The following is a 56,465-nucleotide window of genomic DNA, read 5'->3' on the forward strand; positions in this document are numbered from 1 at the left end:
GTTTGCTAATCTGAGAAAAGGGGACGGTTGATGCCATGACTGAGTTAGTCTTCTTCTTCTCATATCTTGCTGATATGAATTAAAATTTGTTCCTAAAGCACAAGAATGCCTTCGTGTTCTCTTCTCCGTTTTTACGTATGTGTTCGATCTCTAGCGATACATAAAACGTGATCAAGTGGAACTGTGATGCCCACCTCGGCTACTGTATTCAAGATGGCAGGGCCATGTGACGACTTCCACAAACCAGCTTCCGCTCGTATTTATGTTTAATGGATTAATTCTCAGTTTGTGAGAAAGCATCAATTTGTTGAAAGATGTAATTAAACACTAATCAGTGTATATTTATGAGCACAATATTCAATATAATATTTAAACTTAAATGTCTAAATGTGACCCAAAAACAATGAGTATACTGTTACTTTCATCACACATGTAACAATAACTTATTAAAAAACAGTTAATGAAAACATATGTTCCTAATTTCCAAGAAAACGTCACTAATTTATTTAAGGTGGGAACACTATTGCAATTCAGTTGTTAGCTAAGCTTGAGGAAAAACTATACGGCAGGCAAAGTCCACCACAGTGTACCATGATATTTGCATAAATATGCATGAATACAATTAAGTTTTCATTTTTTGGCACAGTGTCTTGTCAATAATGATCGCTGATGTGTATTTACTCTTACTTGGGCTCACATATTGGACACAAAGGTAAAATTTCAACAGGGTACCATATAGGGTACAATATAGAAGGATGGCTAAAAATACCTTCTGTTCATGGCACAGACAGACAGATATCCACACAGATGCTTTTATCCATCTCTCAAAGATGGAAAAAGACAAACACAAAAATCTACTTATATCTCTCCAGATGTGTATTGATCTTTCCATTCATAGTAGATGGATGGTTAAATAGGAATGGATATCCTTGAGAGAGATAAAAAGATATAAAATCTATATTATAATGTCTGTAATGTAATTGCACAGCAAGGGTTAATCCTGGCAGCGGATTGTGTTTGCGTAGCACGGATATTTATAGTGCTCGGACCAAAAATTATGAATTAAAATGTTTTGATTTATTTAGCATATGCCAAAAATATGTACCATTTCCTGCCCCGATCTTCCTGACCCATTAAGACTTTGAAGGTGGAGCACTTCATGGAAAAAGCTGCAGTGTCTGCAGAAACAGATCATCAAGCAAAGTGTTTAAAAAAAATGCGAAGCCCATTGAGAAAGCGTTCGTTATGTGCGATTCGTTCTTGATTTTGGGCTCCGTGAGGCCGGCGCGCATGGATGTCACCGAGCTGCGAGGATTACTGACAGGTGGTGTCACTCCTACGCGCTGCGAGTTGCTCAAGCAAGCAGTCAGATGGCATGTTGTAAGCTGTGTCTGGCAGGAATGGTTGTTTAGGAGACGCTACACACCTCCAATCAGTTCCTCCTTCACTTAACAAGACTTCACATGCTCTACCTTTAGGAAAAAATGGAAATGATAACGAACTGATATTGTGTTTTTATATTTACTGTCACAAAAAGGAAATGATAAGTTTGTGTAAAGACTAACAAAAACAGAACAGCGAGGCCAGAAATCACTGAGCAAAACACCGTTGACAACATAGCCATGTAATTACTGTGAGCTGAGAAAAAATGTGCACAGTTACAGTATGTACATCAAATCCCCAGAGGGTCGGGATCTGCAGCCACGACTCAGTCCTCAGTACAACATGCAGTCTGAAACAAACAAGGAAGTTATGGATTGTGCTGTATTATGTACGTGTTTCACAAAATCAACAGAAAGCAACGTGACAAAAATAGTGGGACGATGTAAACTGTTCTAATACATTCCTCGATAAAAAAATCACTACAAAAGCCTGGAAACCTTTGTATTAAGGTCACACAATCTCTCCAGTTTTTGTCGGAAATATGGCATTTTGAAAATGTGTAAATGCACACGTTGATAAAATAGTTTGATATTTTGGGAAGTCCTTTTATTTTTGCATTTTCTTTAGAGGATTAGCTTAGCTTAGCGGTAAATTGCTAGCATTGCTTTGAACAAATATGAAAATAATCCATGTACTAGCCTCAAAAGCCCACAGAGTAACACAAAACATCACTCATGACCTAATTTGTTCACACAAAAATGTTAAAATGACAATTTTATTGCAGTGGTTGAAGTGGCATGATGTGTTAGCATCAGAAATACGATTAGGGCTAGTTCTTCCAACCTTTTAAAAATCTTTCATTCATGGCACTAAATGAGAAAATAAAGTTATTTCTAAAATGCAGTACTGGTTCTATTCCTGTTATTTAAAATTGGGTTCTGAAAATTAATCTAAGTTGATTGGATATTGGTATTTATACTCAACTTTCTGAGTCATCATCAATGACATGCGATAATCCTAACTCTACTTTTACAGAAATACTACATGTTGTGTCAGGAAGGTCATTATTGTTCCCGACTGCAAAGACATGGCTCTGTTTTGATATCATAGAGTAACGTGTTATAGTTACTTTCCATCATCAACAAGAACTTACAGGATAGAAATGAGCATAGCATTAAACTATTTGATTAGCAGAAATGCTAACAAAGATTTTGGTCAGTAGGATCAGCAAAAACTTACTGAACTTTTTAAGAAAGTAGTATTTCCATTAAATTTAAATACAATTTGAACTGAAACCAAATGATCTCAAGTCTAGGGAACATTTGAACAACGGCACAGGGACAACAACACACGGTCCAGCTCCTGTAACCTTGGTACAACTTCTAGATTGAGCTTGTTGACCACAGACTCTGTTTCTATCGTCTTGAAGCAACTGGAACTAAACACTTAACGAGCTTTGGCATTTTGGGAGAAACAAAAGTGCACAATTGTAAGGAAAAGGGGTATGCTGGATGTATATAATACGACAAACAGAGGGCATCATGAAAAATAACAAAACTGGATGCAGCCTTAATGTTTTAATGTCATTTTATCTCAACTAGGCTTTTGTAATATCACATTTCCCAAAATATCACAACTATTCCTTTATGGCTGATTTCATACCAAATAATTTCCCGCCTGGGCAAAGTCTGTTTAGTCTGGGTGTATGGGATCTTACAGGTCCACCTTTGTCCATGTGCAGATATAAGGAAGGCTAGCGCTGTCATAATACTACAAACCTTTACGATTAAATTTAATAGTGTGGCCACATGTTATACTGAAATTATAGGGGAAGGTTTCAGCAACTCATCGAAACCAACTTAAATCATCTTTTGGAGATGCAGTGCTGCAAAAGTGTGTTTCAGTTCGTGTGATAGAGTCGCAGGTGATCACAGGGCTGACTTCACATGCAAGTCTTTGTAAGATGCATGTTCTGCAGGTAAATCCTTGTGGCTGTGCATGATTCTTTCTGCACGTATCATGTTAAAAAAGCGTTCAGGACGTTACCGTGTCGGGTCGGCCACACAAGGCTTCTCTCAGTCATAAACCAGAATCACATGGGCTTAAAAAAAACACAGTGCATTAATGAACATAATAAAGCCAGTAGATGAGGTTGAAGAGGGAGAAGGCAGAGGGGAATATAATCCGTGACCATCTGTCGATGGCATTCACATCAGTGAGGTCTGGGATTTTGATTTTGAGCTGCGAGGACCGTCTTCGTAGACGGGTTTTCTTAAGATGTGCGTTCCTGTCCAGGCTGTGGCGGCCCAACTCGCGTGACCCGCTTGGCTTTCTGTACTGGATAGCTGAGTTGTCGAAGACCATGGAGGACGAGTTGTGGGTCTCGCTCAGACTGGTTGTTATCTCGTTCCCTCCCACCTCGTTGTGGATCTCCAAGGTTGTCAGCAAAATGTTCCCCTGGGAGTCGACCTAGGACCGACAAACAGCAGCGATGTTTAAAACAGGCTACAGCGACTGACGACACATGTGCAGCACGCGTCGGTTCCCCGGGGTCGGTCTCCTCTCGCAGGCTGACAGCCTGGGAACCAGAGCGACCTTCAAAGGCAGGTTTTTCTGTCCCAAAATTAAATGTCTTCTCACAAATCAGCTCAAGGTTGGACTGGCCGGCTTTAATACTAATGTAGTGACAACTATTGCTTCCCACACAAAAACAGATATATCATTTAGACCAGTTTAGGCACAGGATGAACACAGATATAAAAAAGGTGACCACAAGGCATGAGAGGAGGTGAAAAAGTGAATATTTGTCTTCTTATTTTTTTGGCTGTGGTTTCACAGATCAACCTCAAATCCTGTAAACTAATTTAAAATGTAACTCGTGATTCTTCATGTTTTCTATGCGCCGCCGAATTAGTGCAGTGTAAAGGTAATCGCCTAATGACATTAATGATGGTTGGAATGGTTTGATTGCACTTACTGGGTAGCATGTTAGCAACACAGACATATAAAGACATTAAAAAAGGGCAAAAATACGACAGTGGGAAAGGCGGGCTAAGCAGAATGTACTCGTACGGTGAGGTGTTTAGAGAAATGGCTGTGATGACGTGTTACTTTGTTAAATGAGGTCAAACTTTGCACTGCAGCAGCAAAGTTTCAGCCAGAGGTTTCACAGATGTAACACAACAGGCAGTGACAGACACTCACCCGTCGTGAGTGACGACGCCCTTGTACCTGATTGGACAGTTTAAGAGACGAAGACTTGCAATTGCCTCCTTCCAGAATGGACTAGCCAGGAAAAAGACAAAGACAAACCCTTTTGTCTGAGATTCGGTCACCTAAGATGCTCACAGAACATCGGAGTCAGGAGTCAGAAAGTCACTCAGTGTGGACTGGTTAAAGCTGTGACTGATGATTAATTAAAAAAACATCTGTAGGATGTATTGATCCAGTCACATTAAAAATCATCGTCTCCCACCTTATCCCTCAGAATCGGCTCATCTTTATCCTTGATTTGAAGATCATCCTGGCATCAAATGTAGGTAAAAAGGAGATCTTTCATAGTGTAAATTGTTCTGATCAGCCAGAAATTCCACAGGCTATTGAAAGCCATGGTGTTAAGCCAGAATGCAGTTTTTGAAGTTTTCTTCAGTGAGTTATCAACCCCAGTGCTTGTTTCTACTAAAGCTGAGGTCTTGGCTTTGTACTGTGACTCTTAGAGCTGATTTGGGTGAAAATGTCTGAATTAATGATATTATGAGGAAAATGGTGTAAAATCTCTGAGGAGATTAAAGTCTGAAAACATTCATAGTATGAGATACATGGCTTCATTAAATATGCTAAAGATAAATGTGCACAAAAGACTCTCAGGGTTCAGGTGGGAATCTTTTCAGAGATGGGTTTTTATATAGAGTTACCCATATTTAAAGGGTATTCGAAGCACAATTTTTGCTGCCGTTAATAGACGGATAAACATGACGTCATCTACAGTACTGCTAGGGGTGGATCTGAACGCATGGCCACTGGTTTGTGACCAATCAGTAACAAGGCAGACACATCCTAAAGCACACCCTGATTAATCCTCTACATGTTCCAGTTCAAATACAGAGTTTCAAGGAATACTTGACCTGAGAATTAAGACTGTAAAAATGTTTACTGGAGTCAAAGATCAAGACAGAATTCGGATTCTTTTCACACAAACTGCTGTACGACTCGTCTTCTTATTGCAGTTAGCAGCTAGAGATACTCCCACACAGTTAAATAGGTAACTTTCAGATGATGATGACGCCTATTTAAATAAATCACTGCTTGAAATGGAATCCACAAAAAAAACAACCTGAATCACGATAGCGCTGCATCTCGGCACCGAAGAGCCAAAACATAATGACTACAGATGAATTACTGCAATAATGTTCATTATCATTATTGTAACAATGCTGCATGGTGACATTTCCCAGCAGCGGTTTTAATGTAACGGCTAGTTCGTGTATATTTGTGTGATGTCCGAGGAGAATTGCTCCACATGGTTGATTTAACAGCTATAAGCACTAAAAGTTGTTAAATTCCAGCCTTGCTTGTTAAAAGAAACACCGCAGTTGTTTTTTATGAACCTTCTTGGTGTTTGGAAATAATTCTCACCTTGGGCCTGTCAAATTTACTGCGGTCATTATTTGCCTTCTGCGCCCTTTCGGCCAGCTTTTTCTGCATCTGAGGACCTCGACCAAAGAAGATGTAGTTGACAAAGGCATATTCCAGCAGAGCCAGGAAGACGAACACGAAGCAGCCCATCAGGTACATGTCTATGGCTTTGACGTAGGGGATTTTGGGCAACGTCTCCCTCAAATGGGTGTTGATGGTTGTCATGGTCAGCACAGTGGTGATCCCTGGAAGAAAAAAAAAATCGGTTTCCACAGTACTAAAGGAGGGCTGAGAACCGATCTCTAAAATGACCATATCCAGATGAATACCATGAACCCGATTTTTTGTTTTCTGAGAAGCTAAAAGTCGTCTGTTTGGATGATGTTGAATATTCTGAACTTGGATGAATTACAACTCACATGACAAGCGAACAGACTCAACAAACACACTGTAAACTCTCTCAGTAGTTTGCGCCATCTACAGTAATGCTCTGTGTCTCCATGAAGGCTCGCCGACCTGGACGGTGTGTCTATTTCTGTCGATTCAGGCTTACATAATTAAAACAAAAAATGTTGCACTGTATGGAGTGTGTGGGGGAGTCAAGAGCGCCAGTGGGTACATGGCATCGATTTCTGCATAACAAAGGGACGAGCAAGATTCTGAACACTCTGAGAGCTCAGAGGAGATGGTTACTCAACAAACCCCTTGAAATACTGCGCAGTGCTGTCCCTGAGAACACAGCAGGTAAAAGTAGATGGACAAAATAAGAAGTGATAATCATACAAGATGATAACACTTGCTGTACACTATTGTTCATGTCACAGGGGTAGGAAAGTAATGGTGAAAAAAAAATATTTACATCACTGGACTCCTCAAGATGGCATCTGCCCCTAATAAACTATTAAATGTGGCAAAACAGGAGTGTAATTTGAACAGATGATTTTAAAATCCTGTGTTTGCTCAGCTGAGCTCTAGTTCTGGTGTTAAATCCCAAAAAACTGGCTAATACAGACCCGATCAAAAGTTTAAGATCCCTTGAAAAATGGCAAAAAATCATATTTTGCACGTTTGGATCTTAACAAGGTTCCAAGTAGAGCTTCAACATGCAACAAGAAGAAATGGGAGTGAGACATAACATCTTTTTGAGCATGCAATTTATTGAAAACAACGCTTCAACTGCAACATGCTGTTTTACAGCTGATCAAAAGTTTAGCACCACATGCCTTTAAAAAGCCAAATCTGTGCAAAAATGACACGTAGTAACACTGTCATGATGTTCCGTTCACAAAGGCAAGAAAATGTTTCCTTTTTTGAACATGGTCGGGTTGTTGAACTGCATAAGTAGGGTCTCTGGCAGTGCGGCATCGCTGCTGAGGTAGGACACAGTAAGACAGTCATTTGGAATTGCTTAAATGATCCTGAGGGTGATGGAACAAAAAGTCAAAATTTCATCAGCACTGAGCCAGAGGATCTAATTGGCTGTCCGTTAAGCACTGGACAATCCTCAACCCAAATTAAGGCCGTTTCTGGTGTCGACTGCAGCCCCATAACCATCAAACGGCATCTGAGACTGAAGGGCTTCAAAAACAAAATACGTCTTCAAAGGCCTCATCTCCTTAAACGCCACAGAACTGACCATTTGGACTTTGCAAGAGAGCATCAAACATGAGACATTGAAAGGTGGAAGAAAGTTTTATTGTCTGATGAGAAAAAACGTAACCTTGATGGTCCTGATGGTTTCCAACGTAACTGGTATGAAAGGGAGATCCCACCTGAGATGTTTTTTACGTGCCACAGTGGAGGGGGCGCCATAATGGTCTGGGGTGCTTTTTTCCTTCAGTGGAGCTTCAGGAGGTGCAGGGGCGTTAAACAGCCACTGGCTATGTCCAGATGTTGAAGAGAGCATCCCTCATGAGTGAGGGCCATCGTCTGTGTGGTAACGCCTGGGTTTTTCAACAGGACAATGCTACAGTACACAACGCCCACAGATCTAAATCCCATTAAAAACCTTTAGGGATGGATGGCAAGAGAAGTTTACAAAAATGGACAATGGAGTTCCAGATAGTAGATGTCTTTCGTGCGGCCGTCTTCACCGCTTCCAGAAATGTTCCCACTCACTTTGTGGAAACACTCGCATCAAGCATGCCGCAACAGATTTTTGAAGTGATCAACAGTAACGGTGGAGCTACTCATTACTGAGATCCTGTTTGGAACTTTGATTTCTGTTTTGGGGGGTTTACAGGGTATTTTTTTCGGAGGTGTGGTTCTAAACATTTGATCAGCTGTAAAACAGCCTGTTTCAGTTTAAGCGTTGTTTTCAATAAATTGCATGCTCAAATTTTTTTGTTTCACTCCCATTTCCTCTTGTTGCATGTTGAAGCTCTACTTGGAACCTTGTTAAGCTCCAACCATGCAAAATATGATTTTTTTTTTTTTTTTTACCATTTTTCAAATGGTCTGGACTGTTTGAAAAAAATCTTTTTAAAAAATGTGTATATCCTTCTGGGATGTGCACATCTTTTTGCATTAAAAGTATATATATTTTACTACACCTTTCTGAATGACTCATAAAACTCCATACGCTTCAGACATGTTTTTCCGCTCCTCATGTATGAAGCCTGTTAAGTAGCCCAGCTAATTTGGTTTTGCTCAGGATATTCACACCACCCACCAAAGAGAATGGAGACCTGTAATGAATCACCGTTGATTGATTTTGTAAAGCACAGGAGTAGGGATGCGTTCTAACTTGCATTGATCTGACAGCATCCCAGACAGCAGTCTTCTCAATGATGGAGGCGTTACGGCGGAGTGAGCCGACTCGTGCGTTAAATGACGAGGTCTGAGCCAGCACAGGGGCTTCCTAATCCAGCTTCCCACCAGACTTCCTAAGATGTACTACATTCATCTAATCACAGCGTATGCTCAAGTGAGATTTTATTATTGGTACGTTAATGTGCTCTTCTTTACGCAGACTTGACTGAGAGTGCACCAAAGCTGATTGAGGATTTCCATTAAGGCAAATATTCTAGCAGCGATCAATGCAGTTAGGGAGGTATGGTGTTATACAACGGTGAACTTTTTCAGCCCTAGAAGCCAGTGGAAAGTGTGAGTCTTGAGATCCAGTTGAGTCTCCTATTACACCACAATGCAGAGGCTTCAAACAGAGTGAAGGAAACGCACAGCTGTGATTATTTGTTCTTCTTGAATCTGTTGTTTATCTGTTCAAATGTGGCACGTGGGAGGAACTCACCAGTTTAGTTTTGAATGCATAATGCCTCACCAGCACTATTCTTCTTTGTTAGTGCTACTACATAATCTTTGTGAATGCTTTCTTTTACATAAATATTCTTTAAACAAACCAATTTTTCATTCCCACACAAGCCAATTCTTTCAATATTTTCGCTGTCAAGATTCATCTGGTCCTACATTTGACACATTTATAAGTCAGACGGATGGATACTGAATGCATAATGTTGATGTAAAATAACTGTAAGTAACCAGTCACAAATCCATCCTCTAATTACAGAATCGCCACTTTGATAATGTCACAGTTTAGTGTTACTTTCTGGTTTCCAGCTTTGGCACAGAGCCGGCCACTGTTCACAAGTCTTAGAAAACACAGAGTGCGTGTAGATTAAACTACAGTCCAGAGGTCAACTCACTGCATTGGAAAAATCATACCTAATGCAACTCTGGCAGCTGAGGCGTCATAATTTATCCAGAACGACACCCAGGACAAGATGGTGATGAGGATGGAGGGCATGTACGTCTGCAGGATGAAGTATCCGATGTTTCGCTTCAGCTTGAAGCTCAGAGACAGTCGAGGGTAGGCACCTGCAGGACAACACATCAGGTAAAAATCAGGCCTCTATAATTCAGGAGAAACATGGGGATGCCTTCCACTTTGATTTGGTTTCTGTGGTGATGAGCTCATCAACTGTATTTACACGAGAACTGCAGGCAAAAACGAGACACTGTCCACATTATCACATGATGCAAACAAACAAAACTTTGGGGAAAAGGGTGCCGGAGACAGGACACGTGAAGCCCACTTGCTCAGGACCGTTACAAGAAAGACAAAAATATACCAACCCTTAGACTTTATACTTGGCATCTGGCAAATTAAAGACATTTAATATCTGCTCCAACTTAGACATTTAGGTTTTCACATACAGCTCAACCAGGTAGTATCATGAAAATCTCAGGGTTGCAGTGCATGAGTGAAAAAGGACTTATTAGAGAATGGTTTGCATGTTTCCATTAAGAATTTCATATAATATCAGAGTCGATGAAAACTGTTCATGAGTAAAAGTAGTTGTCATTGTTTACAAGTCCCTATGAATGTATATTTAAATATAAAGTACTCAGTTTCTTAGTTTGTTCCCTTAATCTTAGACAAAGATTAAGGGAACAAAAGCGATCTAAACCTACCTGGACCAAGTAAAAACTAAGTGGCCCTTAAACTGCCATTCATTAACTACATTTTCTGTCTGCTTATTTTTAACTAATATTTTTTTTTTTGATAATCTGAAACATTTCAGTGTGAAAAATATGCAAAAATGAGAAATAAGAATATGAAATCAGTCACATCTAAGAGGTTTCGAGTAGACCTCCTCGCAGTCTGCTCATTTATTGTACAGTAGCGTCAGTATATTTAACGAAGCCACACAAAATGTTACCTTCACACCATAAATATTTTCAGAGTTACAGACGCTTCAGGGGGCTGGGGTGGGTTGAAGTTTGGAGCTTTTTAATTTGTTATTTCTCCCAGCATTTATGAGCCCTCCAAACTTCATAAGTACTCGGACATATCCACATTTTCAGGGTTGAACAACACATTGAAGCTGTTAAAAACTGCAATTCTACATGAAGACAAAATCTTTTGCTGCTGTTCAGTATGATTTTGTCCTATAACCAACTGTGAGCATCGATACTTTGGGATGTGTCATAGTTTAAAGAAACTACAAAAGTTTGGTGTCCTCGATGTAGAGGGACAGAGACAAGTATTGGTGACCTTGGATGTTTGATATATTTCCAGTAATTCATGGAGTAAGCGACAAAAAGTGCATTCTGGGTAAACTCTCAAGGCGCATATCACCATGGATGCTTAAAATAAAGTCTCCTTTTTTTTCCTTCATTTTGATACCAGGATAATTTTCTCACCACAATTGATTCTGTTTAGTTTTATAACAAAATAAGTATCTGAGAATGTGCACAAAACTTTGTAAATGTAAAGGCTCCTAGTAGACAGACTTGTGCCAAAAAGTTGATTCTGTTCATCTGGACGTCATCACTCATCCAAGTGACTTCTTCGGTCTCAGATGACTGCAGGTTTCCCCAACCTTATAAACAGTATATTTGCATAATGACTGAACTAGCACCACTGACGAACAACGGGCTGTGAAGTCAGCTTCTAGATCATTAATATGTAAATTGTCATGACGATCAATCAACAAGCACTGATTTAAGACCATTGATCAATGACAACTGATTAATGGCCATGAGTACCATTCCCAGAGAGTTGGGGAATTTATCTGGATAACTGAGCATGCATCAAGACAGACACACCCCTGGTATCGATTTCAAAATTCTACATCGCCTTGTTTTCAAGTGATCTCATTCACAAGATTTTCAGAAAACATAACCTCTGACCTTGAGGTCATCACTGAGATTCAGACTTATCCAAGATTTTTAGTACATGCACCAACGGCACCTATTTAAAAATCCTACATTGCCACGTTCTCAAGTTATTGCATTTACAAACCTACTGGTCCATGTCCCCCACCCGCCCACCAGTCACAGAGTGACAACAATACCCCATCAGCCTTTTACGGCTGAGGGGTAAAAGTTATGTGCCAATATGTGTGCACATTCTTAAAAGGTTATATGTATATTAATTTTTAAATATCTCAAAACCTAGACAGAGATTTCTACATAAAAGTATTTGTACACAAACACACAGTGTATATGTACAGATAATGATAATTTAAAACACACGCGCGCACACACACAATAAGAGGATGTTGAGAAGAAGTTAAAAGCATCTGCAGACACTCCATTTATTAGAGTTTATTGTATCAGAATGTGACAGTGATCCTAATGAGCTCTAATAGGTTTCTCTACATTATCTGTATAGAAACGCTCGGACAGTAGCCATCCTACATGTCATTAATTCAGCAGTGAGGATAATCACTGTTGTGATGCCTCTGAGTTGCTGCTGTATTATAGGAGAATAATTCATGCTGCCAGCACTCTGCCTCATGAATGCATTATTTTGCTGTATGCAACAGTCCCCATTCTTTATCAACAGCATCGATCAGTGCATCTCTTAATTTCAAGCAATGGGAATATAAAGTTTAACAGATCTGGTCATTGCATGAAGGACAGTTTATCATCCTGACTCGGCTCAGATACATAAAAAGAAAAGTGAGTCAACACCACAAAAAGCAGGTTATTTTCTTCTTTTTTAGGGCCATTAGTAGCACTAAGACCCTTCACCCACTGTACCTTTACAGGCATGTTTGAACTAAATAGACTCAGTCCAGGTTCTTGTCTAAGTGTAATCGAATGCATCATGGGAGACTGCAGACATTCTCATGTCAGACTTAATTTAGTTCCAAATTCTCAACCTGCACTCTGTGTGTCTTCAGCCAGAGTTACAAACTGGAGGATCATTTTAAACAGGTATGTGTTTAGTAGGCAGCAGAACTTTTAGTACATGAGACGTCCAGAACCTGCAAACACCCACTTCCTCCTATGGGAGGAAGCAAGCAGTCCTTCTGCAGCAGCGTGCAGCTCCATCTAGTTTTAAAGCAGCAGTTTTATAGAATGCACCGAAAAAAACAGCCAGTCATGAATTAATATACTGGGACGTCTCAAGATTGACGACAGGTAACAGAACACAACCTCGGCAGAGTCTTACATCTCTGCAGTTCAGGTGACAGATTCATCTGTGACGCTGCACATGTTTTAAAGTCTTATTCTTCTGTTTTAATCTGGGATCACTGATTATTGGATGAAGTGCAAGAATGCATCTGAATGCATCTTGATGGAGGCGTGTGAGACGTGCTGCTTTTACATTGTTTGCTGAGCACACGTTGTGCCAAACTCTTAATACAAGGTAAGGTGCTTTTATCTCAGTTATAAGCTATTTTCACTGAGGTTATTTAACACTGTAATCAGGGACAACAGATCTGAACTGATTTCTGGTGATGTCAACTGAACGAGAGCATGCACCCTCTAAAATGTTCTTTCATGGATTCAAGAAGAAACATTAAAAATGCGAGTGCCATAACTTGCCTGTGGAGAAGACTACATTCCTGGAAACCAGTTTGTAGTCCACTATGGAGAACTGAGGGAGCTCAATGCGTTTTACCCCGGTCACAGCAGTTTCTCCTCCTTTCCAGTAAAACTCTATATCATCTGTTGTGTAACCATCTGCAAGAAAACAAGTCACATGATGTGTCCTTAACAGTGGAAAAGCTCTGAAAAGTGAATCTGTCTCATTTCACTGGATGTATTTTTATATCCTTAAGAGAAATCAGGACGCCCGGTAGCTGTAACTGATTTAGAGTAAGTCTCATGAATCACACAGATCCTGTAAGTGCTGATTGCATGAGATGTGAATCTTCACGGGGATGTGTGTCAGTGCAGACAGACAGGCTGATACCAAATGCATGAGATCCATGACCGCCAACAGTTTTATGGCAGCACGGACAGCCGAACACGTCATCTAGACTGATGAAGCTGGACTAATCATTACGGTGCTCCACTATGGAAATCACTGTCTGCTCAGCTCAGAACCTCTCCGTGCAGACGAAGTCGTTTAACTGGAGAGGGTGCAGCGAGCAATCTCACTGGGATATGACAGATTAATAAATCCAGAGCAATTCAGCAGCCTGTGCAGTTTTTGTCTCCACCCGATGACTGAACATTTTTTATGAGAATTACGGCGCTGTTCATATTTTTAAGTGATGAAAAAAGTCGGGCTGTCTGCTGTATTTCTTTACAAAGCACAAGATGCAGGGCTTAAACTTACAACTCTCAATTTCCAGAGTGCAATTCTGCTCGTCCAGCGGGTATCGCCTCAGATCCATCATGCAGGCGGCCGTCGTCGTGATTCTGAGTCAAAAGAGGAACAAAAGAGAGGTGACCTCGTTTTAGATTCAGGACAGCTGTTAGAGCAGAGGATGGTTAGGAGAAATGCGTTCCATCTGAGGAAGATGCAAATGGCATCAATTTTTATTATTAATTGATTAAAGGAAGAAAAACAAACTTCCTGCCAATTACTTCCACTCTCATTTCCAGACTCTTCAGACTTGCACATTTACACCGAGGATCCAATTCTGAGTTAGTCCAAACAAACGTATGACAGCAGTTATGAGATGCGACTTCCTGCATTAGCATTAAATTGTGATGAACTGCAGCTTAAATTGCTTCAACAAAACAAATAAAGCTTTTTGCCACTTCATGAATCTTGGGCAGTTTGGAGAGCTATGCGATGGTGTAAAAGCCAGATGCAGCCAATAAGCACCGGAGATGGATTGGTAATTAATTGCAGAGAGTATTATGTATATTATGAGAGGAAGCCTATCATGTATGAATATTAACAAGAAAAATGACCTCTAAGTCTTTGTCCACAGCCAATATGTTACTAATGTGAAATAACTGACAAATTCTTATATTATTAGAAACATGACAGAATCAGCATGAAGAAATTGATCCCAGCATATGAGCTGATCTCAGTGGTTCAGCCACTGAAATCCTACAAATCCAATCTCTTATACGGTGCATGTGCAAGCCACTGCACAACCCACCCCAGCTGCTTCTTTTCATGCTGTTTCTGACTTAACGTCATATCTGCTGTCACTGATGCAGCTCTGCTCAGTGCTGGAGTCATACTGCTACTCTCCAAAGAGCTGAGAACAGAACTTGAACGCGGTTAAAACAACAGTTTTCCTTTTTCAACAGTGGCTGAAATAAAGGCCGGTTGCAAATAATACTTGGTTAAAAACACCCAGAATCTGGTGGAATTACTGCACTTGAAAATCCAGCCTCCCCTCAATTGAGGAGCCCCACTTTAAATGTTGGTCTTACAGAGATATTTTTTTCAAGACGGGAAGAAAACTGAAGCTCGTATAAACTGATGAATAAAGAATACAAGCCGATCCTGAAAGGTCAAGCTAAACAGCAGTTCTTACCTGAGGCCGTAGAGAACAGTGCCATCCGGGTGAAGTCGAATCATCCGGTTCTTTACTGTGACACCATGCACAAAGGACTTCTTGTCATTGAGAAAGTAGGTGTCTGGGACCCAGAGCTGGTCTGCTACTCTGTTGTCCAGTGTCAGGTTGAGAGGGATCCCTGCATAAGCCAGCCTCTTATCTCTCCAATACTGCTGGAAGTACATAGTCAGCGTGTAGTCCTGTGAAATGTAAAAGAGCACGGTCATGTAGCTATGCAAGTCAGAGAAGTGCATAGCATACATAACAGGAGGCAAACACCATCCAAACTGTAGCCAGGATTTCTAAAAAGGATTTCAAGTTTAGCGCTTGATTTGTGCAGCCCGCAGGTCTGGACGGATTTTTTGGTCACAAAAACGATATTTATAGGACTGTCAGTCTGCTCTGGGTGATCGTATTTCAGGACCTGCCTTAAAAAGAAACTCTTCTCAGCTGTTCTCTCTGCACAAGACTGACACAAGCCCTCAAACTATAGATTTCCATTACTACAAGCCGTATCAACACCGTGTTTCAGTTTAGTACTGACCACTTTTTTTTTTAGATAGCATTGCATATTACCAGCTATACATACAAAGGCATCCATAATTTATTGAGCATTCATTTGCAGCTAGCTCCACGAGTTAATCCATCAAACACAAAAGCTTTTTCAGCCCTTTAATGGAGCTCTTTACTATCTCGCTTTGCTGTGTTCTGCTGACTTATGTTCTCGTGAATAAATAAAACAGGAAATAAACAGAAAGTTGTCCACGCTCAAAATGCCTATCCTCCGGTGCAACAACATATTCACAATAAAGTGTTCAAAAATGCGTCGGTGGTATTTTCTCTCTCTACGCTGAACTAATTATTGCTTAGGATGGTCTTTGTGGTGTCACGTTATAAACTGCTGATCTGATCGCAACAGATGAAAGAACTGCGTTTTTTTTACTTTGTATACAAAGTGCAAAGAGACACCTGGGTTTTGGAGGACTGACAAATAATAAGCTTGTTTTGTGTATGTGATTTGACAGTATATTATAATGCAGCATGGATTCCAATGAATAATTCAGCGTGTGTGTGTGTATAATCAGAATAGATATTCATTTCAAAGAGCTGCACAGTCGTTACTGTGACTGTGTGAGGCTTTTTCATTTGTTTGCCATACAGGAAACATTTTTAACTCGTCAGGTTCTGGGTGTAGGTTCTGTAGTGAACTGTGGTGAGTTAGATTTCAGAAAATCCCTGGCTTGCGAATTGACTGTTTTATTTTCTGAGATGCCTTCACCCTCCCAATTCTCTTTCACCCCCTGCAAACAGAAGATGCCCTCATTATGCTTCCTCCCACAAGCAGCAGAGCTGTGGGATGGGTGAATCAGCTTTACACAACAGCTCTTCTACTACAGCGATGGTGCCCATCTACCAACACGCTCCCTCCATGTCTGGACCACAGCTATTTTAGTCTCTTTGAGATCTTCAGATCTCACAGCTATCCTTGACTACTTTAAACAAGCAGCTCAGAAACAAATTTATACCACATCACTCTCGCTGTACATGCTGTACTGTACGCCCTCGAGCTCCCAGCACCCTGTGTAACCTGCAGGCTCCCTCAGGGATCTATTCTAGGCCTCGGCTAATTCCCCACAGAGGCTTTTCAGTTTGTGTACAGTCAGACAGCCACACTGGAGGGCAGCGTAGTCAACTCTTGTCCAATGAAAACTCAAGAAAGAGACTCAGATGCCAGATCTTGTCACAATTCACTTGTTTGGAGCAAAAAGACTTTGTACACTGTTACAGGCTGGTAGGCCTTCCAAATGTGAAACACCACCAGTGTTTAACTAGTTGTACTTTGTCTCTTTTAAAGATTATCACCAAAGGTTATGTTTACATATTACATATATAATATTTAATTAATGAAAAAGATATCAATGTGCCACAATACATGCAACAACTAGTTAAATTCAAGGTTATAAATCTGATTGTAATTGGATTAATCAATGCATGAGGACTGTGCTTTCTGGCTGCACGGCATGTGGTCGCAATGTAATGGTACATGATTATGTACCATTTACGGATTTCCTTTATGCTGGCAATGTTTTCATTGCAGCATAAGTTTTGATTTTTTTTTATTAAACATGTGACCCTTGTCTTCCTTCATCAGTGTCAGTCAGGCCCTCTGGAGAGAAATGTTTCCCACCCTTTGCACAAAGTAGCGACTGTTTAAGCTCTTAAAATCCAGGCTCAGATTTGCCTGTGGAAGCCATCCAAACAGGATGTGACACATTAATTAGACCTCCCTTAAAAACAGAATCAAACACTGCAAGCAGTTTAAGACTTTACACGTCTGAGGAACGAAATAGTTTCAGTAGATAATTTCTTTTTGGACGATCACGTTCCAGATACCAAAGAAATTTTATCTTTATCTTCCACTTGGTAAAAACTTTGCTGGCCATTCTTTTGTTGCTAAAAATGAGCATATAATTAAAGTTGAACGAGTCATAACATAATTTATATTTTAATCTGAAGACTCACTAGTATAAGATCAATATTGTGAAATGGTTTCAAAATTAAATTGTTAAATTCTAATGCAACTTTACTTATATTTATCTTTATCAAACAAAAAGAACTTTGATAAATACATTTCCCAGTTCTATCAGAGGCACTTATGTCCACTAATAACAGATCGTTAGGAAGTTATTTTTTAAGGACGAGTCCCAGCTTTTAGAGGCGAATAGAGATCAAACAGCAACATATATTTGAGGCGGTTGTTGGGGGGGGGGGGAGGGAGCTTCGGCAGTTGTCATCAGATAGTAAAAAAAATGGCCACGCTGTACATGAGTAATATGGCTATATGAATGAGTGGTTGTGCAGCAGGAAAAAGCTAATCAGCTATTGGAAGTGCAGAATCTTATCAAGAGTTAAGATAAAAGCAGTTAAAGTAAGCCTGTTTGGTCAGAGGGCCCGGTGGCGCCTGTGTCCGGCAGCCTCGCCTATGTCAGTGCGCCCCAGGGCAGCTGTGGCTACAATGTAGCTTGCCATCACTAGTGTGTGAATGTGTGTGTGAATGGGTGAATGACTGAATGTAGTGTAAAGCGCTTTGGGGTCCTTAAGGACTAGAAAGGCGCTATACAAATGCAGGCCATTTACCAGGCCATCTGTTATGCTTTTCCTGGTGGATGCTCGTACTAAGCAAGTGAATGTGAAAGTAATCTCCGTGAGTTCAGACCTCAAACTGCTCTGAAGAGATCCACCTGTCTACTCATCGTTCCATTATGGTGGGCAGTCCACTGGCAGCTTGGACTGCCGTCCACTGCAGAGAGAATCTATTGTCAGAAGGGGGCAGTGTCAAAAATTTGTGGTACAACCGGTCTCCATAGGCTACTCCTGCTTTTGCTGTTGGGCCACCAAGCATCTATGGAAAAAGTTCTAACATACAAAGACAGTTAACGGCACTGAAAAGTGTCCACCACAGCCACTGTCGCTACCTTCATTGCTGTTATTTTATTTTAAAAAAAAAAAATCTTTTTTGCGCTTCTCCCTTTCCAGGTGAATTCACTTCCTGGTCAACTAATCAACCAATCAGGATTCAAATGATGCCCAACATCATCCACATAAGTCACTGTGCAGCTGGGATTTTGCACAACTGCACAGATCACGTGTCCAGTGGTTGAAAATCTCACAGGTGGGCTCCCTGTAAGCAAATGCCTCTGGGAATGGACACAAATGCTGTACTTTAAGGTTATGGCTACAAACACATAAGCCCCACCCACCTGCTATTCAAACCTTCTATTTGCAAGAAACAGTCAATCATAAGCTACTCTACTAAATCATAAGACTCAATCAGCTTAAAGGATAATACAGAATTACGACTCAGCAATACTGCAGCACTACCTTATTCTACACCACTGAGGTCATAATATGCCAAACACTTTTTCACTGACAGAATCTACCAGCAAAAGTTCTCAAAAAGTTCTCAAAGATCATTCCACGGAGGTTTTCAAGATGTTGGCGTCATATGATGACTCAACTCATGATAAAATTCTTAAAATACCTGCAATGCTTGTCACGTTGGTTTGGGTTTGAAGGGTGCTGTTGTTTGCTGTCAGATATCACGTAGACCACAAGAGACATAAAGGCGTTTGTTCTCAGCACCAGTGAGTAAATGAGGCCCGGTGGGAGGTTGAGACTGTTGTGTCACTTTTGGCTCGGAGCGATCGCACTCTCAAACTCAGACACGGTTAATGTGTGCCAGTCAAACATCGTCTACGTCATCCTAACACCAGGATGTCTGCTGGGAGTGCAGGAATGGCACTCTGAGAATCTCGCCCCGTGCAATCGGGGGGCTTTTCATCACTCCATGAGACAGTTAGATGTTCCCAGTAGGTTTCCAAAGTGTGCTAGATGTGTTTTACAAACTATCCATTTAATAGTTTCATCCTCTGTATCCTCCCACGCTGTAGCAAACAAGCCGTTCATTAAATGATTTATTCGTTGTGCTGTCAAAAATCTTGTACTATTACATTATGAAAGAAAAGCTGTTAAATAGCTGCTTTTGTGGAGGGGAGATATAACCATGCTTTAAGTCATTTAAGTGTCTTTGGTGAACGTGTAGACACATTAAGGCCTAAAAACATAATGGATCATCCCAACATACATCTCCAATACATCAATAATAGACAATTAAAGGCAACAAGCACAACAAAGAGCCAGAAATGTATTAAATCACACAATGTGTTTTATGTACGTTGTGTAAATAAAACACAACAGAGCACAACAACGTCGACATATTATGAAAGTGATCTGAGCATACAGCAGAAATAGGGTATTAGTGACTTCCCACCAGATTCAGCTTTAAGTTTAACTGCCTTTTGATGCTGGCCAGGCAGCATAAAATGATTTTTTCACAGTAATGTGCAGTTGCAGCTGAAAACAAACGGTGAAGGCAGAAAACAAAGTTTTATACATGTGATCGCTTCATCGTGCTGGGATCACAAATGAAAAATAAAATCTGTAGGAATTTATAAAAGCAGGAAGTAAAATCCAGGCAGGAATCATGAGAAAAGGATCTATCGAAATAAAACGGGAAGCAAAATAAGACATAAACAAGAAGAGAGCGAAACACAAGGGATCACAGAAGCATACAGCACATGGACAGGACGGAGGGAAGCAAAGGCAGGGAAACAACAATGACAACACAAAGACCACGACCACAGTGCATGAAGCTATGTCTCAACCCACTCACACGTTTTCATAAAACCACTGGTGCAGCATTCATTTGCCTCGAATGGTAATGCCCAGCAATGGAGGCAACATGCTGGCATCGCTGACTGGCAGACAAGCTTCCAAAAATGCACTGCTCACACTCAGGTCCCAAACAATAAAACCGCCAAGTCTGAAGTGGATCTGATGAATGGTTTTTGGAAGAACAGACAGACACACAGACAGAGATTCATGCTCTATTAGCAAGATTAAAAAAGATGAATTACACAGTGTCTTCTGTTGGTTCTGCGGTTAACTATGAGCCATTTATAATGAAAAGAAATTTAAAGAGCTCTTCACACACCGTGAAACTCAGTAATTAAAACATTTATGAGACCTTAAAGTAAAAAAACAAAACAAAAAACCCCAAACTTGGGTGATCTTGGTCTTTTCAATGCTTCAAACTGACTGAAAGAGTCAAAAAGTTCCTCTCATTTAGTTTAACCTAGAATTACGCTCCCAAAAAGCCCTTGAAGTTCTATTTTTATTCAAAGCGTCCAGTTAGAGTGGCAAAAACGGCCTTTATATTCCACTGAACGCAGCACAGTGTGAAACGCTGCTTGCTCCATAAAGAGAACTACCTTAGTATTTGCTGCTGAGTTCTTCTTACCTTCTGAGTGACCTGAGGTTTTTAATGATGTTTTATAGCTGACTTATTAACTAAGCCCTTCAATATAAATCTGGGAGAACATCTGTTTTGTAAGGGTAACACTTCCTTCAGGCAGAAGGTGGATAATGTTAAAGTGTCAAAAAGGATGGGAGTTTTAGGACATGATGAATTCATTTTCCAGCTGACTCATGCGGAGGATACCGAACTAATGTGTGACTGCACTGGTCAGAGGACCCGCTGTGCACTCGCAGGTGCTTTTCTGCAAAGTGTAAGAGCTCTTCACATGAAGGAGTGATAGCTCTAAAGGTTGTTCCTGGAGTGCACTTGTGTGCAGTGTGACGCCGTGGGGGAGGAGGCTATATTAAAAATAACGACAGAACTGAAGTGGACACAGAGTAATCTTAATTTTCCTCTAAAAATAGAGGAAAGTCAGAAAAATATTAATAATCTCATCTCCTAGACAACAAGCTCTGCAGCTCGCCCACACAGTCTATAACGGGCCAAAGCCTCGTGTGACTCTGGCTGTTTGAAAGCTGCCAGCACCTTTCTGCTCTCCACTCCTTCTCAGAGGGAAAGACGGCAAGTTCTCCTTTTGTCTTTGTAGGTCACCAGATTCTTTTATCATGATTTTTAAATCAGAATTTGACACATTAAAAATGCCTACCATTTTCCACATATAAAAAACAGGGAACAAAAACTACAAAAAAAAAAAAAATTAAGAACAAAGCAGATGTTATGACTGACACAGCTGTACCTGTTCAGATGATCTCCATCCCATAATTACAGATTACAGGTGGCTAGCTCATTCATTGCTGGGAAATAAACCCTCCATCTCTCTTTCTCATGTCACCCAGTGTGGTTTGAGGACTGCACCATTCACACCTCCGCTGTTCCATCTGTGCCACAGAATTAGCATTATAACGGGTGGATGAGCTTACATTAATCGACTCCATAAGCATCCAGCTATTCCTAAAAGTTAAGACAGAAAAGAGCTTGAGCCAGCCGTGTGTCTACAACCTGCCTGTGTCAGAGTGTAAGACACTGCGGCAGGAGAAACTAATTGCTAGCCATTGTTTTAGGTCCTCTGAGCATCGCTTATTGGTCTATGCACTCTTTTTTTATAATCCTAGTTAAAGTGGAACTATATTGCCCATTTCCAGCTCTGTTTTTCTATTCTTGGACTCTACTAGAGCAGTTTTGTATGCCTTTTTTTTTTCTACTGTACCTCAGTGCAGCCCCTCAGTTCATCATCTGTCTGAAACAAGCTTAAAGTCTGAGCTTTTGCCTCACAAATATTAATTGTACAATCATCACACCACGTACCATTTTCAGAAATGATATTGGAGGCATAATATTTGCCTGAGTCTCCAGACTCTTTCATGCTGACACATGTGCTCAATTTGAATGTGCTCTTGTCTCAGCGAAGACAACAAGTACTGGTGGTGGACCTGCGAGTTCTGGAGTTCTCTGGTTAATGCCAATTGACCTGCACTGTGCTGGTCTGTGAGCACATGTCCCACTAAAGAACTCTGGGGTCTCATGCCAACCCTCACGGAGTCTGCTTCTGATAGTTTGGTAGGAAAGATACACACGAGTAGCTGGCTGGAGGTCATTCTGAAGTGATCTCTTGTTCCTCTCATAAAGAAGCAGATACTGGGCCTGCTGCTGGGTTGATGCCCTTCTATGACCTGTTTAGCTCTCCTTATATAATAGCGTTTCTCCTGGTATCTCCTTCATACTCTTTAGAATGCTGGGAGACACAGCAAACCTTCTTGTGTTGGCACATATGGATGCCCTCCTGAAAAAGCTGGGAAACTTATGCAACTTGAATAGGGTCCAGGTACCATTTCATCATTAGCAAAGAACAATAACCAAAAAGATAAACTCGAGAAAATCAGTCAGTAAAGATAAGCAGAGAGGGTTTTGTTTTTTGAGTGGGGTGGCCTTGTTGTCACTTCTCCAGTACACCTATTGTCACTATGGTTTGGACCAAAACAGATTAAATGGACTCACAAAACGTTTTCTAACTGGACAGATTCATATCCCTGAACTTTCATGGACTTTGTGTTATGCTGCAATGAGTGTTCCCTAAATTTTTTCAGCAGTATTGTTTCTAATGCTTAGATGGATGACATGAGCGATCACCAAAAGCAATCACCTGTTCCTTGATCATTTTCTTTCCAAAACGGCAGCAATCCAACTGTGCTGGCTTTGCCCAAAAGGCATTGATCTGTTGATTATCACAGCAGGGTGCGATAGGTGCTACTAGACTGCGGATAATTCACAGAGACACAAGTTTCCGGTTTCTCGGTACAATTTATAGGGAAAGAGAGACCTGCCATTAACAGCACCTTGGTGAAACACATGAAGACAGACGTGCACTGCATTGCAGGTTTAATCTCTCGGTTTTCACACTCTTCTTCTCTTAGAGTACGATTCTAAGCGCAGCACTGCCGAGGGTCTCTGATTTACTAAATGCAGTCTCTGATCCTGTAAGCAGATTAAGAGCTGCTCCAAATAACACAGCAAACACACCTTTAAAGTAACCAATTAGCAACACTGGCAGTCACATAAATAGCCTAAAGTAAAAGCTTCTTTCATTGTGGTTTGGTAATGCTCAGTAGGGATTCACACAGGGTGTTCCTTCAGCAAAGCGGTATAATAGATGACTGACAGTTTTCCTCTTCACTCAGAAAAAAATAGAAGCCCTTCATGATCTGAGCAGGCTCTGGACACGCCACTCGCCGGGCTGCCATTAGTGTTTGCTTCATGTTTCAAGCTGGAGTGACACGGCAGCTGTTATGGAAATGTCAAATTTCCATCACCAACCACTCATGATAATAATGCATTTCAGGCAGTGAGGCATTTAGCTGAAGCATTAGTTGACAAGCTTCAAGGATTTTGAATGCTTTTGAGTCACTTCATCATCTTAACAGGTTCCCCTACATTACTGATTGGTCGGAAATGCATTGTTTGGGCTCAGCTGACACTAAGAAGATATTTTTCAGCCTTGTATCACTTGTAAAATATAGCATGGGCTTTGTGTGGCTATATTTAACACCTAAGTTTATTAAATTGCTCAGAGAACATCTCAAAAGGCTTTAGAAATGAGGTTAGAGCTGTTTAGAGGCTGACAGAGACGCAAAAGAGGCAACAGAAGACAAGAAGCGAGTAAAACTAAAGCTGCTACAGGTGCAGGAAAACAGTGGAAATCAGGCTGTACGTTTGAACATGATGTCCTGCTCATCAATTTATAAGATAATGATTCCAAAAGTTTGTTATACTTTAAATTTTCCAAAAAAAAAAAATAAATAAAAAATTTACCCTGTAATAACTGCATGTAACATTAAATTGCCTCTCAGTCTGTTTACAACCTGTCTGTGTCAGGCTGCAGCAGGAGAAACCTACTGCTGCTCAATGTATCTGCTCCTCTAAGTGTTGCTTAATTGTATATGGCACTTTTTTTGTAATATTTATTAAGAAGGAATTTTTTTTGCTCATTTCCAGTTTCACATTTTTATTCTTAGCCTGCACCAGAGTAGCTTTGCATGATTTACATTTCAAAATCATCCTTCTTTTTACTATACTAGAGTACTACTATGCATAACTGATTACCTTTAAAAGTTTTTAACGAAGGCCTTTTCACTGCATTGATGTATGTTTTTCTCTGCATAAATGCTTAACTTGGCCTTGAGTTTGTTAATGGTCATGTGATGGCAGTATTTCTTCTTCACGTGGAAGGGCAAAAAATTCAATTGTACGTTTTTTAAAAATAGCAGCTGACTGATATTGAGCACTGCAAGCCCCCATCCCAAAAATTCCTTAACCTTTAGAAAGTGCTGCCGTGATTCCTTTTTAAAAGGAGCTTTGTGGTCTTTTTACGTTTCTGATTTTATTTTTTTATTTTCTGGGCATTTTGTGTCTCTTTGCAATTGTTTGATATTACTTTAATCCCTTTGCAATCTTTTAGGCAGGTTCTCTGACCCATTGGGCTGCTGGTCCATCCATCCATCCATCTTCCTAACAAGTTATCAGGTGGTGGAACCAGAGTCTATCTCAGCTTACATTGGGTGAGAAGCTGGATATACTCTGGACATTGTGTCAGTCGATCACAGGGCTAACGCAGACACAACGATGATCATTTACACTCACATCCATATTTTTGGCCATATAAACTCTACCAAAAAAGGTCCCAACTGATGATCAGGTTCAAACTTAACCTTCTCGCTGTTAGGCGACATGGCTGCTTCTTCAGCAATCCATTCTTTGCTATTAAACATAATGACTGGCAGCGAATAAGACCAATCAAATTGTGTCAAAAAACACAGCAAGAAGAGCTTCAGTTCACGTCTAGATTTCCAAATTTCCAGCAACTAACATGCTGTATATTTGAATCCAGCAGTGTGATGAACTGCAATGCTGTGTCTATATTTCAAGGGCATCAGTGATTCACTCTATCCAATCACAAGAGTCAAGAAGTGAAGTGTGAACCCTGTACAAGTCTCACCCTTAATGGCTGCCATCTAGCAATGTAGCATAAAACGAGGGAGCGACAAAAAGCAGGAGAAGAATGCATCTTCGGTAACCAGAATTATGCCAGTGCTAACTAGGTAGACAGCCAGTAGTGGCACATAACTTGTGTCATAGTGTTGATTAGTGTTTTTGCATGCATAGTGAGAGCTACGGCATGTTGCAAACAGTCACACAATGCAGATGATAGCACAACAGCTGCAGTCAAATGTTTCAAATGTCACTGAATGAATGACATGTGCTTGATTTAGGACCGTGTTCCTGCGGGTTCAATGATGCACGCTCCTTTGAGAATTTGCGGATATTTTTGTCTGTCTCACAACTCAAAGAAGTGAGTGTTTTTGTAATGCCTCGTGGAGACAGTGTCCCATCATTTTTTATCACAAGCAGAACATTTTTATCACGAGTGCCACTGGGACTGTTTCTTTTCTAGAGGTTTCCAGTTCCTCCAGCCTGAGGAGGAGATAACTCTGAACCCATCTGCATGCCTACAGCTACTAACACAGACAGTCTGATATGAAGAAGCTAAATGCTTTCATGCAGGATGGTCCGGGCAGACATAAACTCTCAAGTTAAAAGCAGGCGTGGTCTCTAATGCGGATATTATGTTTGGCCCATTAAGTGCTAAAATTCAGTTAACAGATCATAGATTTTCAGAGCTAATGACACTGAAAAATGATGTGTTTGTCTCTTTTTCTGTGCAACCAAAGGCTTACATCTAAGCAGCCAAACGCTGTGCTTATGTCCACAATAACTGGTGCATACATTATTAGGCTGGTGTATTATTCATCTGCAGTATAGAACACTGACACTGCTTAACAATTGCAGTATTTCTCCTGTGTATAAAACTGATTATTATATTTGAGGAGTTTTCAAAACAGATAAATTTAAGCTAACTACTAGTACACCATTAAAAATATGTTGCAGGAGCCATTAGCAGCTCCTGCTTGCAGTTTTTTCCCGCTGGTATACAGGCAGCCATGACTGGATTATAATGGAGTCTGAGAAACAGGATGATTCTCAGGCAAGTTGCAGCTTCGTGGACATTTATTTAAAGTGAACAATGATGATAGGGATTTAGAGATTGCATTGCATAAGAAGTGTCTGCACTGTGTCTGTCTTCGCCACTCTTGATTTTCAATGAAAATCCAAATCCAACACTAAGAAAGTCCAAGTTTTATCCCTGGTAAAAAATCTAACAATGCACTGTGTGTGAGTGTAAAACAGCCTCGCTCTGCATTTTCTTGATGAAACCACTCTATTTAACGCAACAAACTGAAACTAACTCACTTCCACAATAAAAATGTCTCAGCGAGCCACACTCTGCTGCTGTGTGGAGATGCATTAAAATGCACCACGGATACATTTCATCACACAGACTTGTCAGGACAGCATGTCAGGGGCTTTTTCCTCTCTGTAGCATGTGATCAGACATCGAGCCCTGTCAGCAGTTTAGAGCCCTGATAGATGGCGTAAAGGTGATAAACTGTACTCAACACATGCACACAGACACAGGCGCACACTTGCAACAAAGTAGCTTCACTATATTTGCATCATTGTTTAAAAGGAGAAGACACAGTAACAGAACTTACTGACCTTACTCTAACAGGACCACTAAGGCATCACTGCTACACGCACACAGCCAGTGACCCAGGATGTGCAACCACACAGCACAACTAGCTATAATCTAATTCAGCAGATGAACTGCACATTCTATGCAATACAGTTGCAACAACAGGCAACACGTTTTTGCTTTATAAAGGGCTGGTAATTAGCTGCTTTGATAATGCAATACTGGAGAGAGACGTCTAGCATGGTGGGGATGGTGGAGAGAAAGAAATTCATATTAACAGGAAGGCAACCATATATACAAGCAGAGAAGGACATTTTTGTGGGACAAATTAAACCACCTTCACATAAACTTATATGTGATCTATATTTGTAAACCTATATGCAATAAAAAGCAAAAACAAACAAACAAACAAAACAAATCTCTCCCCATGGTTAAAACTTTAAACCTTCAGAATGAGACATGAGCTACTTTTCATTGGTTAAGAAAAGGAAGTCAAACACAGCCATAAATGGCTCAGATCTGAAGGAGGATTTGTGTGCTATACTTACCATGTTGACTTCTGACACCATGTCTATACTTGCCACGTCTATACTCATGCCAACAGCAACCGGTGGACCTTAAAACAGAGCAAAATAAAGTTAACTACGGATGAGCAATTCAGTCACATAAAACAGCAAAGAAACAGTGATAGTTATACCTCCAAAGTCTGGCCGAAGACGGATATCATATCCTTTGAGCAGTTTATCCACTGTCTCTTTGACGAAAGACATGTTCCCCGGTTCGTTGACGCTGAAAAAAGAGAATAACCCCCCCGGTGAGTCTTCCTGAAAGCGGACGCCAGGACTTTTAACCCCGCAGACACACTCACCTCTGGGCGCAGCACATCACGGCCACGACCAGCGGCACAGAGAGGGCGTCCAACAGACCTGTTCCCTGGCTGCCCCACATCCCTCGGGTGCTGTCTGGGTGCACAGCTGCAGTCAAGCGACCGACAAATGACTAAATGAAGAGTGAGCCGCGGTGCTCACACACACCCCCTAAACCAGGTGAGACGCCCTCCACATTGTCAGCCTGTGCGGCTTCAGGAGGCGCAGGCTTCACTGCCAGATGTGCTGCTCGCTGGCTGTGACACAGCAGCGGAGCCGGAAAGCCTCGCACAGCTTGCTGCTGCTGCCCAGCATCCCCATCCTCTAGCCTTTCACCAGTTAGCACAAACTACAAAGTGCCCAATACTATAGAAATGTATAGAAATACCGCAGAAATCCACAGGTCCGCATTGTTAAAGCACACTGCATGCTTCAGCCTGGCAGAGCTGCTTGGAAAATGACTCTTCATGTCAGTACGCGCGAGTGTCATGGGGATGATTTCAGGGCACGTGACTGTCTGTTTTAACAGTAGCAGCTTGTTTGAGTGGTTCTATTGACAGAGGAGACTGGGGCGGCCCAGCTGCGCTCAGACGCAGTGGCGTGCTGAAGGGTGTGCTGAGGTCGGGGGACCCCTGCCCATTTCTTTAACTGAATAATCTCACAGTCCCCCCCCCCCCCCCCCCCCCCTTTGAATGCGGGGTTGTTGGGGGGTTTTTCTCCCTCTTTTTTAGACTAGTCTGTTAGTCAGATTGTTCTCTCCTTTTTAATCAAAGTATTAATGAATGCCAGAAATAACTATGACGCTGCCCTGGTGGAATGCAGTGTCACAGCATGGTGAGACATTCATAACCAGGTAAAAGATAAGCATATGTTTGTTGATGCTAAATGTTACTTATCAACACAGCAGATAGCTACGCATGTTTTATGCTTTTCCTGACACAACTGAAAAGGAGCCTTGAATGTCTGGCTGGACTTGAACTAGAAACCTTTCACTTCTCAAACAAATCCATAAATCACCACACAACAGAGCAACTGCTTGCTAGCACCTTATGTTGATTTATTGGTCCAATTCTAGGTGTGATAACTCTCAACATGGGTGTTGCTTTCCAAGCTGCTTCCTTTGTCTGGGTAGCAACAGTTCAGTTCAGCACCACAAGTACTTTTCACCCTAACATAGGCTACGTCCACACTAGCCTGGATAGATTTGAAAACGGCGTTTTTGTCTGAAAACGCTCCGCGACCACACTATCATTTTCAGTCGTTTTCACAGAGTTGTGCGTTCACACTGAAAACGCTTATGTTCCAGTACTGCGCATGCATGAAACGCAAGACGGTTTGACCTGCCTCATTTCTGTCTGCCATTTGTTTACTGTCTGGCTCTTTGAAACGTTGCAACAAAATGTCGAGGAAAAGCACCGAGTTTTTTAAATGGACTAACGATGAGGTGGAGTTGTTGCTGCGAGTAACACAAAAGTACAAAGTTGAAAAAGCGAGTGAGAATTAAAGAATTTGAAAAAAAGCTATCTGGAGCATGTACAAACTGATATTAATCTTTAATAGGGCTGTCAAAATTGAGAGCAAACAAAACCACTGCTGTGTACTGCCCTCCGCTATTGTAGTTTAATTGGTTACTTGACTGCATCACATGACTAAAATGTGTCATCATTTTCAAAAAGTCTCAGTTTTTACTGTCCACACTGCGACGCAAAAGCACCGTTTTCAAATGTATGCGTTTTCGAGAGCGTTTTAAAAACGCGGCATTTTCCTTGAGTGAAAACGCCGTCTCAGTATGGACGGGAGGCTAAAACGGAGAGAAAACAATGCGTTTTCGTTTGAAAACACATTAGTGTGGACGTAGCCATAGGATCCCGTGTCATCTGCTTGCTACTGTTTATGGAGTTTTCTTCACCAAGATCGATGCACATGCTACAGTTTCACTTGCTAACCTGGAAAATTGTAGCTAATAACTATCTGATTAGCAGAAGGTGCATTTCCATTTTTATGCAAATTTTTAACAACACAGTTTCATTTTCTTTTTGAATAGAAATGTGAAAAAAATTGGACTTGGTGAAGATTATGAAGGTTTGAAAAGGTTGAAGAGTTTGGATTGAAATAATTCAAGTCATCATTACTGGTGCGGCCTCATCTTCTGCAGTGGTTTAAAAGCACCTGAGTGGAGAATGACCACCAGCTGCTTACAACAATAAACTGATAATACTCAGTCCCTCAGTATTTTGTGCTTCACCTGCTTTGATAAGCTTGCTTTTTTTACTGCAGCTACTACATGCTAATGCTAATGCTAATGTTGTACTGTGCATTAGCACTTACTGATACGCCAAAACGACCACTTTTGAACACAGTGCTTGTTGCTAAGTTTAAGTAGTGGAGTGTGCAGGTCTAATTGTCTTAGGTTTTCCAGATTTGGTTACAGGGTAAAAGCAGGTTGGAGATCTAAAAGTTCAATGCTAATTTTAGAAGATCTGACTCAGCCTTACTTGTTAATGAAAACAATGTTCGCACCCCCACGAGTGCCAATCAGTTTAAGTTGTTCTAGCGAAGATTTCATGAAAATGCTCACTGAGCTCTTTTTTTCCCCCTCTCTGCTCCAGTGTTTGCCGTAGAGGAAGAAGTTCAATACTGCTGCAGGGAATGAGATTGTGCTTTAGTTGGACGCCTACCAAAAGATTTCTCCTATTTATTCAAGAGAGCCGCTCTGGTTTTCTGCCACTTTTCAGAATGAACACTCTGCAACTTTTTCTAATAAAGTTTCCCTTTTGTTGCAGCCCTCAAGAAAGCAGTGTTTAGGGATTGATTCTTACCTTGTATCATAGATGGCATACAGCTTTTTGTTTCCATCAACAGCATTCCTGCAAACACAGAAAAGAAAAGATTACTTTCCGTGTGAGTACGGTGACTTTTACAGACTCGTTCCATGTCCCTACAGGAGATTTGTTCCCGATCCAGTTTTATTGCACATTGTTAGAAACATGCAAGTACCAGTTGTTGCTGCAGTATCACAAGCCAATCTTTCTACTTGTATTTGTGTTGTGGAATTTAAAATAACCCAGTCATTTGGAAGTGAGTCGACCGTAACCCTTTGAAATAAATGCAGATTCCTGTCGTAGAGGGTTCTCTGTGCCTCCTTGAGAAGCACAGAGTGACATGTTGTCTCTTCAAGTAGTCTGGACCACTAACCACCAAACCGGGACCCAGTTTTTAAAATGTCCCACTTAGGTCAGGACCACAATAATCTCAGAGAAATGGAGAAAGCATCAGTTCAAACTAAATGGCTTATTTTTAACCACTGCCTCCTCCATGTAAGTAAGCACACTGAAAAGCAATAAAGCACATGAATCAAGCCATTAATACAAAACACTAGTGAGAGGCACAACCGACTAAAGCATAAATACACAAAATCCCACATTAAAGAAATGACTTCTGAATCAGTAACCAGTACCAGAACGTACCATTCAAATGGTTTTCAGTCAGTGTAATGCTTCTGAATCTCATAACACAAGGCTGAGGCCAACACCATCGTTTTCCAGGTTTCTGCATGATTACTTTGATTTCTCTACACTCAGGGTATCTACAGCTGTTGGAAATTCATGCAAACCATTCTCAAGCAATATTGTTTGACAAGACAAATCAAAAACAATTGTTCAGTTCATAATTCACAGTCCCGTATCATCCCGTATTATCCCGTACAGTGATAAACTGTATATAAAAGATGGATGCAGCCCCCGTGACGCCACCCCCTGGTTAGTAAGGTCCTTTTATGAAGCCTTCAGGTGAGCATGTTGACTGTCACCATGATGTGATGACTGTGAAACTGTGCCATACTGCATGGATTTCAATCCATTTGTACTAGTTTTTATATTAGATTATCTCTACTTTCTGTTTCACTCATTTGTGTTTATTTGAATCTGATTTTTAGTATATGGGGCACAGAAACTGACACTAAATGTATATTTTAGCTTCTGTGCATACAAAATAAACTATACTTCTTAATGAGGCTATTTAACTGAGTTTTAATTTTTTTAAGTTGACAACTTATCTAAAAGGGTCCTCCCTAAAGGAGAGTTAGCTTGATTGCTCTTTTTCACTCTAACTGGGGCCATAATTTACAAAGTGGAAATCTTATTGTAATTAATAAAATATGGAAATGGTGACTGAGAACATAAACTCATCGGGAAAGTCTTTACTTGGGTCAGATTTTGATAGCAGTAGGCTCTTTTTTCACAAAGACTTCTATAGACGAACCAAAAAGAGTCGCCCTCTGCTGTCCTTTTGAAACATGGGGCTTCAGCTTTGCTGTTCAGACTCGGAAAAAAACACACTATAAAAACAGAGAAAAGGTTTATCTTACACTGCGAATTTTTGATAGTTTTATATTATATTGATGATATATTACGGTTTTATGTAACTAAATGTTGTAACATAGTATAAGTGTATTATATATAATAAGGGACAAGGGTTGGAAATGAGCAATAGCTATAAACTGTGATGTGCAGCATTGCAGAGTTTCGTGCTCTATATTGGAACTATGTTGAACTGCATTGTCCCTTTTAAATAAATAAATTGGAAATAGACGCATCCTTCTTTTTACTACAGTCTAGATACAGTGGGTACGGTGGATGTCACTGGATGTTGATAAAATACAAATAATTTGTAGTTTGCAAATACACTAGAGCACTGGAGGGGAGCAGTAGATCAGTGCAGTATACCATGAGTGCAGCTGCCTGTTAAAACAATAGAACAGCGTTGAAATGAAAATAAGCCACTTCTGTTTGTGTAGCTTTAACCTCACATTAAATAAGTAAAGCTTTTACGGCTAATATTGCTGATGGCTCTCATGCTGTGGATTATTACTACGGACACTTTGATTTTTGCCTCTTTTTTTTGCCTCCCTCTGCCACCTCCCCCTCCCTCCCCTCTCCGTCTCTCATCCCTCTACAGCATCTCTCCTCCGCTCACTGGCCACACATCCTCCCGCTTCTCTGCACGCTCGCCTGCTCATTTCGCACCAAACTCTACATTTGCACTCAGCTTTTCCTTTGGATACACTATTGGATTTTTTGCTAAGCTGGCTTTGTGCTCGCGGCTCCTCGGAGACCAAACTAAAGGATGGTCAGTCAGCACAAGTGTTGGGAAGCCTTTATTTTTTCGCTGCCAACCTTTTAATCGCTCTGGGGAGAAATAAAGCTCGCTGACAGTGAAGTCAGTCCACATCTTCTTCCTCTCTCTTTCCAACATACAGTTATTGTGCGCGGATGGAGGTGTCGGCCTTAGGAATTGATGCCAAATTGTGAACAGTGCAGTCTGCGTGTGTGTGAGAGACCTGCGGAGAAGTTTGACTGCGCATCGTCTTGTGTGGTAAGCTTTGGTAACTGCGTCTCGGCTCCTGTGCAGCACCGCGTTATTTTAGGCCACTACAGTATGAGATGTAGTAGCACGGATTAGTGAACAGGCTAGAAAAGAAAAGAGTATCCCCGAGGTCTGCTGCTGCTGCTGCTGCTGATTACGAAGGACCCGCAGACACCGTCCTCCTCACGGGAGTTTAATCAGCTTGTAGAGATCTGTGTCGGACTTCAGATGATTCAGTGAAGAGTACCTAGAGTCACAGCAACACAGACGCGGGTTAAAAGAGTCCAGCTGTGGTGCAGAAAGGAATCTTGTAGATGCAGCACAGGTGGAGGCATTTCACCTGGATATACACGCAGCAGAGCTCACACAGCGCCAGTCCTTTGAACAGAGGCTTTTGCAGTGAGATGGGTGGGTATAGAGGGGCTCCAACAAAGAAGGAACTCACTGTTTGCATGTCTGAGCCGTGAAAGCTGCACTGTATCTTGGATTTTTATCAGCTTTTCATTTTTTTCTTGTCACACCTCCGCTGAAGGTCTGAACATCTGCATGTCTTACAGATGTTGCCTAGTGTTTAGGAAGGCTGATGGCCACTGCGCTGCGAGATGCTGAATTGATTCTGTCACACATTTCCTGTAGTGGAGCTGTTAAAGATTTATTGAACCCATAGGCTTGGAGTGAGTGCAGAGTTTCTGGGGGACAGTGTGCAGATCATCTAATATTTGACTTAGTTTCCTCTGCCAAAAAAGGCAACATGATGTGCCAACAAGGTCACATCTCAAAAGCTCTCAAACTGAACTAAGTCCTGATTATTTTGAACTAAGAGTTAGCCCTGGCAGTAATAATAAAAAAAGGTATTCAAGTTTTAAACTACTGCGTGTGTTTTTTCAGGAATGGGCGATGGAATGTGCTGCAGCTTTGCAATGAGGCGTCTGTGGTTCTGTGTCTTGCTTGCGAGCATCACCTGCCGTCTGAGGTAAGGAACTGACTCTTAATGTTAGCACACTGTAATGGCACATTATTCACAGCTCATTGCTTAATAAATAGGAATTGATTGTTCAATATTTTTAAATAATTTTACAGAAAGTTAAAGGTGTTTATATGACATCCTTTTTTTCTAATCCACCCGTGTCCAGGATCAGCTTTCTGTTTCTGTGTTTCCTCCAGCTTCTCCCAGGAGATAACTCCAAAAGAGGCAGAATTAAATGACAATATTACCATCTTCACGCGCATCCTGGACGGACTTCTGGATGGTTACGACAACAGACTCCGGCCCGGATTGGGAGGTAAGCCCAGCGAAGGTTTAAACCTCGACACAAATTTTCTCCCCTCAGAGAAAAAATGCTCCGCACCGCAACATCTGCCTTCTGCTCGGCCCAGAAAATTAGTCTGTATTCACGAGACACATGACGAGCTGTTATGACCTCAGCTAAGTATGATTTAATGGCACTGTGAAGTATGCAGCGTGCTGCTGTGACCTTGAGAGAACCACTTCATCTCTGGTTGGACGGTGGGTCCTTTGTTCTGCAGCGACTGTAAAGTTAAGTTCCCATAAATTATATTTATCAAACTGAAAAAAAATCTGGTTTGATGTGTAAACACATAAACATTAAAATATGGAGAATGCCCACTGGCCCAGCTTCAAAGGTGTCATGCATTAATTACTGAACAATATGCAGGCATAAAAATCTTACCGTGGCTTAAACAGTATTAAACATAGCAGAGATGAAGTGACTTTTCAAAAGATGGACTGCAGTCACCCCATCAAATAATCCACGATATGCCATTTTTAATTTTATTTTTATTTATTTATTTTTTGTGGAAGAACCTAAATTTTACAAACCCAAATGTCACACTGGATTAGTTTTTCAGATAAAATGAAATTAGAGATTTGGCCTGTTAAACTTTAATCTCTGCCCAAAGAAGCAAGAACCTAGTCCCTCATATTTAGACCAGATGATGTTGTGGATGCTGATGTCTGCTCTGGAGGCTCACTGTGTTCTGTGTTTTCTTACAGAGAAGGTGACGGAGATCAAAACCAACATCTTTGTCACCAGCTTTGGTCCGGTCTCTGACACCGAAATGGTAATAATCACACTGCAAATATACTAAATGCATACATATTTTAAGTTAAAAACCTGGCCTTATCAGAACTTTAATTACAGAAATTACAAGTCTACTCTGAGAACATGCCTTCTTTTACCGTCCTGTTCCACAGGTTTGAAGAAAGTGATCCAAATTGTGCCAGAATTGAACAGATTTAAATGTTTCCATTTTTCACCTCTTAACCACGATTCAGGAAATATGGCTTGATTTTTGCATAATGTTGTTGAACACACCAATAAAAGGCAACGATCACACATTCAGCTTGGTGAAGGGATCCCACCTGAACCTAAGCTGCATGATGTTAGATTTCGCTAATCACTCTGCTGCTCCTTCTTAACCCTCAAATGAGCCCGAGTGCGATCACACGTAACTCTGTTATATTTTACAAAGGATGACTTTTTATTGGCTTTGTTTGTGTTTCTCATGCCAAATACTGTTTCCTTTATCTGAAGCAAATATTCCATAATCTTCTAATCACAGTTTTTAGTCATTTTTATGCAAAAAGGAGTGAAAAAAAAACCCCTCACAAAATATATGAACAAAATGTACCAATTCCTGTAAGAACTGTGAACTATTGTAGGAGAAACAGACAATTTCATGACTGAGCACTAGTTAATCATCATAAACCTTCTTTATTCCATCAATTTGTTTAGATGCATACGTGACTTCTCTCATATTCATGGGTCTGAGCTGTTTTCCTGCAGGAATACACCATCGACGTATTCTTCCGCCAAAGCTGGAAGGATGAGCGACTTTGCTTCAAAGGCCCGATGGAAATGCTTGCCCTGAATAATCTTCTAGCCAGCAACATCTGGACCCCTGACACCTTCTTCCTCAACGGGAAAAAGTCCATTGCACATAATATGACTACACCTAACAAGCTGCTGCGGCTGAAGGATGATGGGACTCTTCTCTACACCATGAGGTAAGCAAACGTTTTATCCAGCTTGAACTGAAAGCATTTCTTTTCCAGCCAGTCTTACATTACAAACCTTGACTCATAAGAGCTGGCTAGCCATGTTTAAAGATATTGTATAATCCAATTAAACCTGGAGCAATGACTGAAACCTCTATCAGTCTGCGATATTCCTTTGGTAATGGTTTTTAAGACCCCCGCTGCACTAATACAGCCCACACATTTATACTCTGTGTCTCAGTGGTGCATTGATGCGTCATCATGTTGTCCTCACACTGTAAACTGGAGGTCAGGGGAACTGGAAATGTTTGCTTTGACCCAGCGCTCTGTTCTCTCCTCTACTATTAACTAACTCTGTCACCACGTCACAGAAAGCTTTACTTTGAAAACAGCACGAGCTGTTCGCAGCCCAGATTTCACATGCTCTGGCTCTTTCAAAGGATGCATACAGTTCAAGAATGCGTCTTGTTCTCAGTTTGTGCCGCCTTAACAACTGGAAAGAGATTTTTTCCTTGCATAAAGCATACTAATCCACTCATTATTAGTTCAGAGAATGGCTTGTGGATGCATAATACATTAGACTCTGTGCTGTGGAAAGAAATGTATTCTAGATAGAACCATCTCATTTACATCCACTTTCATTTCAGTGCTGCGTCATCATCTTATCAGGTCAATAAATCCTGCAAATCAAATATTAACAAAGGAAGTTTGAGGAAATGGACATGGCTGCGTGTCAAAAATCATTATCGATCCTCTTACTTTGAAATTGCTACAAATCTACAGCACATTTTCCAACGCTACGAGCCATTAGAAACGAGTTCAAGGCGGCCCATTAATGCATTTGTGTTCTGGGAACGAGGTTATTAGCGGAACATTTTAGCCATGTCTTACTCTCCTCTCCTGCGTTCGTCGTTCTGCAGTGTGCAGTGCCCCAGCTGCTGTAGGATGAAAAGATCCCTTAGAGAAACATGAAGGTTCCTTCCAGACAGTGCAATGCCACATTATGCACAATATGGCCCAAAACACGCAATAACTTCCTAATAATCCAATAACATGGACCTCGGTGAAATAACATAGTGAATAGCATCAGTCATCCTTTTAATCATCTGGTAATTTACCTGCACTCTTTTTATTGGTCAGTATGATTTATTAACATCTGTATGTGTTTGACTAACTAAATGATCTGATGATGTAGAAGTCTCAAAACAAAACGCTGTGTGTCAAACATGATTCACTTAGGAGTAATTAATCTAAAACAGGACAGAATTAAACACCTGCTGCTGTACCGATACTGTAAGTGCTGACATGGCAATCAGCAGAAACAATACCAGGATAATATTAGTGATGCTTTTACCTTTATTTAAACTGTTTTATCAATAATCCTTCTCAAATTTTCTGTCTATTTAATGCCATGAAAAGTGATAGTTAATGCATGTTTTTACTTTTGAAAAGAAGGACAACTATATTTTCCAGCATATGTCGCATGTTTCAATAACAACAAAACCTAAATTCAACTCCTCCAGTCAGATAATCGGCTGTAACAATATAACACAATCACCACTAGGGGGTCCTATTCAGACACAGCGAGCAGTGACAATTTTTTAGAAAGTATATTTTGCTCTGTGATGTATTCAGTGAATCCCAAGCTTATCTGTATTCATCTTTGATTCTCTCTCTCACATCGAGGCTCGTGCTCTGTGCCGTGTGGATTTTATTCACACGAAACAGCCGAGACAGCAGATGTGGTTCAAAATGAAGAAATCCTTCTGCTGTGCAGGATTATGACAGTCAACTAAAACTCAAAACTAACGTTTGCTGCAAAAAAATTGGTGGCAAAACTAAAAACTTTGAGGAAAAAATAAAATGAACTTTAATTTGATATTGTACTGCATATAAAGTAACTGCAGTAACTTCAAAATATTGCAGAAATATCTTCTCTAGTTTTGTCTGCCGTCAGTTTGCTCAGCACAACAAGACCGAGCAGGTGTCGTTGCACATTTGAATCGAGACTTTGCATTGCGTTACAATGTTTAATGCGCAAGTGTCAAAGTATTAAAAGTGAAATAAAAGTAATATTATATAACAATATAAGAATATGTTATTTTAATGTGATTAATAAGCACATGTTTTAAATAATATCAGCACTGTTATAAAAATATATGGACGTCCACATCTGTAGATTTCAGTGTGTTGTTGGAGTCTTGAGTCTTGCGTTTTTTTAGATATATAATTCCTTAGATTTGTGGAGGTTTGACACCTCACAAGATCAACTATGAGCGATAAATTGCACATGTACTCGCAGCAGACTGATCATCTGTTCCATAAAAGAGAGGTTCATTAAATGCGAGTGAACTCACACATTTTTACTCAAGAAAGGGAAAATTAGATATTTGAAATGGCTGCACAGATCAACTGGACTGAATGCGATTCATAAACTTAACGGAGGTTGACGGCCCTGTTTGTGAGGTATTCTTGGTGGAAAACATACTATGATCCATTATTTAAATCAATGTGAGAGTCACAACCACACCTGGAATTGTAATGATCACCAAGTAAGACAAAAATACACCAGAGAGAGCAAATCCAACGTTTGGGTCATACAGATGAAGGCAAGCAGATCAGGAGCAGCCGTGGGGCAAAGTTTAGTAAACTTTCCTAAATGGTCACAACTAGACTACAACCAAGAAACGTCAAACAACGCCCCCAAATACAAAAGTAGAAACAAAGTGAATGTACACAAGAAATCAAGTTAATCAAGTGATCACAGGATTTGTATACTGAAATAGAAAATATGTCATCCCAGTGAAGTATAGCACGTCCTGTTACCATGGTGCATTCATTTGAATAGTAGCAGCTCTCATTGTTCTCCATGTGACCAGCAGATGGCAGTGTTATATAAGACCTGGTGGTCCATTGGCTGCCTGTGTGGCTGAGCTGTGTTCACACTTTAGATCCAACATGAGCTCATTTGTTTCCCCGTTTTTATTTCCACTGAAGCTTCATTTGTGCATTGTTGTATTCCCACAGACAGGTGGCATCCTTTCTCCACAGACCAAAGCTCATCACGGGTCCCTCTGCTGGTTCAGATGCTTTTTGCTCTACACTGGGAAAATTGCTTTTCGCTCTACCGTTAATTATTTGAGACACTAATGAAGACAAAGGGAGATTTCTGTTTATAAATGGCTGTTTACAACATTAAACACAATTTATAATAAGGGGTTGTGTTTAATTGTGAACGAGGTGATCATGATAATGATGTAGTCAGTTCATTTTCTGCCTTTTTCTTTCAGGCTTACCATCTCTGCTGAATGTCCCATGCAGCTGGAGGACTTTCCAATGGATGCTCATGCTTGTCCCCTTAAATTTGGAAGCTGTAAGTAAATGCACCTTCAAGCAAATGCCCACTGCACATAATGAGTCTTTAATAATACAGGAAAAGGTGTGATGTAAATGTTTTATGTCAGCATCCGGAACTAGAGTGATGTTAAAATAGTTAGCAAACTTTTCGAAAAAGGGGGTACACCAGAAAGAAAAGCAGCATGTAGTTTTGACATGGCATCGGTTTCAGTGTCTTTCTCCATGCAGAGGGCATAGGGACGGATGAACGTTAGTGCGTTTGACAGGCCGTGTCCCTCAGGTGTAAAGCTATTGTTGCGGCGGTGCAGGAGAGCCATGTAGACACTGACACACTCCTCCTGATGAAGCCATTAATCAACATGTCAGGGCTGCTCCTCTGCACCCTTCACTGGCTCGGCTACATTTAATGGGAAATTTCTGAAACAGCTACCCTACATGCACACACACTGGAAGAAGCTAGAGACATAAACACACACACCAAATCTAAATTTACCACCAAGGTAACCTTAGAAATCTGGACGTACTTTTGCACATGAACCGCCAAACCACCACCTTCCATGTGACTTCTATGTTAGTCAGCTTGTCTCACACGGTCCAAAAATATCTGGGGAGCTCCTGTTCTGTAAGCTTCAGATTAGCATTTGAGGCTTTCCCTGCCACTGACGTGACGTAGTGATCGCAGTCCTCATGAGTGCGCTTGCCGCATGCTGACACTTAGCTGCTCCCACAGCTACTTTGGTCACCTTACCGGCAGGTGAAACCAAGTGCAGGGATAATCGCAGCAGCTAATTAAGAGAACAACTGCTGTGATGCTGATGAACTCTACTTGAAGTCCATCAGGGATCCCTGACAATCGAAACCTCCTCACAGAGGAGCTGTTCTTCTCATTTTTAGCTCCATATTTTTAATATTGTATGATTCACAGATCAAGGTTTTCTTCCTCATATCAAGGTGGACCTTAGTGCTACCCCTCCTCTCCATTCTAAGGCAAGCGAGCTTTGCTCTGATTGGCTGTCAGTCATAAACAGAAGGTTAAAACCGAAAGTAAGGGGAATGGCCATGTATCTACTCTCACTGACATCACACAGATCCAACAGTATAACACCCGTGATGAAATGAGTGAACTGAGATCAGTCGGCAGGCGGAGCTTTGGGCTCACAGGGGGTTTGTGTGTATATACTGAGCCTTTTTATAATGCCAGTGTCCACTGGAACAGAAGATTTATGACAGGAAATAAGGAAATGCATAAAAGCGCCACTTTAAATTAATTATGTAAGTTTAAATACAGCACTAGTTGCTTGGTTTCTTGCAGATTTAGTGTAACAGACAAAGTCTATTGCATACAGCAGCTCATTGCAAATACACAAAGAAAAAACACTGACAATAAAAGTTGTAACAAAAAAGCAACAGAATCTCTTTAATTTTGTGAAGATTCTTTTAAAATTTGATATCCTTGAATGGAAAAATGTGAAAACCCATCAAAGGCTGAAAGCTATGTTAACCATCGGTATTAACTACAAAAATAAAATAAGTGGAAATCGTTCCAAACTGTCCAAATAACACAAATAATTAAGCTCAACAAAAGCAGTGATGGAAGTGTGGCTGCAGTATGTATTATTGTAGCTTTGCTAAGTTGTGATCTATCGTGATGAAGGTGAAAAAACACAGAGGTTGCCATCCTAAAACTAACTTTTTAAACCGTAACTGGTGAGAAAAAAATCTACGTGAGGCTGTGAGCTGTAAAAGTTACCGCGTGATACATCCTGTTTTCTCCAACTCCATTAACCCAAGCTAATCCTCTGACCTAATGGACAGCACTCACCCGTGAGCTCAAGGCTTTCAAAGCTACAGTAGACCTTTCCTTTGCTGTTGTGTTAATCACCTTTCATGGACTGAACTGTACAACCACCAGTGTCTGTGTGCCTGCTGTCGCTCATCGCTGTGACACAATTTAAAGGAAGTGTGTGATGCACAGAAAGCCTTTACCTGATGTAAATACACCAGAGCAACACGCGGGTCTTGTTTTGTGGTCACACTGGTGGCCACGTGACCATGCGTATATATCTTAATTTGTTTTAGTCACATTACACCTGTAGTCTCTTTGATTCTCTTAGTGTACCTCCTTACATCCGACTTCCAAAATTCCAAACCAACTTTTGAAAAAGAGCCGACAATTCTGGTGAAGTTTTCGTCTACAGCAGTCGATTCACAATCTCAGTGTGTGTGCCAACTGTCGTACAGCCTTAATTAGACATCACTCGCCATAACAGATGGTTTCTTTTTGCCTGAATTTACAAAGATTTATTTGTACCTCAGTAAAAACGCCGTTAAAAAACATCATAATACAAGAAAAAGTCTAACATGGCACGCTAGCGTGCTGGACTCTTGCGACACTATTCTGTCCTCATGTTTGAGTGTTAGCATGGGAAAATGCTAATCTGGAGTCGTGTTCTTGCCGGCGTCTCAATTTTTCACAGCTGAAGTAATTGCTCAGATCATTCATGCACCTGTAAATGAACCGAAATGCAAATACAAAACAAAGTAAGATGAACGTTCTTACTCAGTCTGAAAGGCTGTTTTTTCTAATTTTAGATTACACTCTGGGTGATAAATAGAAGTGCTCCATGTTCAGATATATGCACACAAACCACATTTATCAGGATGATTTCTTACTTTCATTTGTCTCTTTTTTGCACTTAATGATGGGCAGAAAACATTATCAGGACCGAAACAGGGAACAGAGTCACAGTTAAACTGAAAATATGACAAAAACCTTTGAAAAGGATGTTTTTAATTTGGTTACTAATAAATGTATTTATATGTCCACGTGTTTCTGTATAGGTTTTAGACAGACGTAGGCCTGATTCTATTACTGTGATATACAGCTCCCGTTAACACTGCAGTTTATGCAGAAGCATCTCAATGTTTGGGTCTTTTAATAAAGAAATCTCCTATGCTTAAAATATACTTAAGACATCCGGTTCAGCCTCACACGAGACTAGTGGCCTCGCCACCACCCGTCTGAGTGGTAACGAGTGTTTTCAACCCTTTGGGTCTCTCTGATTTTCTCAGGCATGTCTGAAGTACACTGGCTGCTTTATGGGCCACATGTACAGTGACTTCCTGTATGTAAAGATGTTTTACAGATGAAGTTTCTGAGTGTTTGAGCTTGTCTGCCGACTGTGATTTGTGGTTTTGTTGCAACAGCTATAATGCAATAACTTTTTTTAAAACTTTATAGCTGATATTTGTAATAAATGTTTGAATTTCTCTCATAGTTACCATAAAATAAAAACGTTTTTTTTCCTATGTGGAACGAGCTGGTGAACCAAATCAGGTCCAAATCTTCCTACACATCTGTAAACCAACAACATACATTTACATTATTTTAAGCGAAATGAGTGGCCAAGCAAATTTTCATATTTAACCTTTTTAAAGTACTATTTGCTGTCTTGTGTGTTTGTTGTGTTATGTAGAAGTGGCTACAGAGAATAAAGTGTATTCACTGTGAGCATACATTGTCATTAAGAACTGTAGTGTATCAGGGTTGACACAACAGAAGTGTTTCACCTTTTTTTAGGTTTGTTCACACTGACCTTTAAGGTACGTTGTTGTAAACAACCAACACCCCCTGGGGGTTAAAAAAAAAAAAAAAAGCTATAATCTGCAGTTCCTTGAACGCCCACTTGAGGCTCCGACAGTGAGTAAGTTCTAGTAAATAGCAGATACAAACAAAGAAACTGGAACTCAATCATAAAGATTTATGGAAAAAGAAAAGGGTGAGTTTTCATTAAGAAAGCCAATATGCAAAAAGTGCTACTTAGAGTTTCCAGACTGCAGTGTAGTTTGATTTGGGGAATTACCATTAGCCTGAAGACTGGAAAGAGTGTAAAAGATGACAGTTTGTGGCTTAACTTTATTTTCAAGAATACTTTTAGTCTAAAGCAGTGACCTCTTTCAGACTCATAACCAGTGTGATCTACGGTATCTTGGGCTTTCTCTCCAGTTTCACGATAACTCTGAGGTCAGTCTTTAGAACGAGGTGACAGTCCTCCAACCTGCAGGATGGAAAACAGCGACGTTGTGGCTGTTGTTTCTGAATCGTTTTTGAATTTTAAGAAACTCTCTAAAAAAGCACAGACTCCTTTTCAGCCTGTGCAGAAAGCGGTTTTGAGCAAAGTGCCATATATAACCCTCAGTCTGTGATGACATTGGCTTAAAGTTCATTTTTTCTATTTTAGAGCAATGAATGGCTTAGTCATTATATAAAGGTCTTTTGTCTCCCAACAAGTGTATAAGCCTCGATCTACAGACAAAGCTCTCTGAACTGTTTAAGTGTGGGTGAAGTGTTACAGTAGGTGCAGCGCGTAATGTATTCTGTGACTCGGATGCACAAAGATTCATTCGAGGCAACGCGGAGCCTCTTTAAGACGATAATCCACAGCCTGGTTGACTAGGGTCAATCTAAATTGCAGTGAAGTCTTCTAACACCACAGTTGCTGGATTAGTGCAACACTGTTAGATTGGATTCTGCACTGCGGTACAACTGAGAGAGAAAGACACACAGATGCATCTACTGTACAGTACGTGTGGAGTTTGTACTTCAGCACAAGTGCGTGGGATCGCCGCCTTTGCGTTTTGCAGAGTTCACTTGTTTCTAAAACGAAGCTATGAATGAAAGATTGAGCTTGAAATGCACGAGGATGAAGAGGTAGTGGCAGCAAAAGGAAGAGTCTGACGTGTCACAACAATCCCCCTCACTGTGCCACATATAACATCAGGGCGATTATGTTAGAGCCACACACGAGCTCTTGACAGCGACTTCAACTTAATCTCTGTGTAATGAAGTCACACTGGTGACTTCTCTTTCCAAGAACTCTAGGTATTATCACTATTTTAGCTAAGTAACTGACTTTCATCATGAGGACACTTTCGTGATAAATTAAGAAAAATGTTTTGCAAGTGTAGCTTTTGACACTCATTCGTCAATGAATAGAAAACAAAAATTAAGGATTTTCAGATAGAAGCTAAACAAATGGAGGTGCAACTATAAGGAAGACAAACAGACACTCTGACTCAGACTGAAGCTGTACATACACCAGAGGTAAAAAAAAAAAAAAGACGCAGCTGAAATAAGTTAAGAAAATAAAAACGAAGCAAATTTGGACATAAGATACAAAAGAGCGAGGAGAAAGAGAGAGGAAGCTAACTAAAAACAAACTCCACAAAATCATCGGTAGATAAACCTGACAAGGAGTAAAGTAAACATATAAAAACACAAAGAGATCAACTGAAAGCAAAGCAGAATGAAGAGTCCATAAATCACATAAGTCATTCTCGAGAAGAAAGAAATTATGAACTCAAAATCCAGGGACTGGGGCCCTTTTAGTGCATCTGCATGAACACTGCTGGATATTTGCGGCACATTTTGGATTTCTGGATCATACTCAGTAAGTTAGCATTTGTCGGTCATTTGGAACTTTTTTCTGCTTTTCTTGTTAAACAGCACCTGTATCTGAACATTGACGTGACTAAAAATGCAGCTCTTACATAATTTCATTCACGTAACATGTCATTTATCAAACTCATCTTTGCTTGACAGGAAGTAAAAGCTCACAGGGGACACAAAATAATATTGTGAACATGCACCGTGGGTGGACGGCTCGTGTGGCATTAGGTCTTTTGTTCTTTTGTTTTTTTGTTTGTTGTTGTTTTTTTTTGGGGGGGGGGGGGGGGGGGGGGCTTATGTGTGCGAGTGTGTTGTTTGATCCATGAAATGACATTCATTCAGCAGACCGTTTATTTCTGTTCTAATAATATATTCGAATCCTTTCTGAAAGCGTCAGAAGCAGTCAGTCACTTCAGCGTTTTCCACTTTGACGGACAGGAAGGACGAAGCAGAAGGAAGTCAAACTAAAGTTAATGACAGACCCGCTGAAACAGCTGTGCTACTCTCACGCTTGCATGCTTCAGAGTTCCTTTTATTCATGAAATTAAAGAAATATAAATGATGTTGGCGACATAAAGGTAGTTTCTGTAATGAGGTTTGGAGTTTAGTAATCTCAAACCTCTTTGAGTCTTTGATGGACTCTGTGCAGATGTCTCACCTCAGGGATATCACTGATGGTAGTTTTATTGTTTATTACAGATATTCAGAGTGCCGTGTTTAAAACAAGCTAAATAGGAAAGCCAGCTAAAATATTCGACACGAGTAAGCGTTATTACAGGCTGCTACAAAGACATGCATCGCTGCTGTAGTGTTTAATGCACGTCCAAAAAGTCTCCAGTTTTGGTGACTGAATTCTAGGATTTTACTTTTTACTTTAATTATTTACTTACTACTGAGCATTAATTAGCAGGCATGTCGTGTCTGTGTGGCGCTCCTATGTAGAGCTCCAAAACCAGTGAGCAACATCACGATGTCTTTTATCGAGTCTCCACAAAGCTGCAGAGAATGAACACACTCTTCACCTGCAGTTAATGAGTTCAGCCATGTGTCCACATTTTAAACAAATCATGTTTTTGATCACAACTCAAGAATTCATTCAGCAGTTATTATAAAACTGGAAGACTCGGGGAGTTTATGTAGAAGGTTAAAGGTCAAATCTGGACATAGACATTATCGATGTTTATGTTATTTTAAAGAATTGTTCCTGAAGCAAAGAGTGATATTAGTTATTGGACTGTTTCTCATAAATGGGAGATTCAAGAATATTTTTGCGATGTAATTAAAACTGAGTCCAGGCGAATATCAGATAAGTTCTTTTTTCTCTGATGAACAGTAAGTATTGCGTTCAACGCCTAATCTGAAATGCGTAGGTGTTGAAAAGTCCTTTAAATGGTGTTTTAAAAGTTTGTAGTGTTTTTTTCTGTCCTTTTTTTTGTTTGCCCTGAAACCAACTGTGAACATGGCGGTTAATGAAACTGGATAAAATTACTTCCTGATATAAATCCAAATAAAATTGAAACAAAGTCTTAAAAGACTGCGCATCTTTGTGTTTTGTTTTCTTAGACGCTTATCCGGTCTCGGAGGTGGTTTACAGGTGGACCGAGAAAGCGGCTGACTCGGTGGTGGTTGCGGAGGAAGGGTCCCGGCTCAACCAGTATCACCTGATTGGTCAGGACGCGGGCACAGAGGACATCTACACCAGCCGAGGTAAAGCGAAGAGTAAATGGACTCAGATTACAGATGAACCATCCCACAGCATCACACACACGACCTCTTACGTCTTAGCTCTCGCCGTTATTTCCCTTCTTACTGCAGCGGTCATACCCCAGCTTCAGGCTGTGTTAAGCCCTCACTTCCACCCTATTATCCGTGTTATTATAGTGTTCCAAAGATATTGTGTGAAGAAACTGTTTTCAAATCAAGCAGGATAGAGACAATGAATGAATCACAAGGATTTGAGGATGCCTCCCACACATAGCCAGCTGTCTCTGCAAAGAGAAGAGATAGGATGGTGCTGGGAAGGGGGGGGTGAAAAAAAAATCACTTATCCGTGGTCTGAGCCATTGGGTCTGTAGGGTTAATCCGTTTGCAGGCCCATCAGTTGTGCTTTTACTAAGTGACGTCACAGCGCAGGGATTGGCTGCTGGAGTGGAGGCATGTGGGGTGGGGGGCAAATGGCATCTGCTTAATTCTGTTATGTAAAGAAGTACAATAATACAATTCTGCTGCTTGTTGGTGGAGAGTCTGTCACAGAGGAGGAGTTCCTATAGTGTGATGTATACAGAAATAGCTATCTTAATCCAGTATCTGCCGGGGCAAGCCGGTGTTTACACTGGCTGGTGTATGAAAAGTGAACACTTGTCGAGAGGCACGTCACATGCTTCTTACATGGTAAAAAGAATAAGCCAGCTATGCTTACACAGGAGGAAGACCGAGACTCAGTAACCGATGAGATTCTGCCATAGACAGCAATTCTGTCTTTACACACCCCTGCAGCTCAGACTGGTTAAAGAGGGCAGACACACAAAGCCATCGTGTCCTTAATTAGTATCACTAATCTGGGGTGCAAGCCCTCTGTAACAAGCCGAGAATAGCTCAGCAAGGTGCTCGCAGTGAAATGACCTTTGACCTCACAAGCTAAGCTGAGGATGATGTGAGAAGAGAAGCAGGAGCTGAGCTGAGAATACTTGTGATTTCACTTGGTTAAAGACACCGGGTTACAATTAAAAGCAGCAAAGTTTAACAGATGGTTTCGAAATGTACTCACCAGTTGACCAACATAGCTGCGTTGTTCTCTGCTATGAATGGCAGTTCTCCACAGACACTCCAAAAACCAAACAGTAAAATCCACCACAACTGCATTTTTTCACGCCTCGGAGATTTCCATCCACTTCCAATCCCAGCAGGCGGTCAGATCAGAGCGGGGTTCGCCCGGCCGTGCCACCACGGAGCAGGGCTGCTCACTGCTAGTCCTCGGAGCGAAGGCAGCACAGGTGCCCTTTTCATTAAGAACATGATGCTCGTTGTTGCATCTCACAAAACTTTCCTGCGGTCCCTCTCAGCCCCCCTCTGCTTCAGTCATCTGTGCACCTGCTTGTAATCACCGCTGATCCAGGTCTGTTTTAGTGTTCTCGCTCAGGCAAGGCAAGGATGTGCGTCCCCAATCAAAGGCCTGGCCTGACAGAATGGGATGGTCTGTCTTTCACACACAGAGACACACACACACACACACGCATGCATGCACATAGAAAGAGAGAGAGAGAGGGGGAGGAAGCGAGAGAGAGATATACAGGATGCAGATTGTGACAAGGGATTAGTGAGACAGAAAAATCGGATTTTGCCAGGAGAAAGCAGCAGTCATCTGTGGATTTTCTATAGTTTATCAGACTCCATGGCTCAACAGGATTTTTGGAAAAAAAAAAAAATCCTTCAAATGCAATCTTCAGTTGGTTAACGAGATATGATGAGTTCCCCACAAACCTTTTTTCTTTAAATAATCGAATTCACACATTTGGATGATGGCCAGGGCATTGTCGGGTGGTTTAATGTAGAGCACAGAGTGCAGAGTGACGATGTAGCAACTACTCACAGGCCACATGTTTCAGGAAAGGTAAAAGGTCTCAGAGATTAAGGGGTCAGACGTGATACCCGACGCAAGTAACTCCTAACATACATGTGAGAAAAATGTATTTATAAACTATGTGTTAGGAACCTCTGGCCTGCAGTGGTTCAGCTGTGGTAGGCAGAACCAAAGTTAGTGGAGACCAGAACAAAAGCTAAAAGAAGACGGGAGGTTGGACCAGCATTCTCAGGTGGCTAATAACATGACCTCAAATAGAAGGTTAATGCAACTGTTTATCCTAAAAGTGTTGCACTGACAGGTTACAGTGCCCCCAAGTGGCCAAAAGTTGTTTTTTTTTGGTTAATTAGTTTTTTTGTTTTGTGTTTCCAAATAAAAGAGCATTTTAATTATAAATGCCACTTTTCTTTGTGTTGTTTACAAGTTTTTGCTCAGTTTTATGTTATTTTCTTTAAAATACGGAATTGAGTAACTAAAATAACTAATTGCTAATTTCTGCTGTTTTCCACAGGTCAATACACCGTGATGATGGCTCACTTTTACCTAAAGAGGAAGATCGGCTACTTTGTCATTCAGACCTACATGCCTTGCTTCATGACTGTAATCCTATCACAGGTTTCCTTTTGGCTAAACCGCGAATCGGTGCCAGCACGAACCGTGTTTGGTACGTTTGAAAAAAGGAGAGAAATCAAATGAATTCAGATATATTTACATAATGTTAGCAAATTTCATGTGCTGTGGGAATATAAAGCTGGGAAATGAGTGCAGTGAATATTCCTAAATGTCTTTTTCTGTGACTCGGCTTCACAATCTGCCTTTAATACTTTGATACGTGCCCTGTTTTTATGACTTAATCTGCTGGAATAGAAACTGAAGAGCAAGTGTGGTGAGTAAAACTGACCCAGTTTTCTGCACCACCAGGTGTGACCACAGTGCTCACCATGACCACTCTCAGCATCAGCGCTCGAAACTCGCTGCCTAAAGTGGCTTACGCGACTGCCATGGACTGGTTCATCGCAGTGTGCTATGCCTTTGTCTTCTCTGCCCTCATTGAATTTGCCACAGTTAATTATTTCACCAAAAGGAGCTGGGCGTGGGATGGAAAAAAAGCAATGGAGGCCCAGATGCCAAAGGTACGTGCTGTGCTCCAACCTGCCCTCGACTCACATTCTTGTTGATTAACTACAGTGGAATTTTTGGAACAGGAAAACTAAAAATACATTTTCAGATCTTGATGTAGTTTTTAAAGTCAATATTGAAGGCTGGAAAATTGATTTTTTTTCCCTCACATAAAGTTGGCCTGTATTCTCAGTGCAGTTCAGAAAGAGTGTTACAGCTGGTTGTTACAGCTCAATATATTTGATAGAGCCAAGCTCACTTTATTTAAAAATAAAGGTCCTGTAAAACAGCGGTCCCCAACCCCCAGGTCATGGACCGGTACGGGTCTGTGAATCGTTTGGTACCGGGTCGCGAGAGTTGAGGCTCGGGTGTGAAATTTATGGTTTTCAAGGCTTTTATCATTAACTCGGTTTCTCTGGGTCCTTTCCCTTGTGTTATGAATTGTTTTTGTCTTGGTCGTATCATTTTCATTTGTTGTATTTATCTGCGACACCTTAAAGGCTGGTTCTTGAAAATATTGTCTTACATTAAACCGGTCTGTGGCGCAAAAGAGGTTGGGGACCGCTGCTGTACAACATGCCTCTGTTAGGGGATCCCTTGATATGTTTGAATGAAAAACTAACTAGTTAAGACATAATGCATTGTGTGTAAATTTACTGCAGGTTTGTGTGTAGCCCATAAACTGTATATAAAAGACTGTGATGGTTTGGTTTGGGCTATGAGGTCCTGGCGTGAAGCCTTAACTTGATTTTGACCATCATCTTGGTTTTCCGCATTAGTGACAGGTTGGTAGGGGCTGATGTGACAGAGAAACTGAAGACACCGATTTGTTGTACATATTGACTCTAATAAAGACCATGATTTACATTATCCACTTATGCTGTGTTAGATTTGACGTGAAACTAGCGCCTGACACCATAAACGCATCAGAAAACATTTACTGAGGTCATATGTCAAGTAAAATGTTCTATCATTTTCCCAAAGAAAATTATCGCCCCCTGCTGATCATTAGAAGAATTTCAGCTTCAGCTTGTCCATCTTTTATATACAGATAATGGTTCAGGCAGTACATTTGGCTCGATTAGGAGGAGCAATTACACAGCTTTCTTCTTTAGTCAATTATGTTTAAATAAGTTATTATCAGTGCTGCCTCAGTGGAATAAAATTGGAGAAACGCTGAAGTTTGTTCACGGTATGCCAAACCGTGCTTTCATCTGCTGTGGGGAGAGAGAAGAAAAAGGGGGCGCAGTGAAAAATTTTATTTCCCAAATAATAATAAAGTAAGAGATGAATTGGGCGATGCGTAGAAGTTGAAAAAAGCCGGATCAATATCTCCTCTGCTCAGTGTGCCGGTGCTGTGGCACAGTGCCAGTTCATTACTGCCCAAGGACGTTGATCCCTGCCTTCAGATCTCACCAGCCATCTTTTATTGTTCACCTTCAGCTCTCGTGTATGTGTGTGAGTGCCTGTGATATTATCCACCTGTTTTATTATGTTCAATGATGAATGTGCCACTTTTTCTTATGCATATTGAATCAATGTTTTTTTTTTTGCTTCTCTACAGAAGAAAGACCCTTTAACTCTGTCTAAGAAGCCAAACAACAATTGTTCAGCTGGTGTGAATTACACAACCAACCTAACGAAGGACGCGTCCATCTCAACTATTTCAAACAGCACGGCTGTCCAGCTCAAACTGCCTGAAACCAAGGCGCCAGACCCCAAAAAGACTTACAACAGTGTCAGCAAGATTGATAAGATGGCCAGGATAGTGTTCCCCGTGCTGTTTGGGACCTTCAACCTGGTGTACTGGGCTACGTATCTCAATAGGGAGCCAGTGATCAGCAGAGATCAGCAGAGAAGTCCTTAGTCCTTGAGTCATTGACATGTTTTTTAGCTAGTTCGATAACATTGCATGTGCGTTGCTTCAAGAACATTTTGCCATGTTTGCTTAGAGTTTGTACATGATTAAAAAAAGCTTAATTTGTCACACTTTACCACTCAGTTATTGATTTGTTTCTGCCACATTGTGATCTTTTAAATTTTTTGGCATTTGGCATTTATATTTTCTCCTTGAGTCTACATTCGATGATGGCTCAGCAAAAGCCAAATGCTATGCAAAAGATGCACCTGTGTTATTACTCGAACTCGGCTTTTTTCTCCTTTGTAACTCGAACTTTGTACAAATGGGCCGGAGGTCCGGGATTGCGAAGCTGGGCCCGGGCACATGGAAATTTGCTTCCTTGTTAAAAGCAGATGAATAGCCATGCTTAATATGTTGCCTTCAGAGTGTGATAACTCATTATGAATGCACTGAAATCCTCTGCTATTACATTTATCAAAAGCCAGTTTTTCAGCTTTTACTTGAACGTTTCTGCTTCTTGTTTGCTTTCGCTGACTTTCTCCATTTCGTACGGCGAGTTCTCATTTACTGTTTTGTTCCTGTTTCCGTTGGTCCTATAAAACGGGGGATGATTTAAAGCTAATGTGATAGTGGCAGCTTCTGTTTCCAAGTCCTCGTGTAGAGAATCCTGTATGTATGCAAGTGTGGTAGTAGTTTGGGAAAAATGTATATACGCTCAGCTTTTAGAAAGGCACCACTGAGCCAGTAAGGTTCATCTATGTAAAGCATATACAGCACCAGTATTACTCTAGTCTAGCGCTTTATTGACTGGATTAGGAAATGATCCAAGTAGCTTAAGCTTTAGAGATGTTGACATTTTTTTAGGTTACTTTGTTGTTTCTAAGCTTTGATAATAACTTGCAAATATTATTAACTAATATCTGGTTGCTTTGAGCAGAGTCACTCTTTGTCATGTAATTAAAAGACTGATTTGAACTAATCAGGTTATCAAGAGAGACGAGGGTCTCAGTGACAAGGGTCTCATCACATTACATTAAATAAAATTCCGATAAGCTAAATGAATAATTTTATATTCTGGCAATATTTTATTTGCTTTCTTGTTGAGAGTGTAATGAGAAGATTAACGCTGCTCTCTCTGTGCAGTAAGTAGTGACGCTCTCCAGTGTTCAGACCTTATCTTAGCATAAAGACTAGAGCTGGGAATGATGTTTATTTCATTCTGATTGGCTACCTTGGGGAAGCCTGCTGAAGGGCAGCACCTGGTGCTTGTAAGCTGTGCTTGGTCTGCGCCCGCGGTAGATTACCATGTAAAGAAATATGTGATGAGCTGATGTCGGCTTTTGGAGTTTCATCATAGTGGTTTGTGTTTTCTATACAGTCTATGTTTCACGGGCAGGAAAACGTACTTTGAGGAAACTTTAAGTTTTCCAAGAAAATGAAACAAACAAGCCGAGCCAAGCTGGCTGTTTCCTTCTACTTTAAGTCTTTACGCTAAGCTAAGATGACTGACCCCTTTCTTTATATTTGTTTCATATGAAATACATTTCACATTTCTCATCAACCCTTTGCAAGAAAGCCATTTCCCGTTTTTAAAAGGCACTATTGTTTAATTAGAATATAATGTGATGCCCTCCACAGCAGCTGCATGCTCTACACTCACTTCAGCAGAGTTAGTTCTGCAGACTGAACAGAATCATGTGACTTTATGCCTGCGTGGCCTGCCACTACTTCATTTGTTGGATTCATTTGAGATTTTAGATACATACTGTACTGTTGTTTAAATGCAATGATCTGAAGCAATAAATAATGCTCATGAATAATGACCTCTGCTTATTGTAGTGTGTTACCATCCATCCATTCTCTTCCACTTATCCTTTTCAGGGTCCCAGGGGGTCTGGAGCCTATCCCAGCTATCTTAGGGCTAGAGGCAGGGTATACCCTGGACAGGTAACACATAGACACAGACAACCAGTCGCACTCACACCTATGGGCAATTTTGAGTTTCCAATTAACCTATCCCCACTAACTGCATGTCTTTGGACTGTGGGAGGAAGCCAGAGTACCCAGAGAGAACCCATGCAAACTCCACACAGAAAGACCCCACCATCAGACTCGGCCTGATGGTGGAATTAAACTCAGGACCTTCTTGCTAACCACCGTACCACTACGCTGTTCTTATTACCATTTGATTCTCATTTCATTCAGATTTTCTTCATCTGGTTAATGTTTTTATTTATTTGTTTGTTACGAACACCTTTTTCCATGGGTACACGCCTGTCTCTGCTAAAGCTTCCCAGACTCTATCCGACTGCTTTTAGTTCCAAAATCTCAGCGATGATAAAGCATGAAAAACCTTCATCATCTCGGCTGTAGCATTGCATGTATGGAATGTAATCTGATGAGTGCAAGATGCTTAATCAGTTTCATCCGTTCATATAAATACGCACATTGAGTGAATACATTTTTTGCTACATCGACGTGGTGAAAGAGACGATGGCTTAATCTTGCTTGATGGAACAACAACTGCATGTTCCTCTGCTCCTCCTTTGATTACATACATCTATATCTGGCTCGTGTAGCAGTCCACTTGTTTGTTAAATCTATCGTGGGGGTCTCTGTGGCAGTAACATCTGGCTCACATCTGTTCAACAAGGATTTAGCTCTGTTTAAGTTGCTTTTCCCGTTCAGCAAGGCCATACTCTAAGTCACAATAAGCTGTCACCAACATCACATGTCCACAGCATCAAACCACACTCCATGCTTAAAGAATGTGTTATTCCTTCTGTCCCTTTGTGCACACATTTTAAATGCCAGACTAAAGAAAAAGTGACATTTTCTTGATGAACTGGGCCAGTGGCACTCCCTGCAACCTGTAGGTCAAGCTAACCCATCATATGAAAGCCATTAGCTTTGTTTAAGGACAACATGGGATTCAAAGCACTGATTTCTGATTTGATTTTGTGGCGCTGTATACTATTGATAGCAGCATAAACACGACAAGTAGACTTCTCCCTTGGTGGAATGGATAACGCATCCGACCACTGATCAGAAGATCCTAGGTGCACTCTTGGCCTGCTCTGCACTTTGAACGCTTTCCCCGGGTTAATCAAGGATTCTGGTTATACAGCATCAATGTATGCTAAGACTTTATATTGGAAGAGCCTTACAAACCCAATAACTCTTCATGACTAAACTCTTAATAACAGTGAGGAGGAAATGCATTTTTAAACAGAGGAAACCTTCAGTCGAAGGAACTGAGACAAACGGGATTTGAGCTGCAGTCACCTGACTAAAAGTCAGGTACATCTGTGTTTCCATCACTAACCTTCTCACGTTTCTACAGGTTATATCAAAGCTTTTTCTCTAATATTGACTATCACAGGCCTTTAAAGCCTGAAACATGAAATAATTCCCAGAAAAATCTTGATTTTTAAAAGAAATCAAATGTTTATTGACCCTTCTGATGAAATAAAATAATATTAATGTATCAAATGCGATACACTTGACTTTAAAGTGTAGGCTGCATTCACGTTCTGTTATAATAACCATGAATACAAGTTTGCAGCTTGGAAATAGCATTCAGTTGCAGAAAGCATGCAAACCTATCTTCATGTCCAGCCCTTTAAAACTGTTTGTTTGCAAGCTCTTCTTATTTGGTGTGGCACAGTTCATGGTGGACAAACATCAGAAGTGGAAACTATTAAAAGTTAAAGAAACTTACTGTGCCAAGTAAAAAATAAACATTCTTTTCATTATGCATACTGTATAAGACATGTCTCCAAAACTGCTTGGTCAGCAGGGCTAGGACACATTCACAAACTAGATAAAGTATGAAATCACCAAAAAGCTTTCAGAAGAAATATTATAGAAGTGAAGTGTAATATAAAACAAATCATTAGTTAACTTAGATTCACAGGTTTGAAATTTCATGTGCTTAACAAAAGCCTTTTAATATAATAATACAGCGTTTTATATTATAGTTGCAAGGTGCCAGACAAAGGACAAAAACACATTTGTCAGAAAAGTGATAAAAAATGAAGATAACAAAGCTAACATTGTTAAATGGAGGTCAGAGAGGATAACAGCCAGCGCCCATAAACAGGACAGTAAAAAAGAGTGAAAGTTAAAGCAAATTATTCAGCCTCATCTTTTTCAGCATTGTATTTCAAAGTCATCTTCACATCACCAGGAACATGAATCGCTGAGGCTTTGCAGGATGCTGAACTGCTGGATTGATTATAGGATTTGTATGGAAGATATTCTGAGGGGTTTTTTTTCTCCCCACAATGCTTTTTTTTACATCTTTGCAAATTCTGACATTTTCTGTGCGACCTTTGATTTCGTCAGCACAATATCCTGCTCCCTTGCTAATCAATGTACATCAGTGCCTTACTGCAAATTTTAATTTAGAGCTTGGACGGATGCTCACACAGTGCAGTCATGTATGCAGAGAAGGAAATGACTTAAAAAACAACAACAAAAAGAAAACAACACATTAAAATGCTGATATCACAGGTATCCTGCAGGCGTGGAGTCTCTGCACTGATGCATAGTTCATGAAAGAAGCACCATGAAAGGTAAGCAGAAAACTTCTAAGTGGTATAAACTGTCTAAACTGTGTACAAAAACAAAGGTTACGCTGCCTCTG

General features: G+C 40.7%; 2 protein-coding genes across 6 annotated transcripts; one reads left to right on the plus strand and one right to left on the minus strand.

Annotated features, from left to right (window-relative positions):
- Positions 1-389: 389 nt before the first annotated feature.
- On the minus strand, positions 390-32,915 carry gabrb3 (gamma-aminobutyric acid type A receptor subunit beta3). Of its 3 annotated transcripts, none has more exons than XM_040040276.1 (10): positions 30,888-32,915; positions 27,900-27,991; positions 27,751-27,818; positions 15,219-15,439; positions 14,057-14,139; positions 13,318-13,455; positions 9,700-9,852; positions 6,019-6,263; positions 4,588-4,668; positions 390-3,852 (listed from the first exon to the last, which is right to left on the minus strand). In XM_040040276.1, exons 2-10 carry the CDS (start codon positions 27,970-27,972, stop codon positions 3,505-3,507), a joined length of 1,410 nt encoding a protein of 469 aa, XP_039896210.1. In that variant the 5' UTR covers positions 27,973-27,991; positions 30,888-32,915; the 3' UTR covers positions 390-3,504. The 3 variants fall into 3 exon arrangements, with proteins under 3 accessions (XP_039896210.1, XP_039896208.1, XP_039896209.1); XM_040040274.1 differs by lacking the exon at positions 30,888-32,915 and adding an exon at positions 28,071-29,484; XM_040040275.1 differs by lacking the exons at positions 4,588-4,668; positions 30,888-32,915 and adding an exon at positions 28,071-28,747 and having other exon boundaries at positions 391-3,852.
- A 149-nt stretch (positions 32,916-33,064) lies between these two features.
- Positions 33,065-52,542, plus strand: gabra5 (gamma-aminobutyric acid type A receptor subunit alpha5). 3 transcript variants are annotated; one of them, XM_040040280.1, is made up of 11 exons: positions 33,065-33,195; positions 33,326-33,441; positions 34,321-34,405; positions 34,597-34,715; positions 35,447-35,514; positions 36,240-36,460; positions 39,742-39,824; positions 46,821-46,964; positions 49,349-49,501; positions 49,759-49,970; positions 51,521-52,542. In XM_040040280.1, the coding sequence occupies exons 3-11, from the start codon at positions 34,323-34,325 to the stop codon at positions 51,821-51,823; spliced, it is 1,386 nt and encodes a 461-aa protein (XP_039896214.1). In that variant the 5' UTR covers positions 33,065-33,195; positions 33,326-33,441; positions 34,321-34,322; the 3' UTR covers positions 51,824-52,542. The 3 variants fall into 3 exon arrangements, with proteins under 3 accessions (XP_039896214.1, XP_039896212.1, XP_039896211.1); XM_040040278.1 differs by having other exon boundaries at positions 33,070-33,441; XM_040040277.1 differs by lacking the exons at positions 33,065-33,195; positions 33,326-33,441 and adding an exon at positions 33,729-33,840.
- Positions 52,543-56,465: the final 3,923 nt, after the last annotated feature.

This window comes from Simochromis diagramma, unplaced genomic scaffold (genome assembly GCF_900408965.1).
Source record: "Simochromis diagramma unplaced genomic scaffold, fSimDia1.1 OVJJ01000026.1, whole genome shotgun sequence".
In the NCBI taxonomy this organism is placed as follows: domain Eukaryota; kingdom Metazoa; phylum Chordata; class Actinopteri; order Cichliformes; family Cichlidae; genus Simochromis; species Simochromis diagramma.

Bases quoted from the DNA above. Each gene is read 5' to 3' on its own strand.
- gabrb3 (XM_040040274.1), bottom strand. From the start codon at position 28,150: ATGTGGGGCAGCCAGGGAACAGGTCTGTTGGACGCCCTCTCTGTGCCG. The intron at 9,853-13,317 runs GCAAGTTATGGC...GTTGTCCTGCAG, and splicing joins GAATGTAGTCTTCTCCACAG to GTGCCTACCCTCGACTGTCT. The intron at 6,264-9,699 runs GTATGATTTTTC...TTTTTCTTCCAG, and splicing joins AGCTGCCAGAGTTGCATTAG to GGATCACCACTGTGCTGACC.
- gabra5 (XM_040040277.1), top strand. From the start codon at position 33,747: ATGCAGCACAGGTGGAGGCATTTCACCTGGATATACACGCAGCAGAGC. The intron at 34,716-35,446 runs GTAAGCCCAGCG...GTTTTCTTACAG, and splicing joins ACTCCGGCCCGGATTGGGAG to AGAAGGTGACGGAGATCAAA. The intron at 35,515-36,239 runs GTAATAATCACA...GTTTTCCTGCAG, and splicing joins CGGTCTCTGACACCGAAATG to GAATACACCATCGACGTATT.